The sequence below is a fragment of the Amblyomma mixtum genome, chromosome 10 (genome assembly GCF_055824585.1).
Source record: "Amblyomma mixtum isolate Tamu chromosome 10, ASM5582458v1, whole genome shotgun sequence".
Classification (NCBI taxonomy): Eukaryota; Metazoa; Arthropoda; class Arachnida; order Ixodida; family Ixodidae; genus Amblyomma; species Amblyomma mixtum.
Genome location: NC_143021.1, coordinates 86,807,095 through 86,879,183, shown reverse-complemented (window position 1 = coordinate 86,879,183; position 72,089 = coordinate 86,807,095). Strand labels below are relative to the sequence as shown.

The window sequence follows — 72,089 nt, the reverse complement described above, 5'->3', positions numbered from 1 at the left end:
GTTTCTCATTAGAACGCCTAGGACTAACTATGGTATACAAATGTTAAGACATAGTCTTCCCTTCGTTCTCAATGATATTACAGATGCTGGTCTGAACATTTCCTCTTCCAGTCATTTAAATTTGTGTCATTATTTGTGTTCAGAAGTGTGTGGCTGTCTCTTTATGTTAGACATTCAAAGTGTTGAATTAATTGCTTTAGCCTGGCGAGTCCATTTTTTTTACCTTGTAATGTATTCTGCAAATAGACATTCAACCACGTGTATACACTCGGATCATCAACACTAAAGCAGGTTACTAGCTACAAATATCTAGGTGTAACAATCACAAGCAGTCTTTCCTGGAACTCACATATAGATAACATATGCTCCTCTGCATTTAAAAAGCTGTGTTTTCTGAGGCATAAACTAAGAAATTCACCTTCTCACGTAAAACTGCTAACGTATAACACTTACATCAGGCCAAAGCTTGAGTATGCTTCGGTTGTTTGGGACCCATTCACAAAACTTAACATATATAAATTAGAAAGGGTTCAAAGAAAAGCTGTTAGGTTTATCTATTCCAAATTTAAAATCACCGACTCCCCCACTGACCTCATGGCGGCTAACAATATTGAAACACTTGAAACGCGAAGAGGAAAATATCGCCTTGAGTTTCTTTATTCTTTACTTAACCATAAGTTTGCTTTGGATCCTTCACAGTACATATCCCCTTTAAACACACGTTATACCCGACATCATCACATTCACTCATTGACACCGTATTTTGCGAAAACTGACTGTTTTAAGTATTCGTTTTTTCCGCGGACAATATCCGATTGGAACCATGTTATGACATCGTAATAGTTTGCAATATTTGTCTCCTCATTTTTATGTATATTTCTTTTCATTGTGTTCTGTATCTTTTGAGTTTTAAGAATATATGCCTGTCCTGCTTGGACCCTGAAAAGGGTCTGCAGTATGTACTAAATAAATAAATAAATAAATAAATAAATAAATAAATAAATAAATATTTCGGATTTTTCATACTCTGTTTTGTATTTTAACAATGCATTAAGTTTGTGACTTCATTTCAACTTAATCTAGGATAAATAGGAAATCTCATGCTCCCACATTTTGCGTATCACCGTTTTACTTCAGCGATGTATTTGTTGTCTTTGGAGTGCTGCCGTCTAGTTTGTTTTTTGGGGCTCGAGAGCCTGTCAACCTCAATGGAGCTTTTTTCTCTCGATGTTCCCTCTCATTGTCAGGTCAAAGTTAGATTACGCATCGCCAGTTTGGAACCCTCATCAAGTTTACCTTATCAATGCACTCGAGTCACTTCAAAACAGAGCAGCCAGATTCATTCATTCCTCCTATTCGTACGATATCAGTGTAACATCTTTAAAAGCGGAATCCAGTTTAGCGCCCCTTTCACTTCGTCGTCGTATTTCTAGCCTCTGCCTATACCATAAAATTTTCCATAGTTCGCTGCGCTGCGCTCCCTACATTGCCCCGCCAGCCGGCATATCCCACCACATTCGTCATCCTTTCCAAGTGTTTCGCCCCCGTGCCCGTACTGTTACCTGTGCCGCTTCTTTTTTTCACCGTGTTTCTGTAGACTGGAACGACCTCTCCAATGACATCGCTACCATCTCATGCCCATCCACATTCGCCGAAGCTGTTACCAACCATTTTTCAACATAACACTTGTTCATGTGACTGTATGTACCCACCCCTTATGTAATACCCCCAGTGGGTCTTTAAGGTATTAAAATGAAATGAAATGAAATGAAATTACTGAGCAAATAAATCAACTTCAACTTCAACAAGACTCAACTGTTGCACTGTAAACCTCATTTAATAATGAGGGTGCTGTTAATAGGGTCGAAACACCTCCTCTCTTAACTGCTGCAAGTCAGTTCATAGAGCTGGTGCTGCCGCTACCACCCTGCTACCAACAGATCCACACGATGGTCTAACGAGCAATATGGCGAGTCAAATGGGGAAAAAAATTTCTTGCGATCCATTTTGGCTATTTCAGTAAGCGGAGAGTTGCAACAGATCATTACTGTTAGATGCCCTCCCCGATATCATTTACAAGTACTCTAGATTCTCTACCAGCCGCGATGGCTCAGTGGTTACGGCTCTCGGCTGCTGTCCCGAGAGACGCGGGTTCGATCTCGGCCGCGGCGGCTGAATTTCGATGGAGCCGAAATTCCAGAGGCCGGTGTACTATGCAATGTCAGTACACGTTAAAGAACCCTAGGTGGTCGAAATTTCTGGAGCCCTTCGCTACGGCGTCCCTCATAGCCTGATTCGCTTTGGGACGTTAAAACCCAATAAATCAATCTAGGTGCTCTCCGGCACCACGCGCTTAGTAGGCAACGAGAAGAGAAGCGGTCAACTGACGCCCGCTTAGTCGAGCGAACAGCTTTCAATTGACAAGGTACAGGGGCCGAATTACAGAACACTCTCAATCAGAAGACAGCTTCAAAACAGTATCAAAGCCCCGGTACTAGTTGGTCGCAGTGAAGACACCCTGACCGGGCCGACCAATAGGTACGCGGCTCTGAGGATATTTTGAAACCTTCTTCAGATTGCGGGCGTTCTGTATTGCGGCTGCAGGAAAAACGGGACGCGACAAAACGAAAGTAAATGAACTACTAAGTGTACGACTTGAGCTATGTTTTCGCTACAGGCTACTCTTGCTAAATGGCATTGTTTACGAGAAAATGGTTGAAAAACGCATTGGCGGTTACGTCTTGATTATGCGTTGCTTCTCAGAAACGAGAAATGTACCTATGGCACAAAAATCTCTATTTAGTTTCTACTCACATGCTCGCGATACGCTCTGGGAGTAGACCTGGCGCCGGAAAGTAGAGGCACCCGAATGAAAAGGCGTGCGTCCTTCCAAATAAACCACCTTACAAAACTCGTCTGAACCCCAGCAGTGGTGATATGGGAAACGAATTCTTTATCGTCGTTGCTGCAGCACCCAACCGTAAGTGAGCAAAAAGCAATGCGACCTTCTACAAGTTCAACGATCTTGTACAAGTGGAGACTACTTGTACAAGATCTGCGAAGATATGGACGCTACAGAAGGAGCTACACTGTGGGCCAAAGACTGGGATTTCGTGCTTATCTCTCTTGCAGTGCAGGTGCTTGATTTTCGAGAGGTTTTCACCCTTTCTCCTCGGTCAGCTGCCGGAAGATTCGATACGAAGGGTCTGACAGGGACTACCCTGAAAGTCGAGGCTTACCCAACCTGTGTCATATGAATGGAAATAACCCGCATAGTCTCGCACAATGCTCCGCAGGGGTAGAGAGCTTCATAGTGAGCCCGATGTACGAAGGTCCGGTGTTGCCAATTCCCTATATCGTTAGCCGGGTTAAACCCATTTATTGATTTGCTTACGCACTTTCATTTTTCCATGTCCAGATTGGGACTACACAGAGGACGGGGTAAAAAAAGGAAATTTTTGTTGGCGATAAGAACTTAGAGATATGGCTTTTTTATTTTGTTATTTAACCTTTATGTAAATGATCTTAGTGCTACAGCACACAACAGTATGGTTTTCCAGTATGCAGATGACACCCAACTAATTACTCACCATCAAAACTATGAATTGCCAATCTCGAATCTCCAACATGGCATACAGCACGTCATGAGATGGTTTCATGAAAACTGTTCATAGCGCGAAAACTAAGCTTGTCTGTTTTCATAGCCCTTATACCACATACGGTTAGTACACCTGTTTTCGTACCCTTCCCTACGTGTGATAATTGCACATGCGACCCTGTTCAATGTGTATCATCTATCAAATACGTAGGAATTCATCTCGATGCTGATATGTCCTGAAGCACACATTTAGCTCATGTATGGACCGAGCTGCTCAAGGTAGTATGTTTATTGTATTCTATTAAATTTCTATGCCCATTGATTACCCGTAAACACATTGTCAATGATGTTGCTTTCAGTGTATTGCGATATGGTGTGACTCGTTTCTTTCACTGCTCAGTCTTTTGGCGTGATAAAATTAACAGTGTTCTGAAAACTTTGCTCAAATTCGTCTGCTATGGTATGTCTTTGCCTTCGAATACGGATGTCTTCGAACACCTGTATCTTCCTGATTTTAACCTTCTGTAAAAATTAACAGTTGTTCTAAAATAGTAGTAGTAGTAGAAGACCTTTATTCGACCAAAATTTACAGGCCGAGCATGTCGACCGCCTGGGCGACCAGAAGTCGCTGTTCTTCCTCCCCTTCAGCGCCAAGCCAGTCGTGCCAGGTGGTGATGGATAAAGAAGGTGGGGGGTAGGAACCCGACTGCTGAGCAGCCGGACAATAGAAGAGGCAATGGGCAAGGTCCGCATAGATACAGGGGCAGTTGGGATAGGAAGGGTCCGATCGATAGCGATATAGAAAGAGGCGAGACGGGGTGATGACTGCATTCATTTGAACGTGCCGAAGAAGGCGAGCCTCCGGCACCGTCAGTGATGGATGAGAGGGAGGGTAAAGGCGTTTGTCGAGGCGGAGCTCGAGGTAGACCTCTTTTATGGTTGAATAACACAATCTGGCGGGCTAGTTGGTGGGAATCCATACGATTTCAGCAGCGCGAACACTGTTAGGAAAAGACAGAAGGCGGAGAGGACTAGAGATGTAAAATTTCAAGAAATTTTGAATGGCATGAAAAAAATCATTCTTTTCAGGGTTTTTTCATGAAAAATTGGAAATTTTGCAAAACGTGTTAAAAAACAGATTTATTTGCAATAGCACAACACTGAATAATAATTCTCCGAAGTTCAGTCGAATATGCAGTTATAGATGTCATATTGTTAAACGAACTTCTTGTTCTATTGCATCGAGAAGATAAATAATGATTTGCACTTCAGACGAGTATGGAGATATACATATCTTATTTGTGGAACGAACTTCTTGTTCTATTGCACCGACAAAGGCAATATGAAAACTGATCTATAAGTCACTCCATATCGGACTCAGAGTCATTGTCGCTGGATGCGGCACTACGCGCAGCAGCATGGATTGAAGTTGTGTCCAGAGCTAGGTTCGACTGCACATACACGAGCTTTCGAACGCGTTCCCCTGAAAGCCTGTTGTGAATCCTTGTTCGCAAGTTTCCGAAACGTGACCAGTTTCGTTCGCAGCTGGCGGTTGATTGTGGTATCTGCAGCAGTCGGCAAGCCAGAGGAGTTAGCGGCTGGTTGGTGCAAAGGCCTTGCCACTAGGTAGATGGGGCCACGTGCTTCGCTGAGTCCCAGACCCCTGTCCTGGATCAAATTCCTGCGGATATCCTGTACTCTGCTACGTTGGAAATCAAGAAGCTAGGCTTGTATTTGGCTAGAACTGCTTACGTGCACAGTAGCCTATGTTATTTATGCCGTGTAAGTCGCGCTGTAGAATTTGCAGCCATTTTGTTCTATTTCAGCCGTGAGTTCAAGTATTAGTGTGTTTTTAAGTCAAGCCTGGATCTTATATGTGACCTGGCCTCCAACCCGCGTACTCGCAGCACAAACGTTTTAAAAGCACTTCCTGGCACCGGCGATGACGACTGCTCTCCAATCGTTCAACGATGCACACTGTTATGGTTTTCAAACCAAAAACAAAAACCTAAACTGAAAGCAAGAAATCATAAAATCTTGAAATTGCATTGTAAAATTTTCGATGTTTCTTTCCATTTTTTCTCGTCTGAAAAAAAAAACAAAAAAAAACGTTTTTTTTTTCAAAATTGCAGTTTTTTTCAGGCCTTCACATCTCTAGACAGGACAGACCATTGAACTATCAACTTTATTTCAAGAATGCCCAAGGCCCCACTCTTAAATACACACGCCACAGAAACGCCCACCTGGGGGATTTATCTAAGCACACCACAGTCTGAGCGCGAACGAGTATATTATCACTTTTTCCCGGGTTATCAAGTATTCAACGAGCATGAGTGCTAACAAAGAAGAGACTAAAAACCAGTGAAAGACATGTAAAAAGCATGGAACAACAGAGCTGAGGGTGCATGAAGGTCTGAAGAAAACACAAGCAAAACTAAAAACACAGGAATGACATTGCTACAACACGATGGGATAACAAAGCTGAGGAAGCGGAGGTTGTTAGGTCAAATGGCGAAACAACTGCTAGAAAGGTTAACCAAGGATGAACGCCAACAACTAACACGGCTAAATTGTCAGAAACCAGGTAAAGAATGCCAATAAAACCGGGTAAAATCAAATAAAACCAGAGAGAAAGGGGACTTCTTTTTCGGACGGGGAGATTGAATGAGTGCTAACACAACCTTCCCTAGACTTCCTGATGCAGGCAGCTTCAACAAGTTCGCGCGTCAACTGGTTTTTATGCTTTTTTAGTACAGATGTTCTTTTGAAACGGGGAACACATTTCTTTTTGCTATCACATCGCTGACAGTGGGCGGGTAGATTTCGTTGTGAGGAACCTGATAAATCGTTGCTGTGCTCCATTAACCGTTCGTTGAGGCATCTTCCCGTTTGGCCTATGTAGGCCTGCCACAGGTCAACGGAATCTTATACACAACACCCTCCTCACAAGCAACAACGGGATTCCGGTGCCGAACAGCACAGCCTCTTCTCTTTTTTGTCTTATTGACTTTGTTGCAGAGGCTCGAGAGGCGCGACGGGGCGGAAAAAACAACTTCTACGCCTGCTCTTTTACCGATTTTCTTGAGATTGTGCGACAATTGGTGAAGATATGGAATGCCAGCAACCCTTTTTTCCCACTCCTGCGTATCGTCCGAGCTACTACGTCCGCACTTCAAGCTTTTCAGGAATTTTTCCGCTGCCGATGTGAGCAGGGGCGGCGGGTATCCCGAATGCGTTAGCCTAATAACTTGACGGGAAAAACTGTCTGTAAAAAAGTGCTCACAGGATTTTGTGAGAGAACTTATGAAGGTTAATCTTACAATGATTATTTTTACCAGTTTCGAGTGAGGTGAATCGTAAGGGAGGATTGGCTTGTTGGCTCTTGGATCAAAAGACCAGCACACGTCATTTTTTTAGAAAACTAACTGGAACTCCAGAAACCGAATTGCGTTCTTTTCCGGCCATTCATGCGTAAGTTCGAGGGGTGAAACCGTATCGGAAAAAACTTGAAGAACTTTGGCTGCTTCTGAAGTAAAAACATCACTGTTGCAATCTAACAAGACCAGGTAGTCATCAACGTAACGGAAAATTTTTAGAGCACGTGAGTTCTAAAGCTTGTCATACAAAGACCTCTCATGCATAGCTAAGAAAAGGTCGCTCAAAATGGGGGCTATGCATGAGCCTATACAAATCCCCTGCTTTTGGATAAACCGGGAGCCATTCCACTCGGTTACTGTTGATTTCAGGTAGGTACAAAGCAGCTCAATAAAACCACCCACAGTAATGCCGCACGCATTTTGAAAGGATACCACGCCGTGACTGTCGATGGCGTCACGCACACATCTTATGAGGACGTCATGAGGTATGGAATAGAACAGGTATTTGATGTCGATGGAGAAGCCATTCAACGCCTTTGTTCTATTTTCATGCAGAAATCTAACAACCGCCTGGGCGTTTTTTACACGGAACGGGTCGCTGATCGGGAGCCTCTTGAGAAAGCCCTGAAGAAATTTGGCAACTTCTTTCTGCCAGGTTATCTTCTCCGACCAGATCACACGCAAAGGGCAACCGGTCTTAAGTGTTTTAGCTGTGAAGAAAATTTCCAGACAGCCGTTCTTCTTTCCTTGTATTGTGCGTGAAAGGCTATCTAAACTAAGACTTTGACATAGCCTCCTAGCGTTATTTCTAAGTTTCGATTCCGAGGCACTGCATTTTTTAAAATTACTGTTAACAGCTTCTGCGGCCTTGCTCATAAACACGCGTTTCGGAAGAACGGCGAACCCTCCTTCTTTATCGGCGGTTAGCAGTGACAGGTTTTTCTTCTGCAAGTAGGAAACGGTTTTCATAATAGGGAGTCTGTGCTTTTCGGTGCTGCAGCGCGTGACTAGGTCCACTCCGTCCGCGAGACAACGTTCCCCTTCCGCCGCTGGGGCTAGGCTGGAGACTTGCCTGACCATGGTCAGCATCTCTGGCGCTGTCCTCCTAGGTTCCGCAGCGAACTTGGGTCCATGGCTAAGGAAACGCTTGACCTCCCCTGGGATGCTCGCACCTCCCACGAGGTGGGCGGGATCCCCGTTCGTCTTCCTGCTTCGAGGCACGAGGGCGCCCAGGCTCGGAAGTACCTTCTGCCACATCCACTCTGTCGTGCTGCTGACCAGCGTCGCAGCTTCCCTCCACCTTGTCAGCATTCACATTTCTTACGAGCCACGCGGTCCCAACACGCCAGCACACGACATTTAACGCTCCCGCTCAGCGACCACGAGGCGCCCCGCATCCTAACTTTATCCTACGAGCGTCCCCCTTGACAAGCCACGATGCTGCGCCTTACGGCTGCGAAGTCCTAAGGAGAAGCATCTTCAAGCAACACGCCTGGACTTGTCGCAAGAGGCCAGACAGCGAGGCGCCGTTTCCTCCTCTCCCGGACGCCACCGCGCGCGACAAAATTTGAAGCGGTTGGCCGCGCGGTCGCTGGTTGGTCCTTTCGGACTGCCGTCGAGTGCTGCCTTTGGATTGGCCAGTTCTGAGGGGCCACCGTTCCTCAGGCTATAAAAGCCCCACCGCTGCAGCTTGGGAGAAGAGATGACCGAGAGGCGCCGACGATACGAGACGCGTCGGCGAGGCCCTCCCAACTCTGCAGATCCGCCGAACCTCCTACGTATCAATAATCCAGTTATCTCATTCTTGTATACTTAAGTCTTAAAATAAATCAGTTTCCTTTATTCGAAAAGAATCCGGCCACTTCTTGCTAACATGGCGCAGCCGACAGGATCTGCAGAGGCGTCACCCCTGAACGAAGACCGAGCCGACAACGTGGAGCCCAGCAGAACGCCGACGGTGAGCTTGGAGTCCCCGCTCATTCTGTCCCTTCTGGCATCGGCAGCACGCAACGCACTGGCCACCTTGAAGAAACGGCAACTGGTGGAAGAGCTCCGATGCCGAGGACTATCGTGCAGCGGCCGCAAGGACGACATCGTGACGCGGATCATGGACGACAACGCTCGCCGCCAAGCCGAGAGGGCGGAATTCGAAAGACTGCTGGCCGAGAGAGACCATCTGCGGAGGCTTCTTGCTCAACGACAAGTGCCACACGATACGAGTGACAGCACGGACCAGCAGCCACTGTCGACACGGGTCGGCAACGAAACGGGCTCCCTACGACACGACGGACCCCGCGCCCCTGCCACGGACACTACGGTGCAGCAGCCGGTGTCGCCGCAAGCGGGCCACGAAAAGGGCTCCCAACGACACGACGGACCCCGCGCCCCTGCCACGGACACTACGGTGCAGCAGCCGGTGTCGCCGCAAGCGGGCCACGAAAAGGGCTCCCAACGACACGACGGACCCCGCGCCCCTTCCACGGACACTACGGTGCAGCACACGGTGTCGCCGCAAGCGGGCCACGAAAAGGGCTCCCAACGACACGACGGACCCCGCGCCCCTGCCACGGACACTACGGTGCAGCACGCAGTGCCGCCGCAAGCGGGCCACGAAAAGGTCTCCCAACGAGACGACGGACCCCGCGCCCCTGCCACGGACACTACGGTGCAGCACGCGGTGCCGCCGCAAGCGGGCCACGAAAAGTGCTCCCAACGACACGACGGACCCCGCGCCCCTGCCACGGACACTACGGTGCAGCACACGGTGCCGCCGCAAGCGGGCCACGAAAAGGGCTCCCAACGACACGACGGACCCCGCGCCCTTGCCACGGACACTACGGTGCAGCAGCCGGTGTCACCGAGATCGAGCCAAGGAACGGGCTCCCTACGACACGACGGACCCCGCGGCCCAGCCACGGATATTACGGTGCAGCAGCCACTACCGACACGAGTTGGCCACGAGACGTGCCTCCAACGACACGGCGCACCTTTCGCATCTGCTACAGTTATTACTACAATGCAGAAGCCATTGCCAAGACGAACTGGCTCATCCATAAAGCCAGCACCGCGACGAAAGCGGGGCAGGATGCGGAACGATCCAACAAGCCCGACTCCCTGGACCAAGAAACGTTACGAACGAGACAAACACGGCAGTCCGCATAAGTCGTATCACGTCCCCAGGTGGAAACGACGACGCAGTGGTATCGGTGAGCATCACGGTACAAGCCCGACTCCCTGTACCAAGAAACGAAACGAACGAGACAAACACGGCACTTTGCACAAGTCGCATCGTCTCCCTAGATGGAAGCGAAGGCGTATTAGAACGGGCTGGACGCAAGCCACAAGGTACGCGGCGGAGAACGCCCAGCTCGCCCAAGAATTGCTGTCGACAACGTGCGCCTGAGGACAGGCGCAAATTTTGGAAAGGCCGTGTCAGCATTCACATTTCTTACCAGCCACGCGGTCCCAACACGCCAGCACACGACATTTAACGCTCCCGCTCAGCGACCACGAGGCGCCCCGCATCCTAACTTTATCCTACGAGCGTCCCCCTTGACAAGCCACGATGCTGCGCCTTACGGCTGCGGAGTCCTAAGGAGAAGCATCTTCAAGCAACACGCCTGGACTTGTCGCAAGAGGCCAGACAGCGAGGCGCCGTTTCCTCCTCTCCCGGACGCCACCGCGCGCGGCAAAATTTGAAGCGGTTGGCCGCGCGGTCGCTGGTTGGTCCTTTCGGACTTCCGTCGAGTGCTGCCTTTGGATTGGCCAGTTCTGAGGGGCCACCGTTCCTCAGGCTATAAAAGCCCCACCGCTGCAGCTTGGGAGAAGAGATGACCGAGAGGCGCCGACGATACGAGACGCGTCGGCGAGGCCCTCCCAACTCTGCAGATCCGCCGAACCTCCTACGTATCAATAATCCAGTTATCTCATTCTTGTATACTTAAGTCTTAAAATAAATCAGTTTCCTTTATTCGAAAAGAATCCGGCCACTTCTTGCTAACAACCTCCTTGCTGCTGCTGCTGGGGATGACGATGAAGCAAACGCCAAAAGCCGCAGGTGTTCCCTATGGAGGCTTGCCTGGTGCTGCCATTCCAACCACAAGATTTTGCACAGGCGGGAAGCGTGCCCTGCTGTGGGCTGGAAGCCACCGAACAGCTTCAGGAGTCCAGGGGGAAGAAACTTCCGTCGGATGCAGAAGCCGAGAATCCTTTCCTGGCAGGAGGATGCCGCGGCGACGTGCACAAGGTAGCTAGGGTCAGCTTGAAGATGGACAAGGCCCGTTGAACGAGAAATGAAATTGAATAATACAATCTGGCGGGCTAGTTGGTGGGAATCCATACGATTTCAGCAGCGCGAACACGGTTAGGAAAAGACAGAAGGCGGACAGGACAGAGCGCTGAATTATCAGCTTTATTTCAAGAATGCCCAAGGCCCCGCTCTTTAATACACACGCCACCGAAACGCCCACCTGGGGGATTTATCTAAGCACACCACAATCTGAGCGCGAACGAGTATATTATCACTTTTTCCCGGGTTATCAAGTATTCAACTAGCATGAGTGCTAACAAAGAAAAGACTAAAAACCAGTGAAAGACATGTAAAAAGCATGGAACAACAGGGCTGAGGGTGCATTAAGGTCTGAAGAAAACACAAGCAAAACTAAAAACACAGGAATGGCATTGCTACAACACGATGGGATAACAAAGCTCAGGAAGCGGAGGTTGTTAGGTGAAATGGCGAAACAACTGCTAAAAAAGGTTTAACCAAGGATGAACGCCATCAACTAACACGGCTAAAACGTCAGAAACCATGTAAAGGATGCCAGTAAAACCGGGTAAAATCAAATAAAACCAGAGAGAAAGGCGACTGCTTTTTCGGGCAGGGAGATTGAAGGAGTGCTACCACAACCTTCCCTGGACTTCCTGATGTAGGCAGCTTCAACCAACCATTTCGCGCGTCAACTGGTTTTTATGCTTTTTAGTACAGATGTTCTTTTGAAACGGGGAACACATTTTAATTTGCTATAACATCCCTGACAGTGGGCGGGTAGATTTCGTTGTGAGGAACCTGATAAATCGTTGCTCTGCTCCATTAAACTTTCGTTGAGGGATCTTCCGGTTTGGCCTATGTAGGCCTTGCCACAGGTCAACGGAATCCTATAAACAACACCCTCTTCACAAGCAACAAAGGGATTCCGGTGCCGAACAGCACAGCCTCTTCTCTTTTTTGTCTTATTGACTTTGTTGCAGAGGCTCGAGAGGCGCGACGGGGCGGAGAAAACAACTGTGGCACTGAAACTGAACTGTGGCACTGTGGCAACTGAAAAAACAAAAAGAAGAAAACTGTGACCATCTTTCCGATGCAGTTCCTACGCTGCGCATAACGTCGGGCGCTTGGCGAGTAGTGTGGCGTCAAGCGCCGTCGTAAGCACAGGGATGAGAGGCTTGGCTAGTTGACATCCGTCTTTCTAGCTACAAGTACAGCTTAGTTGTTGGAAGGCTAGAAGCGATGTGACGCTCTTGAATTTTTTTTGATAAAGATGTCTTGAATTATTGATATACCAGTTATAACCTTATCTTAAGGAACCGTTAATACTAAATAGAGATATTATTTGAATCATTAAGCAAAAGATAAAATACAATGACACAGGGAATACTGCTTGAAACAAGCGTGCTTTCGGATTCTGGAATAATGCGATGTTCGAGTACGCGTTGTTTAATGGTCGGGGCTCCATATTTTTCGATTGCCCTGTGAGTAACTGTTGCCCTGAAAGTAACCCAGCATGGCAAATCAAGACAACACTCCCTAGCATTAAAAGAAAAACAAACACCCCCATCCTGCACATAAATACTTTGCTCTTGAGCACATTTGTGGTTTATACAGTGCGCATCGCCACATCTACACTCATGGATGGCTGTCACATCCATCTCATCTGCGACTGGCGTCTGGATTCCGGTAACGCGCACCGCAGTTTCGGTGACACTCGGTCACCGCACCTCGACTACTGCTACCGAGATGGCTGCTCTGCGAGCAGCTTTTACTTGCATTCTGCAACAACCGCCAAAGCGTGGGCTACCTTCAGTGACTCTCGCGCAGCACTACAATCGATAAAGTCATCAGGAAGCATTCAGGAACAGATCGTCGATGACTTGAACAGATTACACACCGAGGCCTGTGAGCTACGTCACCGTGCTGAGCTTCAGTGGTTAACCGCTCACTGCGGCCTCGCAGGCAACGATCGTGCTGACAGTGCAGCGAGCTCGGCGCATGGCGACACCACCTTGCTCCTGATCATACCCTTTTCTCGCAGTGATGGCGCGAGAATTCTGGCAGCTAAATCCTGGCAGACGCAACGCTCTTTGCATGCGATCCGCAGCGTCAGTATAGACTCCTTCTTCGCATCGACCCCACTTGAAAATTCCACATGCCACGCAATTTAGATAGACGTGATCGTTATTTCTTGCACCGAATTTGTAAGGGCGTTGCCTTCACTAAATTGTATCTTTATAAAATTGGTGCATCAACTAGCCCTCTGTGCTTGATCTTCAGCGCTTGAGCTGCCGCTGCCAAATCTTTAATATCCATCGCAAGGCACTGTTAAGTGCTTTAGGACTTCGTCAGGACGACACCGTTCAGCTAGAGCATGTCCTTAGACCCTGGAGTGATGCGACTTCGGCTGCGCGAGGGGCAAGAGCTTTCTTAGTTTTTCTTGGGGACACGTGTTTAGTGGACATCCTTTGATAATCAAGTGTGTTTGTGAGTGCGTGAGTGAGTGTTGAGCATGCTTGATGCCACCTTTCTTTTTCCCCCTTTTCTGTCTTTTTCAACCTCTTTTTTCACCCTCATCTGGAGTAGTATGCTAGGCTCATAACCAGGCAGACCCCTCCTTTATTCATTAAAGTATCTCTCTCTCTCTCTGCATGCAACCGTTATACCTTTCATAAGAGTGGGGTGACGTGACCCATTGAGATTCAAGCAGTGACCACTAATGCCGCTCTTGGCCATCATACGGGGGCGCCAGCGCCGTTTTGTGCCCCTCGTAGTCTCCCATTATATGCCTATGAAGTAGTTTTAAAAAGATGCACAGAGAAGTGCAACAGAACGTTCTCTGATGCAAGGCGCATTTGGACCATGCGCGAGGTTAACCATGCGCACTAGTTCCAGTTTGTGTTGCTCAACAGCCATTCCGAGCAGATGCATGAAAGTTTGTTGTGTTCTTTTTTGATTCGAGGGACAAGATGCCACTAAGGATAGATTGCCACGTCGAGCTAACATAAAGCCGGTAAATAAATTCGGATTCAATATTTTTCTCTCACGTTATTCTGCTTTCGACTGCAACGTCCGAACGGCAGGTGTGACGTTGCAGACGAGTAGAGACAAGTATGTTTTCATGTCAGGTAAACAGAAATTGCCATTTGATAGCTGTTTATTAACTTCTCGACATTACGGCTTTTCACGAAGGCTTCAGTAAGAGTCAGAGGGAATTAAAACGAAAAGGCAGCGATGTTGTAGAGTTGTTTTATGCGTCACGTGGCCTCAACGCTGTTCTGGCTCGTCTGGGACGAGGCAACGGGCGAACGTAACTCCGGCGCCGACGGAGGCGCCTCTCGCGGCGAGCAGCGTACCGGAGACAGGATACGCTCGCCGTCGCACGCATTGGCAGGCAGCTCCGCATGCCATGTGATCGCCGCGGCTGGGCTGCGTGCTCTTTTTGCGAAGAATGTCGGGGTCAAATACGGATTGTTGCGTGGTCGGCTGCAACAGCACATATGGAAATTCACCCCGGACCCGCTTTTACAGTTTCCCAAGCAAGCCATACGAACTGCGCCGACGTGATCGCTGGATCGCGCTTGGTTTGGGTTTGGGTTGAAGTGCATTCAGTAAATACTTTCAGGTCATGAATGGCAGGTTACCATCATCTCTCAAGAAGAAAGCATATAACAGCTGTATCTTACTGGTACTCACCTTTGGGAAGAAATATGGAGACTAAGAAAAGAGTTCAACTTAAATTGAGAACCTTGCAGAGAGGTATGGAACGAAAACCTGCAGGTGTAACATTAAGAGGTGGGAAGCATGCTGAATGGGCCGCGGAACAAATGCGAGTTAATAACATACTAGTCAAAATCAAGAAGAAATGGTCAGGTCAATTAATCTGAAGGCAAGATAACATGGTCCATAAGGGTGACAGAGTGGATTCCAAGGGAAGGCAAGTGTAGCAGTGGGCAGACGACATTAGGAAGATTTCAGAGATCAAATGGATGAAGCTGGCATAGGACTGGGTTAATGGGAGTAATATGGGAGAGTCCTTTGCCCTGCAGTGGGGTAGTCAGGCTGGTGATTGTGATGTTGAAAAGATGTGAAGTGATAATCGCATGCAAGCTGTATTGTGCCGCTGACGGTTGGGAGTGGATTGGTCCTACAATTATTCCTTGTAAAATACTTTATTGCATGTTTGAACTATCTTTCATACATTGTCATTGTCCAACATTTGTGCACTCGTGTAGTGCTTTCAGATAATGCTCAAAATAAAAGCTTCTGAGTTTCGGCACTGCTGCTGCCGCGAACTCATCATTCCTTGCAACAGGAATTGTCACCGAGTCTGCATTGGAATACACAAAAAAAAATGACACATTTCAAGACCTAAGACATGCAGACACACTTGAATCTGTGTGTAGTACTGATGGTGTTTCTTCAGCTGCAGCTCTCTCTCGCCAACTAAATACTTAAGCAAAGTCTTCTCTGTTACTTTCTTCTGACGTCGACTAAATGGGCACTTTATTTCTAGAAGAATGACTTCCGCTTCATTATTTCTGGAAGGTAAATTTGTTTGTTACATAAGGGCAAATGTCTTCAGGCCATTTACCTGAATCCTGAATGTGGCATCAGGACTATATGCAGTCATGCCTCTTCAGGCCACTTACCTGAATATGCCATCAGGGCTACACGCCAGCCATGGCTCTTCAGGCTTCACAACAAGCCCGAACTGGGTAACCTTTACATTGTATTGACACTCAAACGCCACACACGCTCTTGGCTCCTTTGCCAGCCCATAGAGCACAGCAGGGCCCCTGAAGGGAGTCTCTGTTACAATTTTTTTTGCTCGTTCATAGAGCTGTGCATCACAACATGTAGGAATCCTGTGTGCCTGGAAAAGCAAGCATACGCACAAAAATCATCAGCTGCGGCTGAACACAGTTGATCCCCCATTAAAATCAAACGTGAACCAAAGGCACTTTTTACGTACTTTGTTAATCAGTTGTTTTTGTTCTTGATCCAAAAGATTTTTGTGAGCTCTCATTTCCTTACGTAATAAATTATTAGTTACTGTAAATAGATAAGCTTACAGTTTTACACAACCATTGCTCACATTCATACAGGTGTATCTGAAAAAATAAATTTTAGTAATGAATAAAATTGTGGACAAAGCACAAAACAAAGAATGAGGGATGCGACGCATCAATTTGCTTGCCAGTGTTTCGACAAGGGGAGATAAGTCCTGTTTCCAAAACATGGCAAGCAAGCTCAAGTTCCCCTCCATAGTTCACTAGGTTTCGGTCTGAGTCAAATTCCGTACTCCTTTCTTCTCGTCTGCAATGATATAGATAACGGCGAAATACCTTTGTTGCAGTGATTCTCGGGAATCTCTCATTTTTCTATTCGCTTCTGTCATGTAATGTCCGTGTCGACAAAGCAGCAACATCATCAGGTTGCAGAGATGCGTGCAGGTCTCTCTCCCAGTCTGAGAGCCTAGGTAGGTTGAAGTACAGAGAAAGTGGGAAGGCACCCCAAATTATTGCAGCTCTCTCAACATCAATGCTGCATGCTGTTAGAAGAGTTACCAAAGGGACGGATGCAGCGCTGCATGTGTAAAAAGACAAATGGGGAGGGGGGGGGGGGGGGCAGAGGTAGCAGTGTTATGTTAAAAGCGGAGGTATTGCATGGGGGGGGGGGGGTGTCGTTGTCACGCCGCTGCACCGCGTGCAGCTGGCCCTAGTGGCGCCTTTGGCAGCTGTTTTCTCTTGGATAACTAAAATGTACAGCTGAGGTAACGAAGATTACAAAAGAACGCAGCACAAACCTGTTCGGGAAGCAAACTGCTTCGAGAACTAATTAGCTGTCAGTGCGAGTTTTGACAACATAACTGTGGAACTTCCTCCGGTCCCTGTCCCACTGAAAAAGCTCTAGAGGCTGATCTGAGCAAAATGCGATAGGTGTGAAAGCCGATTCTTCAATAGTGCCGGCTTCTGCACGAAGCATATCTGTTAGCGGGCACTCGATGCCACCAAAAAACTGCAGCACATGTGTGACTGGAAAGCTTTGGGCACGCACTGAAAAATTATAAAAAAAGAACAGCATCAGGAGCGTTTGCAGAGGATTATGTTATTACTTGATGCCTCTGGTAAAGCTTCAACGTTTTATTACAGGGATAAACAAAGCTCCAAAAACCCACCTCTCTCCTTTTTGGGTGCGCCAACTGTCGAATGCTTGGGGTACACTTTTTTGCCGATGGAACGCGCCAGGATCTCGCCGCGCTGGTCCTCGATTCTCCCGTAGTGTTTTGTACGAACAGCGCGACAGCCGCCGCATGCTTACACTTCCCCTCGACACCGGCACGACAGTCGCAACGTGCTGCGATGATTCTCCTGCTGTTGTCTATCTGAAATAACAATGAGAGATGCGAGCCAGAAAAATACAAGCGATGAACAAACGTAGCTTACCTCGATCTCCACGCTCTTCGGCGGCGCGTTGATTTTAGTCTGTGCCATGCAGTTCCCCCTTATTTCGGAGCCGCTTGAAAGCACGAGCTCTTTCACGTTGTGCACGTGACCGGCTTCAAGCAAAAGCTTGCCCTTTTTCAAGTTCGCTCCTCGGAAGAAGGAATTCAAATCGTCCAAATCACGAAATGCCGCCGATATAACTATCGGCACGCTTTCCACCGCCATTCTACCAGCCTCGCGCAAGGCTGCCATGCCGTCTGCTACGGCGGAGCAATCCTGCGATATGTTCCCCGCCTGCCCGCTAGATGGCGCTGGTTTGTTCAGCGATCGTGGCGGCTCCTGACGACTGCCCGTTGCCTAAAATTGCTTTTTAAGTTATTTATTTGTCGCAGGAAAATTCCGCGTGGTGACCTATGTAAACCAATATCTCAAACATCATTTGAAATAAGAAAACGCATAAAAAAGTTTGGTATATCTGCTCCTAGGTTTCACATAAAGCTATTGAGTCATGGTTACCTGAGAGCAGCGATTCATTATCTATATGGCATTCCATAAAATAGTTCTTGTTGCAACTTTCTTGTTCAGCACCATGTGTGTGCATGTTCTCGACCCTTTTTTTGAGAAAAGAAAACTGCATAGATTACTTTTCCATACAGTCCTTAAACAGGCTCTGCAGTCAAACGAAGGGCTGTGTTCTACGCTGTTCCTGAGAACGTCGTACGTTTAGCGAAGAAGCGCCGCTGTCGAGCGCATAGCCCCGTACCAGGACAGCTCCTTTGAATGCCAAATGGGCCCGAATTCGCTCACAAATCGGTCAGCATGATGTCCGCTTTTATTTTTATTTTTTTCGCATTTGAGTGTGCAAAGTTCGTGGTGCACGACACAATTACTTTTACAGGATGCGTTAAATATTAGCTAAGTGAAGTCTTTTAGCTCGCTTTCAGGACTGGGTATTTTAGCAAGGAAGAATGCGTGCACACTTCCCAATATTTTCGCTATTTAGCACTGCACAAATTTACCACTGAATGGGCACGCGCACGAGGGGAAACTGCGCATGCTGCCTAAGATGTGCTTCAAGTGTTCTGCGGCGTTTGGATGTCAGTGTAGGCATTGGCAAATGCAAGGTCCAAAACTCTGCCCAGTTGTCGCATCCGTAGTCACCTATAATCGGATATGACGTAGTGGTCAATCTCATGTTACAGAAGCATCTTCCAGTCACCTGCGATATCATGCTACGGGATTAGTCGCGACGTCATGAGAGGCAGTCGTCGCTATTGGCTGGAGGGCCCCTTCTAAAGTGCATTCTGGCCAGTGTTTTTGATTTCTATCCGACTGTAGCTATGAAAAGGGGGGGAAATCCGACTGTGCGGCCTGCCCGTGGCCCCCCCTGCCACCGGATACGGGCTGGTGTAGTTTCGGCTACTAAGCTTTGTTCCGGTGCAACGCACAGCGGTGGGTGGATCCGCCGGAATCCACTCTTGGGGTTGCGAATCCCCAGGAAAGGTGCAGCAGACTTTCCGCGACATTGTGAGCGTGTCGCGCCCACGATGCCCTATGCCTGTGTGGGAGGGCAGGTCCGAGAAGGGAGACGGACTGGGCACGTGGAATCCGGCTTAAAAGCAGAACTGGTGACTAGAACGGCTGTTTGCTTTTGGCGTGGTCGACGCGGTAGACGCGGTCGGGACTTTGTCGTTTTGCCGTGGTGCTGGCGCTGCGGTAGACGCGGTTCCGACTTAGCTGTTTTGCCGATCGACGAGATCGCCCGGGCAGACGCGGTCGTTCCAAAATTCGCAAAATTGAAAGTCACGGTTCCCTCTCGGTACGAGGGCGTACCACCCAGCCGCGGACGCGTTGGTTTCCGATCACGAAGAGCTCGGTGCCTCGCGGGGGCATGCGGCTGGGCGATCCAAGCTTGGGTTTTGGGGAAGCTGCCCTTGGCCTGAAAGCACGAAAAGAGATGGAGTAAGTAGCAGCAAACTCCAAGGCCAGTAAGCTCCGAAACGCGGGAAAGCCTGGCGGCTGTCTGAGTAACGGTTAGTAGACTGGTGAAATCGCAGAGGGCATCAATGCCCTGGTCAGGCACGTGCATATATACCTTGTGGTAGCACGTGATGTCGCTGCGGACATCAATCGAGACCTCAACCATAAGAGTGGAGAATGGCTTGAGGCTTCACATACTATGCCAGGGCGATCGCTAGGGTTCCCGATCGCCGCGAAAACCGTGAAAGGATGGCTGCAGCGTGTGCGAGTACTGCAGGAGTAAGAGCCGAAGTACCGAACGAGTGCTGCGAAATATCCGTCTCATAGTACTGTGGGAGGGTCGGGGTGGCGGAACCTGGCTTGGGGGAGGGGATCCTAGTCGAGCCCCTGTTAGGATTTTCCCTGTCTCGGACGGTCGGAGATCGCCGGCAAAACGTTCTCTGTGGTGTGGGAGTACGTCCAACGCCGAGGGCCCACAATTGGTGCACTGAGTGCTCGCCCTTCAAGGAGGCCTGAAAAGGAACTCAGGATCAAATCAAGCCAAATCTGGTCAAAATACCTGCTGTCCCCAATCCCACCTAATTCCCACAACCCAAACCAATTTCCAATTTCCCATTTCCAAACGCCCATCCCATCCCTCTACGTCCCAGGGGAGATCAGGGGAGTCTCCCCGGGCCCGCTTCCTCGGCGGTGGGTCGCTGAAGTAGAGATTTTCCCCATTGATTTCTTTCCACCTTCGGGTGGCAAAATCACAATTGCCCTCGGGCCAAATCTTTTATTTTGCTATTGGGCTTATACCCGCGATACATTAGTGGTGCGGGAGAGGCAAATTTTCTTATTCATTTTTGTCGCCTCAACTACCATTTGTAGCTATGAAAAAAGCCCGTTATACCTAGTGGCACGGGCCGGGCCATATTATTTTTATGTCCTTTTCACAAGCCCCAACATATTTTTTGTAGCTATGAAAAGAAAAATGATAGGTGTAACGCTTAAGAGATCGGAAGCGGACGGAGTGGGTGAGGCAACAAACCCGGCTTAATGACATACTAGTCGAAATCAAGAGGAAGAAATGGGCTTGGACAGGGCATCTAATTCGAAAGCAAGATAAATGCTAGTTCTTAAGGTTAACGGCGTGGATTCCAAGAGAATGGGAGCGTAGCGGGGGGTGGTGACAGTTAGGTGGGCGGATGATATTAAGAAGTTTGTGGGGATAGGGTGGCCGAAACTCGCAAAGGGCGGGGTTAATTGGAGAGACATGGGAGAGGCGTTTGCCCTGCAGTTCGAAATGAGGCAAAGCTGGAAACCGAAAATAGGTAAAATTTTGTTGTAATAAAAAGCTCCTCCATAGATCTTACTTTTGCAAAAGCTTTAGAAACAAAAGGTTCCCAGGACTGCCCTAAAACCTCCGCGGAAATCCTATGTCACATCAAAAATTACCCGGATCGTGCTGATGTCGGGATCAAAAACCGCCAAGCCCTCTCGTGATACCCTTCTTTGTGTCATATGCGGTGCTGTTTCGAACATCGCTTCATTTATTCCTTCTCCAGCGCTGCTGTCTCCCCGACTGCGAAGGATAAGAAGAGATCGGCGAAAGGTCTGAACCCAGAGCAAGACGGTAGCAAAGGGGTGATTAAACGCGTCGCCGGTGAGGAAGGACCAGCCTCTCCTACAGCTACCACTAAAGCGCGTAGTTTTTCTAGTTGGCACTGCCTTTCTCAAATCATTAGCACAAGCGAAACAGCATATGTAGACAGGAAACAATACTAGCCGTTCTCCTCTCGTTTTGCGTTGTGTACGCGCCTACCATTTTGCTACAGGTAATGAATTTAGGATGCTACTGTGAAGTATTATATTCTGTAGTCCAAAATATTTTAGCTTTACTTTCCCGCTGCCGAATTTTGAACATTAGAAAAGAAAGTTGGCACATCAGTGCTTGCTACAGAAGCCTGATATTCGTATATACTTGTTTGTGTTGAGCACAGCAGTGCCCGCGATTACACGCAATGAATATTTTGATTATTTTTCTGCTGTATTCGCAGTACAAAGATTTTAAAACATTTTTTTAAACAGAGCTTGAACAAAACTGTAGAAAAAGTTTTCGGCACGAGACTTGCTTACCTTCAGAGTTTCACACTGAAGTGAGTGAAATCTAATGTGCACATTACTGTACTCACAAAATTATTTGCTTAATTGTTTATTACATTGAAGTGTAGAGTTGGTCTAATTAACATGTAAATCATAATATATAACAGCTTGCATAGCGCAAAGGTTTCTGCGGCTAACGAAATTTGGGCTGATTTTAGGTGGATTTGGCTAATTGAAAAAAAAAACTGCTCAAGTGGCCTCATACCTCTGAAGTTCGTCGTGCTGTGGCGGTTACCAATACGTGTGGTTGATGTGGGCCACTAAGCAGCCATAGCGTTGGGCGAAGTGCAACAGGAGGAGCGGCCCTTTCTCTTCCGGGTGTAGCGTATGCAGGGTGATAGGAACTTGTATGGAAGGTAGTCCTGTGGCAGAGTGGTGCGTGAGCAGGTCTTTTCGGTGTAAGCGCTGTGTGCCAGACAATGGGGTAGGCAGTGGTGCAGTAAACTGTCATTGTAGAGATCACAATGTAGTTCACAATGTAGGCAAAACTCTAGAGGCCCGTGTACTGTTCGATGTCAGTGCACGTTAAAGAACCCCAGGTGGTCGAAATTTCTGGAGCCCTTCACTTCGGCGCCCCTCATAGCCTGAGTCGTTTTCGGACGGTAAAAGCCCCATAAAAAAACTCTTTCCTTCTTTCTTTCTTCGTGCCTTTCCTTCTCTTTTTCCTCTATTTTTTTTCTGAGAAAAAGTCATGATGCTTGCCAGGCATTTTATTCTAGGAAGATCCCAAAAATCCCTTCATTGTCCTCTTCCCCATGACAGCTGCGTGAATGAAATATGGCGATGTTTTTCTGACTACAGGCGCCGCTCCCATTACACAGAGGAAATATTGTCACGAATATTACTCGGCATACCGTTAGATACAAAAGAACTGTTCCAGTCTGCCGAGCGGTCACCAGCAAGCAGGCGAAGCACTTCTTCTTCCTCGCCACAAGCGAGATGGCGGAGCACTTCTTCTTCGTCCACTTCTAAGCTGTATTATTGCCCCCTCCTCTGCAGCATCGCCTCGATGCGGGCCGCTTTCATAGAGGGGAAAATGGGTTGTACACGGAACGTTAAACACAGCCATCACGACACAGCACCGGCGGCACTCAGCGTCAAGTACACTCAGCAGGACGGTCGTGGTACGGCTTCATACGAACGACGTGCACAACATCTGGATGCGGTGGTCTGCGCGATGGGCGGCCTGGGGTTGCCGGTGAAACTTCGTACGTCACGTCGCTAATGCGGCGGAGAACTCGGTAAGGTCCGAAGTATCGGCGCAGTAATTTTTCGGACAACCCACGGCGACGAACTGGTGTCCAAACCCACACATGGTCGCCTGGTTCGTACGTAACAAATCGCCGTCCGAGATTGTAGCGGTCAGCGTCGATGTGCTGTTGACGGTGTATTCGCTGCCTGGCCAGTTGACGTGCTTCTTCAGCCCGCTGAACGAAAGTGCCGACGTCAAGATCTGGCTCTAGGTCACACTGAGGGTCGACGGGCAACATGGCATCCAAAGAAGTAATAACTAGACGACCGAAGACAAGCTGGAAGGGCGTGAGCCGCGTTGTCTCCTGCAGGGCCGTATTGTAAGCGAACGTTACGTATAGGAGAATTTGGTCCCATGTTTTATGCTCCACATCCACATACATGGTCTGTTCTGAAAGTAGTAGGACTCATTTTTTTAAACAAAATTTATTCAAGAGAATAGTACAAACGATTACAATTTTTCAAGGTAGCACCCTTCCGTACCTACACGCTGCTGCCAATGAGTTTTACAGTTTTCGTAAGCCTCCAGGAACGCCTGGACCGGAATTCTGTTTAGCTCCCTCGTCACGGCCTGTTGAACCATTTCTACCGATCCGTGATGTTTCCCCTTGAGCGTCGATTTTACTCTCGGGAATAGAAAAAAGTCTGGCGGGGCCAAGTCGAGACTGTAGGGGGGCTGAGGCAGCGTTGCCGCCTTGTGCTGGGCAAAAAATCGGGGTCCTCATTCAGATGAAGAAGATCCTACCGGTTGGCCTTTTCCTCCTTTGACAACACTCACGGCACCAACTTCGCGCACGCTTTCCTCATGGATAAGTTTTCTGTCACGATCTCAAAAACTTGGGTTTGAGGAATGCTCAAGTCATCAGCAATAATTCTGATACTCATTCTACAATCATTGTTAAGTAAATGTTTCACTCGCTACACATTTTCGTTGATCTTGCTGGTGGAAGGGCGTCTAGAGCGGTCGTCTTCCTCCACTCTTTCCTTACCTTCTCGGAACAGCTTGTGCCACTCAAAAAACACCTGGTCTACCCATGGAAGCGTCACCGTAGGCCTCCTTAATCATGTTGTGAGTCTCTTTGCCCATTTTACCAAGATTTACTCAAAATTTGATCGCGTATCGCTGATCCAGTAAACGCTCGATGATTCTGCGTGATGAGACATTTCGACAAGGGTTCACAGTACAAGCGACCTGCTCTCTTCAACGGCCGAGAGCCGACTGCCGATTTCCCCAGCGTTCCCAATATCCCCCTTCAACGATCCTGCACGCGCAGATCACCTCTCGTCCGCCCGTTCGCCCAGGAAAAAACCAGTCCTACTACTTTCAGAACAGACAATGTACATGGAGAGCATGTCGGCCAAGGTTCTGTTAAGGCGCTCCACCAAACCATTTGTCTGTGGGTGGTACGCTGTTGTACGCCTATGGCTGGTGTGGGTCAGATCTAGGACTGCCTGAGTCAAGCGGGCCGTGAAAGCAGCTCTACGGTCAGTAATGATAACCGCCGGAGCCCCATGACGCAGCACGATGTTGTGTACAAAAAACGTAGCTACTTCGACAGCAGTTCCGTTTGCAAGCGCCGTTGTCTCAGCGTACCGCGTCAAATAATCCGTCGCGACAGCAATCCATCCTTTTCCAGTGGATGACTTCGGGAAGGGGCCGAGTAGGTCCATTCCCACTTGTTTGAAAGGCGTCTTCGGAGGCGCTATGGGATGGAGAAATCCTGCCGGTTTGAAGGGAGGAGACTAACGGCGCTGGCAGTCGCGACAGGTTTTGACGTATGTTCGCACTGATGGAAGTAATCTGGGCCAGTAGTACCTCTGCCGAATCCTCGCTAAGGTACGACTGACCCCCAGGTGGCCGGCAGATGGTTCGTCGTGGCAAGCGCTCAAGATATAAGGTCGCAACTGGGACGGAACTATGAGCAGAAATGTTGCGGTGTTGCTCTCAAAGTTGCGCTTGTAGAGGACGCCGTTCTGCAGAGTGAAAGATTTGAGCCCACGAAGAAAAACACGAGGAACGCGGGGACCATCGCAGCCTTCCAGGTACGCGATGAGCGGCGCTAACTCTGGGTCCTCCCTTTGAAGCTGCGCCATATCGGTTGCGCTAACAGCACCAAGGAAAGAGAAGTCTTCAGTGATTTCCGGGGAAGCCAGGTCCACAGGCGCGCGTGATAAACAATCCGCATCTTGGTGCTTCCGCCCCGACTTATTGTACACGACCGTTACGTCGTACTCCTGCAAACGGAGGCTCCACCTTGCCAACCTCCCAGATGGATCTTTTAGGCTGGCCAGCCAGCATAACGAGTGGTGATCGCTGACAACGCGAAAGGGTCTTCCGTATAGGTATGGGCGGAATTTACTGATAGCCCAGACTACCGCAAGACATTCTTTCTCAGTCGTTGAATAGTTGCATTCCGAGCGTGAAAGTGTACGGCTTGCGTAAGCGATGACTCGTTCGGCGCCATCCTGCCACTGTACCAGGACCGCCCCAAGGCCTACGTTGCTAGCATCAGTGTGTATGTCGGTTGCTGCGGCGTCATCGAAATGGGCGAGTATCGGTGGACGTTGCAGGCGGTGGCGGAGCTCCACGAAAGCATCCTCTTGGTCGCTTCCCCACAAGAAGGGTGTGTCGTCTCTGGTCAGCACTGTTAAGGATTCAGCTATTCTGGAGAAATCTTGGGCGAATCGTCGATATTAAGAGCACAGGCCCAAAAATGTCGAAGAGTCTTTTTGTCAGTGGGACGCGGGAAACTGGAGACAGCAGCGGTCTTGTCGGGATCTGGGAGAACACCGCGCGCGCTGAGAACATGGCCGAGGAAACGAAGCTCCTCAAAACCGAAATAGCATTTCTCAGGCTTGATAGTAAGTTGCGCACATTGGAGCGCCCGGAGCACTGTGCGCAGCCGCTCCAAGTGTTGCTCGAAGGTGGGCGAGAAAATGACGACATCGTCCAGGTATACGAGGCATGTCTGCCACTTGAGCCCAGACAAGAGTGTCCATCATGCGCTGGAAAGTAGCCGGCGCTGAGCACATTCCAAACGGGAGCACCTGAAATTCGTATAGACCATCAGGCGTCACAAAAGCAGTTTTCTCGCGGTCTCGCTCGTCCACCTCTATCTGCCAGTAGCCGCTTTTGAGATCTAAGGAGGAAAAGAACCTGGCATCACGTAGTCTGTCAAGTGCATCATCAATCCAGGGGAGCGGGTAAACGTCCTTTTTGGTCACGTTGTTCAGTTTGCGGTAATCGACACAAAATCTCAAGGTGTTGTCTTTCTTTTTCACGAGGACAACCGATGCTGCCCATGGGCTTGTCGACGGCTGAATGACATCGTCGGCGAGCATTTCGTCCACTTGCCTTTTAATGGCTTCGCGTTCCGTCGAAGAAACGCGGTATGGGCGCTGGCATACGGGTGGTGTAGTCTCGTCGGTGATGATGCGATGTTTTGCGACAGGCGTACGACCGACCCTGGAGCTTGTGGCAGAACACCCCGCGAAGTCGGTTACAAGCGCCGAGAGGAGAGCCTTCTGCTCAGGCACCAAATCCGGGTTGATTCTGACGGACGGAAGGACAGGACATGGTGGAGCCTGGTCTTGAGGGCTTGTCTCCAGGGCGCATACTTGAGGCACCACGGCGAAGTCATGCAGGAAGGTGACAGCCGTGCCCTTGGCGAGGTGCTGCAAATCGTTGGCAAAATTTGTAAGGAGCACACTAGCACAACCGTCTTGTAATTGAACGAGCCTGCGAGCGACGGCTACTCCCTTATCGAGCAGCAGGGGTACGTGGCTATCAGCGACACCTTCGTAGTCGTGGAATAAATCATTCCTTACGAGAACTAGCACACTGGACCGGGGTGGCACCATTACGTCGTCGTCAGCAAGTCGCAGAGGAGTGAAGCGTGAGTCGTCTGTGTCAGTGCGCGCCACGGCCCATTTAGTCGAGAACGTGACCCGTGCTTCGTGCAGGTCAATCACAGCATCGTTCGTGTGGAGAAAGTTGAGACCGAGGATCGAGTCTCTCGAACATTCACGGAGGACTACAAATTCGCCGACGTACACAATACCACGGATATCGACACGAGCTGTGCACCTGCCGGCGGGGATAATCAGGTGGCCCCCAGCAGTGCGAATGCTAGGCCCCGACCACCCCATCAATACTTTCTTCAGTTCTAAGGCAAGGGCCAGGCACATGACAGAATAGTCGACACCAGTATCCAGCAAAGCGGTCACGCCGATTCCGTCAATTTTGACGCACAAATCGGAAATAGCGCGTCGGATGCTGTCGCTACTCGCTCCCGGAGAAACATCGTCGCGTGGTAGTGGCGCAGGAGGATCTTCACAAGTCCCGGCATCAGCGGCCTTGCCTCCAGAGGCCGCTGGAATCAGTTTTCCCGGCGTGGACTGGGAGAACGGCGTCTGGTGTAGCCTGCGGCTTGACGGGGGCTTGGAGAACGGTAGCGTCTCGGCGACGGTGATCGAGCCTCCTGGTGGCCTGACGTGATGTGGTTCTGGCGCGACGAGAGATGGAATGCTATCTCCTGCGGTCGTTCCCCGTTCTGAGGGCACGGGTCGTCCGGCGCGAAACCACGCAGGCCCACGCGGCGGTATGGGCACGCCCTGTAGAGGTGACCCGCCTCGCCACAGTGATAGCAGAGGGGCCGACGATCCGGGGCACGCCACACTTCACTCTTTCGCGGTCGCTGGTAGGCTGGCGGAGCGTCACCACGAGGGGAGCTCGACGAGAGCACTGCTGGAGTCGCGGCAGTGACGTCGTACCCAGGGGCCTGGCGCAGGACGGACGCATACGTGGGCCTTACATCGTGCTGGCGAGGAACCTCGGAAATCTGGTGCTGTTGTGCTGCCAGGCGCACCTCGTCCCGGACGACTTCGCTCAGTGGCGTGAAAGATGGCGTCTCGGATGGCGTACGGAAGGCCTGCAGTTCCTCTCTGACGACAGATCGGACCAGCTCGCGTAGAAAGGCCGCGTCGATACCGGGAGGCATGGAGATGGGATCAGACCCGAAGGTGTTGACGTCGCGATTGTACTGGCGGGCTCGCTGTTCCAGCGTCTTCTCCATAGTGGCCGCCTCGGTGAGGAACTCTGCCACAGTGCTTGGTGGGCTGCGCATGAGTCCTGCGAAGAGCTCTTGCTTGACACCCCGCATAAGGTGGCGAAGCTTCTTGTCTTCCGTCATGTTGGGATCCGCGCACTTAAAAAGGCGGGTCATGGCCTCGTAGTACATGCGTACACTCTCGTTGTGGCGCTGGTTGCGCGAGTGTAACGCAGCTTCTGCTCGCTCTCGACGATCTGCATTCGGAAAAGTGGCTTTTAGATTGCGGCAGAAAGCTTCCCAGGATGTAAACGAAGCTTCATGGTTTTCGAACCATGTTCGAGCTGACTCTTCAAGCGCAAAATAGACATTGTGGAGCTTACGGTTGTCACTCCAGCCGTTGTAACGGGCAACACGTTCGAAGATCTCGAGCCAATCCTCGGCGCCCTCGAACACGTCGCCATGAAACGACGGGGGTGTTCGGGGCTGATGACAGAGGATGTGCGCCGGGAGCGTGGTTTCAGTTGCCATGGCGGCTGGTGCCTCCGAAGACCGGGGTTGCGCCGCCCTGGTTGCAGCCGGAAGGAGTCCAAATTCAGGGGACGCTCCACGGAGGCGGCGGCCGCGGCGCTGGTGAACTGGGGGGGGGGGGGGGGGGGAATCCGTATTGGTCGGTAGCCTACGCGGGTCTGGAAGCGTACCCAGCACCTCCACCAGATTTGTCACGAATATTACACGGCACACCGTTAGATACAAAAGAACTGTTCCACTCTGCCGAGCGGTCACCAGCAAGCAGGCGAAGCACTTCTTCTTCCTCGTCACAAGCGAGATGGCGGAGCACTTCTTCTTCGTCCACTTCTAAGCTGTATCAATATTATTACTTATAAATATATAAGTGACGATTATAAAGGCATTATATGCATCAGAAAAATTCTCGATGTCTTCAGGCGCCCACCACGATTTCGCAAGCTTGTAATTTGGGTTTTATCGTTCTTGCGGTTTCTTATCCTTTCTTCTGTCTTGATTTGAGTATCGTAACTCTTGATTTATTCCACTCTGGCGTAATAGTGCACCGCGTGTATCGCTATCAGTTTCTCAGGGTGTAAAGTGTGCCGCTGACAATTTTGCCAAACTAGGAGTCGTGTCGCAAGCGGGTTGCTACAAACAGGGCCTGCCATTTCCTCACTGTTCCTTGGCCCATATTTACGACATTAAAAGAGGGAAAACTTTGGGCAAGGCAAGGCGACTTGGAAGAATATATTCTGATAATGGGGTATTTACGCGTTATAACGTTTTAAAAGCAACTTAATAAGCAAGAACTTTTCTCTCTGCTCCGTAAATTTGCCCTACCAACAAGTAATTAGCCCAAAATGAGACGAAGCACTTAAAAACTCACCGGGACCTAAGAGTGTAGGTCCTCTTCCCTGGTAACAAAGTGCACTATTGCAGTTAGAAGCAAATAATTAATTACCATGCTAATCAGCAACACCCCCCCCCCCAAAAAAAAAAAAATGATCGCTGGGCCACCAACAGTCAGATCCAGATTGCGCACGAACATTGAAGATGTTAAAATCCACGCTAAGCTCGGTGAAAAATCTTCGAGGACAGGTTTCTACCCTCGGGCAAGAGTGACTATCCGCAAAACATAGCGGTTAAAAGCACGCAGTCACCTTCCGCTCAAGGTGACTGCGCGCCATCTGAAGATATCTACGTGCTATTGGCTCTTCCTATAAAAAGCAAATTATTGGAGACACATCAAAACACATAAGCACGAAGCGCTATAGACATCAGACCGGGGCAGCAAAGAAACCCTAAATGAAGTCTCCGAAGCGGGTTATTAACCACACAAATTTTTTTATGAACGCGACTGTTCTTTTCTAGGAATTCTAGAGGCCCGTGTACTGTGCGATGTCAGTGCACGTTAAAGAACCCCAGGTGGTCGAAATTTCCGGAGCCCTCCACTACGGCGTCTCTCATAGCCTCAGTCGCTTTGGGACGTTAAACCCCATAAACCATAAACCATAAACCATGTTCTTTTCTCCATACCGCTTCATAAGCTCGACAAGTTAAATCCAGCTCTATCCATAAACTCAAAACCGCTAGTATTTTCAGAGATACACGTGTGGAAAGAAAACTGGAAACACTTCAGGTACTCTGTAACATTGATGTGACAATGCTGCTCAGCGTGGAACGGATTAAGAAGGGATCTTTATAGTGACGGGGAAAGATCAAATGCGGATTCACCAATGCGCGCATGGTAAGGTGGCTCGCGTTTCACTGGTACTACTGGTATTCAGCGTCTGCTGCGCTGCTCACTTCAAAGGAGGGAATCAAGATCGTTTGAGGAAATAGGAATCAGACATGGACCGGATTAGGGCACAGAGGCATCCAAATACGAGATGGCAAGGACTAGGGGACATATATCTTCGGAAGAAGAAGCAGCCAGCGGAAGTAGCTGAGGAGATACATAAGTGGAGGACTCTCATGGGAAATAAGGACCCCGGATAGACTAGCTGCATAAGGAGGACGAAGAAGGAGAATGATTGCCTGGAATGGACGGTACCCGTTAATAACGTATCACCTCTTGCAAGAGTAGAGTCAACTGCTCTGCTTGCCCCCCCCATGAAGGTTTCGAAAACCTTGAGAGCGTCGCACGTCAGCGCAGCCTCTCGTATTCTTGATCCCACAGATGTGAGCTAACAACGAAAGAAGAAGGCTTGTCCTATCGTTTCCGTGAGAGACTCGCAAATGCATGTTTCGGGACCCGAAAACTTGAAAGCCGGCAGGCTGCGAACATACCAACGGGATGTACCAAAACGTTTAGTAAATCGGTTCACTTGGAAGTCTGATGCGTAGAAAACGTTCCCTTTACGCTTACTGTTTCCTGCCACCTGTTCTTCCCTCCGTGTGGTCAGTCGCCGGTCGGAGGCTTGTGGTAGGTAGTTGGGCGACCCCAAGGTCGACGAGGGGGCCAACGCTCTAACTGTGCGGCCAGATAGCCAGATAGCATGCTGACGCACTGTGGCTGTATTGCGATGGAGGCGAAATACAAAAACTCCCGTGCGCAGTGCGATGTAAGTACGCGTTAAATAACTCCAAGTGGCATAAATTCCCCCACTGTGCTCCACTTTGGCACCCCTCATAGCTAACGTGTCACTTCAGGACGTTAAACTCCGCAATTTGTTATTTTTTCATTTAAGCCTCATTAGCCAATATCGAAGACCAGCAGAGAAAAAAATCTCGTAAAGCAACGTCTCGGAAGACATTTATATCTGTCACACGCACAGACACACGACGCACAGAGACACGCACACGCACGCACCAAGACACACACGGTGCACAAAGACACGCGCGCACACAGATACGCACGCAGACACGCACTGACAGAGACACGCATACACAGACACGCGCGCGCACAGCGCACATGCACGCACACAGAGACAGACGCGCGCACAGACCCACACGCGCGCGCTCGGACACGCACACGCACGCAGATATAGGCTCAAATAGAGGCACAGACACGCGCGCGCACACGCTAACAGACACACGCACATAGACGCGATACTGAACGTGCTACTTCGTAAAATACGCCGTCCAACCACCTCGGAAGCACTGCGCCCCGTCGGCTCCTAGAGCGAGTGGACCATCTATGGCGGCGCCTAATCACGTGATCGCAACTGGCCAATAGGCGGCGCGGCGGCAAAGAGAAAACAGCTGCGGTACTTTCAGAGCTCCAGTCACTTTAGGTAGCACGTGTTCCGCCATTTTGTTACTAGCGAATATTACCACCACTATGACGTCTATTTTATGCCCGGATTTCTAGCTTTATATGCATGTTCGAAGCACCAAATGATGCTGCAGTCCTAAGGGTGTTAATTTGATAAGCCCTCTTGTTTTGATATTAGTTCCCATATCTTTGACACTCTTTGTAAGACAGTTTGCATGCACATGTAAAAAATTACCTGCTCGAAGAGTAACTAATTAGCTTTATCAAGACTTCAATATGCTCTTTGGACGGAAACTTACTTGTTTTTAGTCAAAATGATAAATGGCGCCTGGTAAGCCTAACGAAGTTTGATATTCCCTCTCGTACTAATTTTCATTTATTTATTTAATTGTACTGCCGGCCTTACAGCAGGCACAAGCAAAATGGGCATAAACATGCACATAGAGAGGCACGAATCAAAAAGCAAGAACAGTATAGAGTACAATTTAATCCAGCAAATGCAGCTGTTAAACTACAAAATGGTAGTGCAAAATATAGACTATTAGGGTACAAACATGAATAAAACACAAACTATGAAAATACATAATACTAACATACTGACATATAACTCTGCGAATAAGCCATTAACAGCCAACTGCATAAAAAGAATCAACGCTATTGAGTAGGTTTGGTGGCTATTTTATTCATTTTCAATACTGCCAGTCTCATCTGAGACCACACCAGGTGGGCGAACAACAATGAAGAACATGATAAATTGAAGCAGTGCACTCCAGAGTTACATGATAGGAAATCAAACAGAGCTGAACGCAAAGGAACAAGCTAAGCAAAAAAAAACCTAAACACAAGTAAAATAACGTCTTGGATTTCGAACGCATGCGTTTAAAAAAATCTATAGTTGCTGGAGAAAAAAAAACAGGAAGGCACTTGAGCTTCGCCTTAAAAGTAAAGGTGATAGCGCCTTTGCCTTTTTTTCGTTTTTTTTCCTTGCTTTTTCTAGCATGTTTATACTTGGTTTGTTTTTAATAACTATAACATTAGTAAAGATCCAAAACACAAGTGACTAAGACATACACACCAAAACGCGTTCACTAGGTGCCCCTCTCACACGCTTGATCCAACGACCACTCATAGCCTTTGCGTTGCGTGCCCCCCTGGAACGCAGAGGGACTGGGCGCGAACCTCAATCACGGCTGATTTCTTTTAATGAATTATTTCTATGTTCCGAAATACACCCATTAGAGGAACCTCTTCGCCAGTTTTCATGTCATTTGGGCCCTCTCCCAATTCTTTAGCCTCATTTCACACCTCTGGGATTTTTTCCACGGACGACGGCACCGGGTTGTCAGCAGGTGTTACTTACGCTGTCGAGTAGAATCAGTAGTCATTGCATTAATTCTAGCTCTTTAAGGTGTTAACGTTTGGGAATGATGATTTCTTGTTGGGTGCGTTCTCATAGACAGCTAACATGTTTTTAGCATGAAAATTACTTTTAATCATTCTGTCCATCGGCGCAGTTGTAAGTTTTAATCCCTAAGACTTCTCATCAGGTTAGCTGGCGAGTCAGTTTAACAATGCTTTGAAAAAATGAAGCGGATATCTTTGATTTTATCATTTCCAGTGCTTCAATGTTACTTTTAGTGTACGGGTTCCAAACTCTGCATCCGCATTCTGTGTTGGCCTTATGATTCAACAGTAAGATCATTCTCTAATGCTGAATTCCAATGGCAGATCGAGACCGCTCCGTAGGATCGCGTACGGAGCGCGTCGGAGCGCGTAGCTTCGCCACCTCCCATTTTGCGATTGGAATGCGAGTGCTCTCTCAGGAGCGCGACGCCAGCGCCGCAGCGGCGAGCCGCGAAACTAGGCGCGCCGCCGGAGCGGACGCCCTGCTAGCTTCGTGTTCGAGTCCGACAGGAGTTGCGCGAGGCGCGATCTCTGCGTTGACAGACGCCGTCTCGGCGAAACAAAAAGGAGGTAGTACGAAGGCCGGAATGTAAAGCCAAAACCAAAGCGTATGTACAGGATGGTCCACCCTCCGTGAACACGCGAGTATGCGGCCGCGGTCTTCGGAGAACCAGTGAGCCTGTCCCTACCGGTAGTTCACGAAAGAAGTGGCGGACGACGCGCAGGCAAGTCGCTCGCTGCTCGATTTTCCAGCCTTGCGACTGCGAGACGCAAGCCGCTGAACCAATCAGCGAGACAGTCGAGCTTTCGGCAACGACGCCGCCCGCGAACACGCCGAGCGACGAACTGCGCTGCCCCCCGGACAACGTTTCTCCCTGGCTGCCGTAGTCGTCGCTAAGCCTAAATGTTTTTCATCGATGCCGCAGCTGAGGGCGCTTCGGAACTGGCCAGCGCTGTAGTAAAGGTGCTACTCGCGTCACCGTTTTACTGTGTTCCTCGTCTCATAATAAAATAAAGACATGATCGATTTCTGCGACGCCTCCAGCAGCGGAGCTAGTAGACAGCAGGCCAGCCGCACTGAACGTCACGAAGAAATTTGCTTGTATCGCAGTTATCACTTCTACCAGCAACTCGGTATTGGCCAACGATCCTCAAAAATGATTCATTTGTTACATTCCTCTACTCCAGGGCTTGTTATGAACGCGAACAAAGAATATTAGCGCATTTTTCTGACGCCGGCGGCAGGCATATACAGGCCGGCAGCTTCACACTCGCTGTCCGTTTCAGACGAATCTTCACTGCTGGACTCTGAGCTTTCAGTGCCCGAGTCGGAACTGTCACTTCCATGAAGCAAAATTAGTGCCGCACGGCTCGAAGCAAGATCATTGCCGTCCACTGTTGACTGGAAAGTGCCCGGCTCGCCCGGCTCACCACGTAGCGACGACAGGAACGAAGCGTCTGCTGCCGGTCGCGACCGGAAGCAGACGCGGCGGAAAAAAAAAACGTCACGCGAGGTTCCGGTCAAATCTGCCGATTTCGGCGGATCAAGTATTGCTGCTCCACGGAGCGATCCGGGATTTACGCCTGATCCCGATCTCCCATTGGAACATACAACTCGCGCTCCCATTTTACCATTGGAATATGACTGATCCAAACCGAGCAGAAAAACTTGATCCCGATCTGCCATTGGAATTCAACATAAGTTTGGGAGGTGCCAGCTTTAGTTTGTGTCTAAAATAGGATAGCTTACGAAAGGCTGATGAGTAGCCCGAGAGCTCTTCCCTGCTGGACGCCTGAAGTGACTAAAACGTAGTTAGAACAAAAACCAACAATGCAAACATATTGTGCGGGGTTAGAAAGTTAAGAATGGATACAACGAATTATGAAGCTAAGAAGACAAATCAGCTTTAGGTTGCAAATCAGTATGGCATGAGAAACAACGTCGAGGCCTCTGCTAAAATCTAACATGTCGTCTACCACGCCACATTGTTGACTATGCTCGCAAACCTCTCGAATACAGAGGTGAGCTCTGTGGCTGTGGAAAAGCCTTTTGAAGCGAAAAGCTTCACTAGGCTTGTCAACACCGGGTCTGGCGTGCGCCGTGATCAATTTTAGCCACAGCTACGCATGCGCGACGACGGCTGCTGCCGCAGCCGTCGTCGTCGCCGCGCGCCGACTCCCTCGTCTGAGAGTCGCCGCTTCTCCTCATCGCCACCGTTTTACCCTTCGCCGCGCAGTGCGGTCGCCGCCGCCGTCCCAAGCGAAGGTTTTTTCGCAAGGCGTAGCGAGAATGCGTGAGCAGCGGTTGCCATAGAAGAGCCGGCCACCCTCGCCACCGTTTGACCTTTCGCCGCAGCCGTGCGCAGTGCGCATTTGAAAGGAGGGGTATACGTATAAGGCGCGCTTGCCCATAGAACAGGCGCAGACACTCGCCATGCAAGGAGAAGAAGCAACAGTCGGACGGCGCAAAAACACCGATCCAGAAGTGGTAGCTCATGGGTTGGCTGAAAAGCAGCGAGAGCTTTTCGCTTATCCAGGCTTAACCTTATCAAAGCCACAACCAATTTTTTGAAACACGTACTGGAAAGGAGTAAGCACCTTGCTATCATTTAGAAATGTAGTTTCCTAGTTAGCTATAATATGTCTCCACGTCTTCCCGCACCAAAATTCGGACCTACAAAACCACGTTCTCGGGAGCTGAGGCATTAACTTTTTACTTGGCAATGTTCCATAAGTGAAACATACGAATCTTGATTTGTTATTTTTCTTCCACATCTATCGCAGTTATTTCTTTTTGTTTTCGCATACTCACTGATACTTCTAGAAAACATAGCAATTTTCATTTTTATTATCAACTTATTTAGAAGCTTTGGAAACATGCTCACAAAGAGGCATATTTTGCATTCCTTCAGAGCCATACGTTTGTTGAATTATTTCGCCGGAAAAATATAATGTTGCAAAGAGCAAAACAGAACAAATATATCGAAATATAGTTAGGTATTCCTGGGCAAAAAAATAAAAAAATAATAAAGACAGTCTAGTTTTCACTTTTTAGAGTTTTATGCCAATGTTTCATTTTTGGGCATCAGTGTTTTACGGCGTCAAAAGCAGCGTATACTCGCGCATGCATTTCGCCGTGTCTTTCTTCTTTTTCGGCATGTTGATGGCGCCCTCTAGGTGTCGTTTGGAACAAACTTGAACACTATGTGTCCTTGGCATTATTTTGACTTTGCGTTTTTGCGTCGCACGTGGAACGAGCCGCATTGAACTGCAGCGCGTAGCCGCATCAATCCTTGTGAATGTAGTAGAAAATGACTTCGCAGTTAGTTTTATATTGTAGTACTATACTTCTCAACGCAATAACTCTCGTTGTAGGTCATGGCACAACGCTTCCTCACACTGGAGGCTACAATTGACCTTTTCTTAAGCCTTCCCGATGACGAACGCGAAGGTGCGTCTACATGCGAATTGCCGCCTGATGAACATGGCAATATTACTGACGAGGAGCACGTGAACAAAAATGACTTTTCTGAAGTTGTTCCCGATGATGTTTGCGGGCACGTTGAAGTTATGCAGTGCTGCGATGAAGACGTTGATTCGCCTGCTGCTGTTAGAGTCCTGAGCCACGACGAAAGAAACCAGCGCGGAGGCAGTCAACTGCTGGAAAAGGGCGCAAATCTTCAAACAAGGATCGAAAAACAAAAACCTCAAAGCGCTCCTTTAGCGCAGTATGGGGTGACCATGCTACGTTGGACAAAACGCTTCCCAGAGAGAACCCTCCGTTGTTGCTAGAGTCACTTCCTGAGCTAGCGGACATAAGCCCATTAATGATGTTCAGCATTAATGCTGCTCACGGCCTCCTCGTAAGTAATCGCCCAAGAATTCGAAGCAAAAAATGGTGGTGGAACCTTTTCAGCAATGGTCTGAACGTGGCTCTCATCGCAGGATGGGTCCTTCACTGCGAGCTTCACAAAGAACTGATGCCGCCATGACGCACATAGCTTGCGGCGGGACGTCCCCATGCCCTTGCTGCACCTCAAGCAGAGAATCACTGTGCGGCCTGGACCTCTGGTTCATCCGAGACGGGACGTTAGAATAACTGATGGCCACCACATCATCTCAGCAACTCAGGGTAGGTGTGCAGAGTGCAATAGAAACACGACGAACCAGTGTCAGCAGTGCAATAAGCGCCTGCACACGAAATACTTTGCAGCATATCATTGCTTGTGAAGTGTTCACTGTCCTACAGCAAGCAGGATGAAAAAGGAAATCTTCGCAGGCATTTTTATAAACATTTATGCTCTTGAAAGGCTTTCTATGAAGCTAATAATTATTCTTCTGTCCCTAGAAGGCAGCGACGGTGGCGGTAGCTCTCGCCCCTCACCGCAGCTGGTACACAGCCTGCAGCATTCGCAATGCAGAAACAGTCACCGCAGCAGAGGAGGGTGCCATTGCGCTAGCGCTAGCCGACCCCAATACCAAAATCGTCATTAGTGATTCTCAACAGGCTATCCGCAACTACGATGCTGGCCGTATCTCTTGCCAGGCGTTACACATTCTACTTTCTACTGCACCCTCTTCACCTCTTGATTACTTCTTTGGGCTCCAGCCTAAGAGTCGCTCAGCGGAAACGCCCAGGCGCACACTCTCGCCCGAGATCTAAGCTGCCGAGCCGAGTGTATGATCAGCCTCCCTGCTTCCTCTGACACTAATATCTCACACGCTTCTCTACTCACCACTTACACGGACATACTCCAGCACTACCGACTCGAAAGAAGTTTCTATCTTTCCGCACGCCGTGATCTAACAAGACGCGAGGCTGTCCAATGGCGCAAACTACAAACTGGCAGTTTTCCAAACCCCCTCTTATACAGCAGGATCTTTCCGCAACAGATAGACCCCATGTGCAAACACTGCTCAACTCCGGCCACACTCATACACATAGCGTGGACCTGTAAACACTACAACACAAACAACTCAAACACCCCAGAGACGTGGGAGTCTCTCCTGCGTACTTCCGAGCCAGCAGGCCAACGCTGGCTTATCCAGTGCGCGGTCGAAGTCGCGACATTGAAATGAAATGAAATCTTTTATTTGCCATCAAATACAGATGGGGGGATTGTAGAAAAAAAGCTGTCCTTGGACAGCTTGACGGGTCCACAATCCCTTATTTTGGCAGAGTGGCGGCATCATGTAACATATTCTTGGTATCCAAACATATACGTACATGTTTAATCTGATACAGACTTAGTACTCGTAGTAAACGAAAGCAACAGAAAACAGCAACAAAAAGAACAGAAAACAACAGCGGAACTCACTTCTACAAATCCAAAAGAAAGCAATAGCAAGGCTAGATAACATTACATAGAAACCAAATACATCTGCCGGAGGTCCTTGTAGGTTGCCGTGAAGAGGTCAAAACGGACAGAATCATAATAATTCAAAAGCGTTGGTATTGTGTACTTAAGGCACTGTTTCCCGTAACTTGAACGTGACATTGGTACTGACCAATCCTCGAAGTGTCTTGTTAGGTAACTTGGAGTTCTGTCCTGTAATTGGGATAGGTTACGTATATTGTTGATATTCCTGTGGATTTCTTGCTTATATACATGGCTTAAGCGATATCTATAAAGATTGTGAGCTGGAATTACACCAGAGTTGCTAAAGAAAGTTGAGGTGGAAGCAGTATAAGAAGCATTATATGTGTCTCGGAGATACTTTTTTCTGTAACAGGTGGATGTGTTCTATATTAGTGGATGTTGTGTTTCCCCATACTAGTTGACAATAGTTCAAGTGTGACTGAAAGAGTGAATGATAAAGCAAACGTTCAATGCGTGTGGGAAGGATATACCTTAAACGACCTATTACACCAGTTATTTGACTTATTTTGCTTAGAACATGCTTGACGTGGTTCTCCCAGGACATATTTGCGGAAAAGGTGACACCCAGACATTTGAAATTCTCGACTAAATCGATGCACCCTGAGTTTATTATAATATCTTGATGCGGAGGTATGTGCTTGTTTTTCGGCCTGTATATAATCGCTTTTGTTTTGCTTTCATTTACCTTCATTGCATTTGCTCTCGACCATTCCTCTAAGGATTTCATTGCACTGTTACATTGTTCTACAAGAAGATTAATATCATTGCCAGCAAAAAAATACTAGTGTCATGTGCATAGATAATAAATTTTGCTTTAGGGTTAATAGTGACGATATCATTCACATAGAGATTAAAAAATAAGGGTCCTAAAATACTTCCCTGCGGCACTCCACAATTAACAGCTTGAGCCTTCAATGTAAAGGCATCTATTTTCACAACTTGAGGTCTATTGGATAGGTAGGATTTCATAATTGTTAGTGCCTGTCCTCGTATTCCATTCTTACTTAATTTTTCTAGCAAACTTTTATGGTTAACTAAATCGAAGGCTTTAGAAAAGTCCACGAAAATGCCAACAACTAATGCTTTGTTTTCAAACGCTGTTAATATATATTCTTTCTGCTCTAGCAACACTAATTCAACTGATTTGTTTTTACGGAAACCGAACTGGTGTGGTGTTAACAGATTATGTTTTTCAATGAAATTTGCCATCCTCGAATACAGGACTTTTTCAAACAGCTTTGAAAAGATCGGTAAAATAGATACTGGCCTGTAATTTCCCAGCTCATTACGATCTCCTTTTTTGTACAGAACAAAACGTGGATCCGAACCCACCACCTCCGAATTACGCGTAATTCGGAGGTCGTGGGTTCGGATCCCACCGGCGGCATGTGCTTGTTTTTTCTTCCGCTTTTCTAATCAATTAGCTTTAAGCGATAACATATTCAGTAATGTTATAAATTGATCAACACCACAAAATAAATGAATTAATTAAAAAAAATCCCCTGTGCCCCTTGGTTAAATTTCTGTGGCTGTTGGCTTCTTTCATATTTATAACGAGCCCCTCATTCCACTTCCCTTGTCTGCTTAATTGCTTAGCGAGGGCCTCGGTTCTGGCAGCCTTGATGCCATAGGAAGCATAAGAGGGTTCTCACGCAGCTTCCACCCTCGCCGTTCGACGACGTTCTACGTCACACCTGCGGTAACTCAGGACCTTCTACGTCCGCCGCTTATGAACGTGGGTGGCGCTGATGAACACTCTCAAGGTTAGATTACTTGTAAACATAAATACCCCCGAAAACAGAAGATTTGACAGCCGTCGCCGTAGCTCAGAGGTAGAGCACCGGACGCGTAATTCGGAGGTCGTGGGTTCGGATCCCACCAGCGGCATGTGGTTGTTTTTTCTTCCGCTTTTCTAATCAATTAGCTTTAAGCGATAACATATTCAGTAATATTCTAAATTGATCAACACCACAAAACAAAAGAATTAATTTAAAAAAATCCCCTGTGCCCCTTGGTTTCTGTGGCTGTTGGCTTCTGTCATATTTATAACGCGCCCCTCATTGCACTTGCCTTGTTTGCTTAAAGTAGTCGGAAGCATAGCGTCAGTCTTGTCATCCATATACAACGAAATAGTTTTCCGTTTCAGCCCTTAGGATCATCGGCGAGGCGGCAGCTTCCGCTGGAAAAACGCCTATACAGCATATCATCTGGGTGCCAGCTCACGCAGGCGTAGCAGGAAACGAAAGGGCGGACAGCCTGGCTCGAGGGCTCACTTACCGAGCAGGCCTATCGGACGCCCCGGAGTTACGGCTACTCCCGTGCGAGGGAGGCTACGCAGAGACCCTACAACTTTATAGGGGAACTAGATTGAGGTATCCACCACCACACAGAGCACTGACTAGGGAAGAGGCTGTAGGATGGCGTAGGCTACAGACGAACACTTTTCCTAACCTGTACATATACAGCAAAATGTCACCAACGCAATTCAGATCAGACTGTCCCTGGTGCGGCGGTACACCTACACTCTATCACATTACCTGGGAGTGCGAAAGAAACATAGCATTCCACAATTATCAAACACCGAGTGAGGAGCAATGGGAGAGCTGTCTCTCCAGCAGCGAGCTCGAGGTCCAGAGGGCCTTGGTACAGCACGCTGTTGAAGCGGCACGACTCAGTGGAGCCCTGGACTGAGGGCCCACCCTTGCTCGAAGACTCAAGTCGCCAGCGCCCAAGCAGGACGACCAAGAAGTCTTCATCTCCGCGAATCTCTTGAAAGAGCAATAAAAGTTTTCTCTCTCTCTCCGTTTCAGCCGTGGTGTAGTGGTTAGTGTAGTGAGCTCTAGGTCAGTGGTTCGAATCCGGACCCACCCTTTGTTTTTTTTTTTTCGCGTCCGAAATTTTTTTGTTTACTTTCTTCAGTTCACTAACTTCAATGGAAGCTATTTTAATGTTAATTGCCTTATAATTACATTCCAGCCCTTCCCTTTCCTTTCCCAATAATTGTAAACCAGACACATATGACACATATCACACATATGACACATATCACACATATGACACATATTCCATAATCTCGTATGAACCAGGCACATATGACACATATATATGAGATTTTTCGATAGGGTAGTTCTGCACCGGATAATTCTTTTCCATCAACTTGTAATTTCAATGAAGGCTTGACCACGATTGAGGATGGTGTTCAACCTCGACCATAATAGACTGTTTTGACGGCACTCAATATCCAACAAAGATGAATAATATGCTGCTCGTGCATTTAGCAACTTCTTTGTTAGCTTATTACGATGCTTTTTAAATTGAACAAGAGTATGAAGGAAATGTTGATATAGCTTGTCCTTCGTTTTCATTTCACTCTGAAATTCAGGTGTAAGCCATGGTTTGCGTGTTCTTTTACTTTTTTGCGTGTGCTTGACGGGAAACTCGTGTGGTATAGTTGGGTCAGTATATCCATACTCTTATCGTACGCTTCACTGGCATTTGTGAGATCACCGATTGTGTACCATTCTACTGACAACAGGGCATCACGAAAGGAATTAAGTGTTATTGGTGGGGATTTTTTTCTTACTGACCTGCTTGATTCCAAACACAAGTACATTGGCAAGTGATCGCTGATAGAACATGACAAAACTACAGACTTAACATTCGGCTCCATGGAATTAGTAATAAATAAATCCAGAATGGACTGGCCTTCAGGTGTAATCCTGGTTGGTATGTCAATTAAGTTAACAAAACCATTCGATAATATGACCATATTGAAAGCATTTGATGATGTACTGTTCACACTCATGTCGACGTGAAAATCTGCGCCAGCTATTAGAGGTTTATAGTTTTGATTTTGAACCACATAAGCCAGGAACTTATCATACCGCACGAAACACAGAACATCTTAGAAACGTCCTGAAACAGCTCGAAATGGCTTCACATGTCTTGCGCTAGAATGAAACGTCTCATACACGTCGACGGCAAGATGTCTTTTCTAAACTTCTTTAAGACGTCGGTTTAAGACGTCGGCGCTTTCTGAAACGTCTAACTTAAGACTATCTTACGAAGACGGGCCAATACGTTCAGGGGGTTGGCAGAAAGCTGCCACCATTGATTAAACATGATATAGATCATGGCAAGCGTTTTTAAGCTTCACGTTTTATTCCAAACCATGAATGAAACATGCAAGTGTGGCATATAAACTGTTAGATTAGAGCAGGCGCACCGGTGCAAAGTCCGCGCTTTGTGCTCAAACTCTGACAGTGCATTTTGTCATATGCAATCCGAAATCACGTTTATCGCGGTCCACATCGAGTACAACTAGCCCACCACTTGTAAAGCTGCCCTAAAGTTACGCGAATCATGAAATTTGTTTCCTGTTGCGAACGCCTCTTCGTTCGGCCTCGGCTGGCCACGAGCAAGGAATGTTGCCGTCGCGCCATCGCCGCTATCGCCGCTTCCTTCCATGCTGTCTTCGCCATGTTGGAGCAGTCTGCTCGCGCACATTCTTCCCTCGCCACGGCCGGCCTCGAGAGCGGCGCGCGCCTTCGCCTGCCTTCGCGTCCTGAACGCCTCAGCTTGCTGCTTGGTGTCGCTCCGCTCGGTCGCGATACAGTCTAGTCTACGTAAATTTAACTGTTTCAAGCAAAAATAAACCTTTTTGCAAGTTGTAAATGCTTAGCGTCACATAAAAGTATGAGATGCAATTTGGGATTATTTTTATGTTGTTGCTTTGTTTCTTTTGCATTTTTGGAATGTAGTACTTCGTCTGGCCATTTGGCGTTGCGGTCGCTAGCGCTTCCTTGCTACGCGCGCGAAGTGGACGCTCGCAACGTTTCTCTGCCTCCTTTGTCTGGTGCTTGTGGGCGCTTCACACTGATATATTTGTCGATGCTAGAAGCGTGTCCCACCAGGCATCGGATCCAGGATCACCGCCGCAATGCCGAAGGAGGAAGGAACGTGGGCCGGAGACGGGGAGTAGGGGAAGAGAAGGAAAAAACTGTATTCACATATTTACATTATTTACATAGAGCGGGACTGAGAATGGCTCTCAGTGGAAGGGGAACGTCTTCGTCAACCGTAGTCGACTGGAGCTAGCAGGCTTCTCGGCCACACTCACGGCCGAGTTAAATATCGTCCGGTTTCCCCAGATCCCTGGCTGGGGAATAATGGTCGACGAGCACTGTCCAATCCGATGGACCGAAGGGGACGTTCTTGTCACCACCCACGGCTGGGCAGGTGCGAGCTTTTCCACTCTCCCACAGCTGGGCCGATGAGAGGGGGAGAATGCTGACTCATCCAGCACTGCGGGAAAGGAATCTCCCGAAGTCCTCCAGCAGGGGAATGAACTTGCCTCCCCGCCGATTGCCCAGAACGCGAGTCGGGGACACAGAATTCTTCAATTATCCGCCAGCGTGACCGGCGCCGCCAGGTCGCCTCCGCATTCACGGTGGTTGCTCGGACAATAGCTCCTGGGCCTCGCCTGCCTTCGTCGCCGCTGCACTCTGCTCAAGGAATTTCGCTGGGATTACTGCTGACAATGGCCTTTGACATTCCTGCTACACTAATCCGCTGAGGCTCGGAGGGGCATTCCAAGCATCCAACTTCCCATGGTCGTCGCGAGGTTGTCGACCTCGATGAATGTTCACGGTAGCTGCATGATCGGGCCCACGTGGTCCGAGTGGACACAGGTGTGACGGGAACACACAAAGAGAGTTAAGGGGGGGGGGGTAGAAACATAACAGCACGTCCGCCGCCCGAAGAGGTCTCGTAGTGGTTGCAGCCAACGCTGCTGCGCGCAGAGACCTGGAGTTGTGTCCGTTCGGCCTTTGGTCACAGCTGGGCCCAAAGGTTCTTCTTGCTTCGTTGACAGCTGTAACGAGCTCAACCAGCAAAGTCCAAAGCCCAACAAGCAGAAAGCGCCAAACTGACTTCAAGAACCGCCAAGCTGTTTTCGGTCAACAAAATCTCTTTAGAGAAAATGAGCTGTAGCGTGAAATTTACGTCCTCCTCCGAAAGTTGACATGTTTGACCAAACCAGAATACACAGAGCTTGTTTAGCCAAAAGGGAGGAAAATTTTCTAAAATTTTGGGGGGGGGTGCCGTAGCACGGTTTATGTCACAGAAAGCCACCGCCCGTGAGAGCACGAAGGGAAGGTGGAGCTGCTGAACATACATACAAAACAGAGAAAAAAAAATGATTCCCGCTAAAGCAAAAAAGAAAATACAAATTTGCATAGCGGAATAACATCTGGGGAGTCAGGAGAGGGCATTACACGGGAAAGCTTCGGCTGAGGCCATCAGCGTTGCCATTACTCGCACCTTTCGGCAACGCATGTGAACTGAGTCCCGCAATGCCAAGCTCCGAAATTTCGCTCTCATTTCGCATAGGAGAGTGTAAAGACCAAAAGACAAAAAACAAGCATTAAACTCAATATGAGATTATGCGTCATATCCGCCCCCTGCGCGGCCGCGGTCCGACAGCTGCTTTAGCAGATGAGACATTGCATAATGCTAGGAATTCTAGCTTGCATTTCTGTACAGGAGAGTTAAATGAACAAAAAGAAACAAAAGACGGGATTATTCCTCGAATCCGTCTGCAAACGGCGTTGCGATCAGAGGAATTTACTGCTTCCTATTCTTCAGCCGCCCCCTGCGCGGCCGAGGTCCGATAGCTGCTCTAGCAGGTGCAACAGGACACAAGGCTAGGAGTTTCAGCTTAGGACCCTTAACTGTTCCTCGTCCAAGTCTCGTGGTTCTGAAGTTTGGCTGACGCTCAGAAAGCAGAACGCGAGAAGGGAACGGACGAGTGCGAATGCCGTGCCAGCGTATCCGTCTCTCTCGGATCGGGTTCGCGCGTTGCGTTCTCTTGGCTTGTGTTCCCACGGGGCGGGTGCGAACTCTTGAGCACCGAGGTGCCAAATTGGGGCGGCTACGCGGTTCGGATTGCAGTCGAGCAGTCAACAAGAGCCGCACTTTCCCCTTAATTAACTCTTCCCGTTTGGCCACCTCTGTGCGCTGCCGCTCAGTGGAAACCCTCGCAGTTGGTTTGCGTGGCGCGTCACTAGCAAACGCTGAACCGTCACAGGTAAAGTCGCTGGCGTTCGCCTCATCATCAGTTTGTAATCCAGCCTGCTCTGGCTCACTACCGTGAGAGTTTATAAGCTTTACAGGGCCACGTGTGCCCTCTTCACCCGCGTGCTCTGCTGGCGCTGCGAATTCTGGAGCCTTCGAACTGGTGAGGACCTGTGCAGCGTTATCTCCAAGACTAAGGCCCTTTTCTTTGGGCAGCCTATCCAAGCGATTCGGGAAAATCGAGGGATGCTGCATAGGCAGGTCTTGGGAGACGGCTGCCTCGGTCAGACGCAGCTCGAGCGGGCTCTCGATCGCGACGCGGGCAGTAAGTTGGTCGTGTTGGATACCTTTCCTATCCTTATACTGGCGGTACAGCAGGCCAGAACGGAGTTGGAAAGGTATGTTCTTTCGTGACACACCTATGTCACTTTGGTGACTCAAGTTGCGTAGAGTCTGGTCTTTCTCTTGCTCAGCGGTGAACGTTTCTCTGTCCACACGAAGGAGTTCGAGAAAGCCATCTGAGTGGGGCAATGCTAGATTGGTATTCAATTCCTCACCTAGCCCCAGCTCATCACTCGTGCCTGATTCGGAAGACTCACTATAGCTTGCACTACTATCGGTGCTCTTTACCCCTGTGCTAGAAGTGAGTAAGTCCTGGGCTGGCTCGTCATTAGGTAGCGCGGAACCGTCACGGGTTAAGTCGCCGGCGTTCGTCTCATCGTCAGTCTTTACTAGAGATTGCTCTGCCTCGTCACCGCGAGAATTTACAGGCTTCGGGCTTACAGGTTGAGGTTTGCCCTCTTCAACTGTGTACTCTGCTGGCGCTGCGATCTCACGAGCCTTCGAAATGGTAAGGACCTGCGCAGCGTTATCTCCAAAACAAAGGCCCTTTTCTTTGGGCAGCATATCCAAGCGATTTGAGAAAATCGAGGGATGCTGCTTAGGCAGGTTTTGGGAGACGGCTGCCTCGGTCAGACGCACCCCGAGCGGGCTCTCGATCGCGACGCGGGCAATAGGCAAAGACACACTGGTTTCATTGGAGCATAACTCAATTTCGAGTTTTCGGTCGCGAGCGGCTGGCGTTCCGTTATCGTTGAACTGATCATGGTTTCGAGGAAGCGCTGAGACGCATTCCTCGCTTACAATAGAACTTGCAGTTGTCACTTTCAGCGCGCGACTGCTTTCTGGAGGACTACCTTTTTGCGCTGCGCCTACGCCTATCTGGGTTGCAAGGACAATCTGTGCGGCATCGCGCTTTTCAGCTAACGCCGCGCTCTGGCTTGGAGCTCCACAGTCGCTGTAAGGTTTGCCCTCTTCAACTACGTGCTCTGCTGGCGCTGCGAATTCACGAGCCTTCGAAGTGGTAAGGACCTGCGCAGCGTTATCTCGAAAACAAAGGCCCTTTTCTTTGGGCAGCATATCCGAGCGATTTGAGGAAATCGAGTGATGCTGCTTAGGCAGGTTTTGGGAGATGGCTGCCTCGGTCAGACGCACCCCGAGCGGGCTCTCGTTTGCGACGCGGGCAATGGGCAAAGACACGCAGTTTTCATTCACGATTTTAATTTCACTTCGCGCCGAAACCTCCTGATTTAATGTCGAATTCCTCTCGGCGCGCTTCGCCAGTAAAATTTGCAACTCCAAACGCATTAAAGCAAGTTGCTTTTCATCGGCTTCCTTAAGACGAAGACGTTCTTTTTCTATCCTGTCAGCCTCCTCCTTAGCGGCTTCCTTGCGGTAAAGGCGTTCTTTTTCAATCCTGTCAGCCTCCTTCTTAGCGGCTTCCTTGCGGCAAAGGCGTTCTTTTTCAATCCTGTCAGCCTCCTTCTTAGCGGCTTCCTTGCGGCAAAGGCGTTCTTTTTCAACCCTAACGGCCTTCTCCTTGCGTTCCCTTTCAACCCTGTCGGCCTCCTCCTTAGCGTTCCTGATTCCCTCCTGAATGAGTTCCCAGGTCTCCCAAATTTTGTCACCCTGCTCCTTAGCACCACATTCCCTAATAGCCTCAATCAGCTGCGGCTTTCTGTGACTCTTCCTGGCCTCAATACCCAGCTTTTCACACAGCAACATCAACTCTGGCTTCTTTAGCTTGCTCAAATCCATGGCAATTCCCGAACGAGGACTTTCAAAAATAAGCTGCTACGTGAAATGCTTAAGCGAGTACGTGCAGAAAAACAATCTACAGGTAGTGATAAATTTCCAGAGTTATCAAGCCTGGCAGATTCTTAAAGAAAGTCAAGCGCTCACCACTGCTGAAGCCAGGACCAAGCGTGGAAGATCCCGCCGCTGCCAACCAGTTGATATGTTTGTCGATGCTAGAAGCGTGTCCCACCAGGCATCGGGTCCAGGATCACCGCCGCAGTGCCGAAGGAGGAAGGAAACGTGGGCCGGAGACGGGGAGTAAGGGAAGTGAAGGAAAAACTGTACTCACATATTTACATTATTTACATAGAGCGGGACTGAGAATGGCTCTCAGTGGAAGGGGAACGTCTTCGTCAACCGTAGTCGACTGGAGCTAGCAGGCTTCTCGGCCACACTCACGGCCGAGTTAAATATCGTCCGGTTTCCCCAGATCCCTGGCTGGGGAATAATGGTCGACGAGCACTGTCCAATCCGATGGACCGAAGGGGACGTTCTTGTCACCACCCACGGCTGGGCAGGTGCGAGCTTTTCCACTCTCCCACAGCTGGGCCGATGAGAGGGGGAGAATGCTGACTCATCCAGCACTGCGGGAAAGGAATCTCCCGAAGTCCTCCAGCAGGGGAATGAACTTGCCTCCCCGCCGATTGCCCAGAACGCGAGTCGGGGACACAGAATTCTTCAATTATCCGCCAGCGTGACCGGCGCCGCCAGGTCGCCTCCGCATTCACGGTGGTTGCTCGGACAATAGCTCCTGGGCCTCGCCTGCCTTCGTCGCCGCTGCACTCTGCTCAAGGAATTTCGCTGGGATTACTGCTGACAATGGCCTTTGACATTCCTGCTACACTAATCCGCTGAGGCTCGGAGGGGCATTCCAAGCATCCAACTTCCCATGGTCGTCGCGAGGTTGTCGACCTCGATGAATGTTCACGGTAGCTGCATGATCGGGCCCACGTGGTACGAGTGGACACAGGTGTGACGGGAACACACAAAGAGAGTTAAGGGGGGGGGGGGTAGAAACATAACAACACTGCTGTTTGCAGTTTTCCCGCGATGTCTTTTACTACCAGGACTGCGCTGAAAGGTGCACCTCTTTTTCAGCAAAAGTAAGTCACCTTCCATTTCTCTCGTGTGTTGAAAGCGTCACCCTTACTGCGGCTAAGTTGCCAATGCGCCTCATTCAATCGTCGGCTGTGCGTCCCAACGTTCGTAGACAGTTTTGTGTCCCTCCTTTGGTTTGAAAATCGCAAAGCTCTCTCAGCCAGTGTTTTCATACCAAAGTGTAACGTTCGATGTTCGAAAACAGGGCGTTTCCAAGCGTTTGAGTTCTCGTTCAGTGGGTACCGCCATGTTACTCTTGCATCATCCTCTATGAGCTGCTTTCTTACGAAAGTCGTCCATAAATTGGAACCATAGAAAAATCAAGTGTCATCATTTGCGACATAGCTTCAAAGCGACCACGCTTTGTTTAAACACGGGTAGGAAAGGCGCGAATTTTTTTGTACACATTGAAGTGTGCTCGATTGCATCCCGGTAAGAATTTTATTGTTGCAAACCACCCTGTTCTGTCCTTGCGAATGTTCGTATTCAACTTAATTTAATGACTACCAGTGACACTCGAGTTAAGAAGGCGTTGCTTATGATTATAATGGCGGAATAGAATGTGCAGTGCCCATTATCATGAAGTGATCATGAAACCCGTCGTGGTGGCTGTGCGCTCGTTTGCCGTTCGCAAGCTGTCTGACGCCGACCGCGGCGGCCGCACGTCGCTAAAGTCAAAATACAAAGACGCCTGTGTGCTGTCTTAAGTAAGGGCACGTTAGAGAACTCCTATTCGTCCAAATTAATCTGGAGCCCTCTACTACGGCGACCCTCGTTGCCCATATATCGCTTCTGGGTGTTAAACCCCGCAAATTAGAAGTAATGATGTGGCGGAAATTGTATTTATTTCATGAAATTCAGTAACTGCATGCATAATATATTGTCGATGGCTTTTTTTGTTCCAGGTTTTCATGAAAATATGGAATAATACTTTGTCAGTTAACTATGATTACCTGATTTCTATTTATTTGAGCAGGGCTACCCTGAGCTATTTCATTTGCTGTTTGCACTTGTATATGCCTTGTTGATAAATATTATGGAATTGTTGTGTTTTGCCTTAGGTCTGCAGTTGGTTGTGAACTTAGAGAAAAAATAATGGAGTTGAGGGAACCGTGAAAATCCAGATGCATTACTGCATAGACTTGTTGGACCTGTCAAGCATTTGTTTCACTATGATTGATAGCTACGACACTGAGGAAACCTACTCGGTGGTACTGCTCTGTATGTGTGCTGGCTGTTTGATAATGTAAGGAAGTAACCCCTTGGCAGGCAGGCAGGCCTCCTTGAATTTCTTCGTAAGCCATTGCAGTGTGCACAGCTGGTGTTGTCGATGAATTCACCCTGTACATTTCATTTTAGGCAGAAGTTGTTCAACATTGGTTTCCAGAGAACCTCCTGGCCTGCTCAACTTCTGAAGTTTCGGTAAGCACTTTTCACAGCTGACAGTGTTTTCCCCCTTCACTTCATGCTTTCTTGTACAGGTGCCGGCAGTTAGCAAAAATCTATTTCACGAATTCTGTTTGCTTGACCTGACCTTTTGGTTTTTCATTGCAGTGTGCACAGCTGGTGTTGTCGATGAATTCACCCTGTACATTTCTTTTTAGGTAGAAGTTGTTCAACAGTGGTTTCCAGAGAACCTCCTGGCCTGCTCAACTTCTGAAGTTTCGGTAAGCACTTTTCACAGCTGACAGTGTTTTTCCCCTTCACTTCATGCTTTCTTGTACAGGTGCCGGCAGTTAGCAAAAATTTATTTCACGAATTCTGTTGTTTGCTTGACCTGACCTTTTGGTTTTGTTAGACCTGCTACAGTTTGCCAAATGAGCAAGGGCTTTAGTTAATTTCAAGGAAGGAATGGAAAAGAGAGAAGGCGGTAATTGCCTCCCCCCCCCCCCCCCCCTGGGCCGGATTGAAAACTGTGCCTATGTGGACCTGTCTGAATGAATTCCTGCATGAGTACAGGTATGCATGCCAGCAGATTATGAACACTGGAAACTTAACTTTACATTGTTCGAGTTTTTTAGACAGTAATAACTGGAAAATGGAGTGCATATTGCAACCGCGCAAAAACGACGAGGGACGAAGAGAGGAAAGCACAGGACAAGACGCGGAACTTTAACTAAGGTTTACTACAGGAAAACCGCATTTATACAGGAATCGTAATCACACCTGATGAACAGCCGATACCATCAAATAACACAGGCACGTGGGCGCGCGTGGCACAAGTTAGCGTCTAGATAGTTAAATTCTTTCTTGGATAAAGATACGGAAGTGGGGCTGATGCAACGGTCATTTTCTTTTTTTTTATGCAGTAGGCTTCGAAAATTTCCCTGCTAAGCTGGGTCGTCAATTTTTTCCAGACAATTGTGTCGCGGAACCTAGGCGTGCAGTTACTACAATGGCGACAATGTTTTGCCAGTTCCCCACCCCCCGCCATTGATTCAACAGCGGCGCGATGCTCATGAAGTCTGACATTAAGGCAACGTCCTGTTTGCCCTATGTAGCAATTCCCACATGTGAGGGGTATTTTGTACACCACCCCAGTTTTGCAGGGAACGAACCTGTCTACGTGCTTAGTGCGGCACTTGTTCTTTTTTGCTCTTCCCTGCACCATATTGCACATGCCCGAAAGCTTTTTGGGCGCCCTGAAGACCACCGGGACATCACATTTCATGGCCACATTTTTAAGGTGATGGGAGATCTGGTGGAAGTATGGCATTGCCACGGGTCTCCGGCGTTGCGATCCTTCCCTTGGGCAGTGCTTCGGTGGGCAACGAGCTTCCTTGGCAAGGGCTTCTATCACCGAGGTGACCATCTCTCGAGGAAAACCAGCACTACTCAGACGTTGTAACTGAAATCGCACGCTATCCTGCATTTCATGTGGGCAAGACTTATCAAGAGCAGCGCGCAGGCAGGTTTTTGCTATTCCCCTTTTAATAAGCTTTGAATGAACTGACTGGTGGTTTAAAATACCTTTTTTGAGCGAGGCTGGTACCTCCAACACACCTGGGTTCCACTAGCACTCGTGACAATACATATGTCCAAAAAGTGCAAGCATCCCTGCGATGGCAACTCATAGGTGAAGTTCAACCCAAAGGCACACTCACTGAAGATTCTAAGGATTCCGTTCACTACTGTATCTTCAATCTTCAGTGAGTGTGCCTTTGGATTGAACTTCACCTATGAGTTGCCATCGCAGGGATGCTTGCAGTTCTTGGACATATGTATCGTCACGAGTGCTAGAGGAACCCAGGTGTGTTGGAGGTACCAGCCTCGCTCAAAAAAAGGTATTTTAAACCACCAGTCAGCTCATTCAAAGCTTATTAAAAGGGGAATAGCAAAAAACTGCCTGCGCGCTGCTCTTGATAAGTCTTGCCCACATGAAATGCAGGATAGCGTGCGATTTCAGTTAGAACGCCTGAGTAGTGCTGGTTTTCCTCGAGAGATGGTCACCTCGGTGATAGAAGCCCTTGCCAAGGAAGCTCGTTGCCCACCGAAGCACTGCCCAAGGGAAGAACCGCAACGCCGGAGACCCGTGGCAATGCCATACTTCCACCAGATCTCCCATCGCCTCAAAAAAGTGGCCATGAAATGTGATGTCCCGGTGGTCTTCACGGCGCCCAAAAAGCTTTCGGGCATGTGCAATATGGTGGAGGGAAGTGGCAAAAAGAATGAGTGCCGCACTAAGCACGTAGACAGGTTCGTTCCCTGCAAAACTGGGGTGGTGTACAAAATACCCCCCACATGTGGGAATTGCTACATAGGGCAAACAGGACGTTGCCTGAATGTCAGACTTCAAGAGCATTGCGCCGCTGTTGAATCATTGGCGGGGGGTGGGGAACTGGCAAAACACTGTCGCCATTGTAGTAACTGCACACCTAGGTTCCGCGACACAATTGTCTTGAAAAAATTGACGACCCAGCTTAGCAGGGAAATTTCCGAAGCCTACTGCATAAAAAAAAAGAAAATGACCGTTGCATCAGCTCCACTTCCGTATCTTTATCCAAGAAAGAATTTAACTATCTAGACGTTAACTTGTGCCACGCGCGCCCACGTGCCTGTGTTATTTGATGGTATCAGCTGTTCATCAGGTGTGATTACGATTCCTGTATAAATGTGGTTTTCCTGTAGTAAACCTTAGTTGAAGTTCTGCGTCTTGTCCTGTGCTTTCCTCTCTTCGTCCCTCGTCGTTTTTGCGCGGTTGCAATATGCACTCCATTGTCAACCACCAACTAGCCCGCCTTCACTTGTTACAAAATAACTGGAATCCTGAATGGAAAATAGCAGTGTCATTATAATGGCTCAACTAAGAGAAGTCAAATATGTAAGCCTTTCAGAAATAACAGTGGTTTATAAAGCGAGGGCATTTCGACTGATCTCATCCAAGTTTCAAAAGTAAAGCAAAATTTCCGTTATTTTATTCTTTCACTCTACTTACAGCAGCACGCATAAGAATCATAAATGGAACACAGTATATAGTGTTCCATGGTATGAGAAGTAGTGCAAAACGGGACAAGGGACAGAGAGAATTTCACGTGTTAACTTATCCCAGTGTCTGGCCACGATTGAGCCCTTATCCAAAAATTGGACACAACCACACTCCTTACAGTGCAAAACCAGATTACTGCCATCAAAAGTTTTCAAGTTGATTTTGTGTTCACGAAGCCTCTCATTCAAGCAACGACCATATTGACGACCATACCGCGTGCCACAGGATACTGGGATGTCAAACAATGCCTTCAGTCCATTTCACGAATTTTTTCCTGTGATTAATGTTGCACTAGAGCTTTTGGGGACGTTTATCGGCGGGCAAAGTTTTTTTGGATAGCGCACCTATTTTTTTAGAGGCTGAAAAACATTCGCTTTGTCCCAATTTTCTTGAGATTTTGGGTCTGGCAATGAATGTAGGGAATGACGACAATTCTGCCTTTTTCTTTCTGAAGGTACAGACGGTAGTTGATCTTCCTGGTGCTTCTTCAGTATGTCTTCAAGGACAAAAACACAGATATCAGCTGGGTAGCCTGCTTCACTGAACCTTGAGAGTTGTTCGTGACAGCTCTGGCTGATGAGGTGGGGGCATGACTTTTGCAGGGCATTTTTGAAACAAAATAATGACGCTTTACGAGTTTAAAATGTGCAGCAGTGTAGGGGAGTGCAGGCTGAAGATAGGTTATTTCAGTAACGACTGCAGTAACCTACCTTCAGCTTGCACACTCTTACACTTCTGAACATTCTAAACTCGTAAAATAAGGCATTATTAATTTGTTTGAAAAATGAACTGGAAAAGTCATGCCCCCACCTCATCAGCCAGAGCTTTCACGAACAACTCGCAAGGTTCAGTGAAGCAGGCTACCCAGCTGATATCTGTGTTTCTGTCCCTGAAGGCATACTGAAGAAGAAGCGCCTGGAAGATCAACTGCCATCTGTGCCTTCAGAAAGAAAGGCTGGATGGCCATCATTCCCTACATTCATTGCCTGTCCCACAATCTCAAGAAAATTCGGACGAAAGCGAATGTTTGCGTGCTTTTTTCAGCCCCTGAAAAACTAAGTGCGCTATCCAAAAAACTTTGCCTGCTGGTAAACATCCGCAAAAGCTGCAGGGCACCAATAATCACAGGAAAAAATTTGTGAAATGTACTGAAGGCATTGTTTATAACATCCCACTCTCTTGTGGCAAGCGGTATGTTGGTAAGTCTGGTGGTTGCTTGAATGAGAGGCTTCGTGAACACAAAAACAACTTGAAAACTTTTACTGGCAGTAATCTGGTTTTGCACTGTAAGGAGTGGGATTGTGTGCCATTTTTGGATAAGTGTTCAATCATGGCCAGACACCGGAATCAGTGAACATATTAAATTATTGAAGTAGCATGTATCGCTGCTTTGAAAGATAAATGTGTTAGCAAACCATCTATCTCCCTGTCCGAAAGATGATGAAAACGTTTATTAAAGCCTTAGTTGAAGGGAAGCCTGATCGGGTCCCTAGTCCGGGACGCCGTTGGTGAAAGCCGCTGCCCGTGCTCTGGCGACGAGGGCTCGTTGTTCCTCGAGGTCCGAGCTGGACAGGGCCGCCTCCCAGCCCTCCCGCGTTGGCTGATTTATGATCTCAATGCTGTCATTTTCTGACAAGCCCATACCATGTGGTACAAGTTTGCCTTCTGGCCACAAAATTTGCACTGTGCCGAAAAGCACTCGGGCTCAATGGCGTGAAGCGTAGCTGGGTTATTGAAAGACATAGTTTGTAGCCTGCGAAGGTGACATTCCTCTGATTTACTGAGACCCTTAGCGGGCCTCGGGAGTGTCTGCCTTTCAAGGCGCAAATGTTGCAATATTTCTGAATATGTCGTTAGCGGAGAGGGGGAGCCAGAATCAGGAAGGGAGGACGTAGAAGGATGCCGGGGAAGAAAAGCTCGGGCCGAAGCGTGTGCGCGCTCGTTTCCTTCAACTCCCTGGTGACCTGGTACCCATATTAATTCCTTCCGTTCAGCTGAAGTCCTACATTGACTAAGAATTTTGCAGGCTAGCGGCGTGATTCTGCCACGCATATAGAACTGGCCTTCTTAAACAATCGCTGAGGTGTAGGTGTCCATAGTTCCTCGTTCACCTGATTTTCATTTTTTTCCGGGCGCATGCACCTGTTTGCTCTCACGGTTTACGTTCATCTTGGTCGCTTGGGCTCTGTCAGTCGGAAGTTAGCGCCTATGTTGTGTGCGTCTTTCTCTGTCCCTTGTCCCATTTTGCGCTACCTCTCATACCATGGATCACCGTTACCGACTCGCCCAAATTTGTACCCTTGTGAATGATATACAGTTATTAGTTGCTGGCTGTCTTGTGTATTTTTCGTCTGCTTACGTGCACTTAAGTGAGAAAAAAATATTGAGTGCTGAAAATTGACATTAATTTTTCTGTTCACCCAGTAACCACGGCCTTTTTTATGCCCGCTGTGGAGTGCGACTGCAAACATCTGTGTTGGAGTCATCATGGGAGACGGCCTGGTGCCTACCATGTATATGGGAGACAGCTGTCAACTGTTCCCGCCTGTGGCACTTTTTGTTCTCTTGAGGTATTTGTCATGTGTTTTGATTCAACGTGTCACTTTTTTTGAATCCTAATAAGCAGGTATGTATTACTGAGGCAATAAAATGTTTGATTCTTGGATTGAAGCCATTTCTCGCTCTTTTTTTTGCGCTCAGTACAGATCCTGCATTAAGAACCAACTACATTAGCTCTTTTTTTTTCTTTAGTCTGAATTTTACTTGTAGTTCTACTATGAATGAATTTAATTAACAGTTTGCCTGCCCAAAGCTTTCATCTTGCAGTAAGCATTGTAAGACTCAGATTTGCACAATTTACTTACATTTACGCAGCAGCCAAAGTTAAAGGTGCTTTGCGAAGAACTCATCTTGATGTCGCACGAGCAATAAGAGCTCAGTTTAAGAGAAGGTACAGATCTCTTGCACGCTTGGGAGAAAAAATGTGTATTGTGGGTGTATGAGAAAACTTGTTGCTGTGCTCTCTTGTCCTTCTTGCCTCGCATTTGGCCAGTTGTCTGCAGATTAAAGGAGTGTTTGCATTTAGCAGAACTCTAGCTACCAGGCAGTCAATACATGAAATGATGCAGCAGTTTCTTTTGCACTCTTGATATGCAAACTTTTCTTGCAAAAGGAACTGCTGCATTATCCATGAATTAATTACCTGGTACCTAGACTTCTGCTGAAGAAAATATACTTTTAGTCTGCAGACAACCAGCCAAATGTCAGACAAGAGGGGCAAGAGACAGCAAAGCAACAAGTTTTCGCACACCCTCAATGCACATTTCGTCTCCCAAGCATGGAAGATGTTTGTACTTTCTTCAGTTCTTATTGCTTGTGAGGCGTCAAGGACGGTCTCTTCGTAAAGTGCCTTTCATTGAACAGCATTACATTAGCCTCGATACAAAACACCTAAAATACATCTATATACAGCTAGGTAAGACCTCTATTAGCCAACTACTAGCGTCGGATACCACAGCTACAGAAGAGCTAAAACACTTCTTTACAGCTAAACAAGGTATCAGCCAGAAGTCTACAAGATGTCAACAAAAACCTCTTGTAGCCGACAGATAGTGTTGCATTAGCCTAGGCTACAGGAGGTCTTCAAGACTTTGAACGGCTATATAAAATCTTGGCTATGCTTCTATAAGACGTCAAAACATCTTGGTGTAGATGACTTATAGATTTCTACAAGCACTTTTTGTGTTTCGTGGGACAACTGCAGAAACGCAGGCAAATCACCATTCAGTGGTCGATAGCACACAGAAAATACAAGTGTAGCAGTGCACAGGGTCAGCATTTCATAGTCTGGTGAAAGCACTGTGTAAGAATCAATGATCTGACATTCTACATCATTTGTGATCAGCAATGACACTCCGCCCCCTCGAGAGTCCGACCGGTCAAAATAGTGGGTATTATAATCAGGCAACCTATAAACATCACATTCATTAGTGCTCCATGTCTCGGTTAACATAATAACCGAAAATTGAAAAGAGAAACCAGTAAATAACTCCTCCGGGGATGACACCTTATTTCTGACAGAACGCGTGACAGAACATCTCAAGGTATCCCCGCCGACCTCCTCTAAGTCAGCGCAAGCGGTCCTTGGACTGGCCCCCTGTCTTTGGGCGTAATAAAAGAGTTCACCACCATCACCACCACAACCACCGCCCGAAGAGATCACCAATGGGTTACAGTGACGCTGCTCCCTTAATTGGCCGTTGAGCGTCTGCGTTGTGATGTGTCTGTGTGTTGCCGCCCGGAGGAGTAAAACCGTCGTGTTATCACCGGGCTCCGCGTTAGGACCAGTTGAGGACTTCAAAGGTTTCGTGTGCCGGTCCTTCAAATTCAAATCCACAACCCCTGTGCGGTGTCAGTGCGCGTTAAAGAACATCAGGTCACCAAAATTACCGAATCCCTCCACTACGGCGTCCTTTATAGCCAGAGTCGCTTTGGAACACAAAACTCCATAAACCCACACTCAAAACGACATGCTCATAACACGACCTATCGTACTTCAGCGCAAGCTATTCGCATTTACTTTCAGCTGAACAACACAGATGGCGCTGCTTTTCCTGAACTCTTAGCAGTCTGTTGGAATGCCTTATAGACTAGAACGGGATTGTTAGCGGGTCCTTTTTCAAAATTCGCATATTCGTAATTACCCACGTACTGATCAGTACAAAAAGCCAGTTCACGAAATCAAAGGCAACAACGCGTTCAATAGGCTCACCTTTATATGGTGCACACCAACGACCCCTTAATTTGGACTTGTATCCTGTCAGAGTTGGTGCGCTTCCATGCAATAATGAAAAAAAAAAGCCGTCGTAGCATCCTCTGCGCGTGCTTGCCTCGCAGACTGAATGACCTGGGTTTGATTCCCCCTACCTCAACAAGATTTTTCATTTGGAGGTTTTCGTGTTTTAACAGCAACAACATCGACACCGACTTTTCTGCGTCATGATCTCCTTATCGCTGTCGTATTAAAAGAGCTAATTTCAAGCGCACAGACAGTCGGAGTTGTTTTTTTTTACCTGTCACTACTTCTTACAGCATGTTGACTGGTGCAACAAGCAAAGGCTACTCCAAGCTGCGCTGTTACATTTCATGCTGCGCGGAAGGCCTCTTCCAGTGCGCCGAAAGCCCTTCCCTGCCAAAACGCCAAGCACTTCGGCTGCATCAAGTTAACCGGAATGGTAAGTGTACTGAAGTGGAAAATAGTAAATTATGATTCTACTTATAGATTCAGCTATTTTCGCACAAGCTGGTTCAGAATGCCAAATTCTTTTGTGTTTGTTTGGACAAAGCAGACAGAGAATACTGTAGCGGGGAAGAATATATTCACAGGTATTTACAGGGAGGCATATACCAGCAGCTAGGATAGCTGTGAACAGCACCAAGCATACCGACTGAGAGATCTTTGTCTTCTTTGTCCATCCTCGACTCGTGGCATAGTGCATCTCTTTATCGTCGTCGTCACCCCGCTACATGTCCTCGGACTGCAGAACCACCGTCAGGGCATTAGGGGGCCGAACTGTCAGCGACGTGGTAGGGTTTAAGGCAGCGGACGTCGGCAATGTCGGTGACGGGGTGAGAGGAAGATGGTGAGGACACATGGGCAGCCATTTCATAGTTGATGTCAGTCACTCTGCGCACCACGCGGTAAGGCCCACTGTAGTGGGAGAGGCGTTTCTCGGAAAGATCAACGTGATGCGAATGCGACCAGAGAAGAACGAGTGATCCAGGTTTGTAGTTCACTTCATGGTCTCGGTGGTCGTAGGCAGACTTCTCGGACACTGGAGAGGCTTGAAGCCTACGGCGGGCTATCTGGCGCGCCTGGGTAGCTTGATCAATGGCGTCATGGGCATAAGCCGTGGCGGAGACTGGAGAAGATGGCATGAGAGTGTCCAAGGGCAAGGTGGGGTGCCTGCCAAACCAAAGGTAAAAAAAATTTCTGCCTCTCCCGTAAACGAGAGTAGAGTAAGCATGAAATGTTTACGGGCCTAATGTCATCTCGGTGGATACCCGAACCGCACCGTACAGGAAGGGAGGAACGCCACCACCCGTTCAGCGCGATGCCTTGCCATTTGAACGCAAGGTTTTTTGAGGAAAGGAAATGGCGCAGTAATTCTCTGGCATCTCGGTGGACACCCGAACCGCACCGTAAAGGAAGGGAGGAACGCCACCACCCGTTCGGCGCGATGCCTTGCCCTTTGAACGCAGCGCTTCTCCCCCGGATCACGTATGACAACGAAGTGTAACGTGGCATTTATGTGCTTTTTGCAAGCCTTATTGGAAATCGGAAATTATAATTCCGTGCATTATCAAACCCACAGCTCCACTGATATCTCGATAAACATTGAGAAGGCACTGGCAGCAGTTATTTTTTGTCTCGTTTGGAGACCAACCGGTGCTTGCATGCCGGTCGCGTAGGAGGGCTTAGAGAGTCTCGTTAAATCTCGTTAAGTCTCGTACGGTGCCCGGATGTTCTCGTTTCAGAGCCCGGATGACTGCAATTCAGTGCCCGGATGAGTGGATTTCAGTGCCCGGATGAGTGGATTTCAGTGCCCGGATGAGTGGATTTCAGTGCCCGGATGACGGGAATTCAGTGCCCGGATGACGGAATTCAGTGCCCGGATGAGTGGATTTCAGTGCCCGGATGAATGGATTTCAGTGCCCGGATGATGGCTCTAGGTCTCGGCGTGACGTCACCACACTGCCGACAACGGGGGCTAAAAGCATTTCATGCTTAAAAGGGGAATAGCCCGTGGTGTCATGCCGTGAAGTATTGTATGCGAAGGTCACATAAGGCAAGGCGCTGCCTCAGTCACGTTGGTCGGGGGAGACGTACATTGCTAATACGTCGGTCTAAGTTTGGCTGAGCCGCTCGGTAAGCCCATCGGTTTGCGTGCGACACGCTGTGGCGAGCTTGTGCTGCGTGGAACATGAATGGATGATGTCGACGACGATGCTGGACAGAAAAGTATGGCCCCGATCGGTGAGTAGTTGACGAGGAGCGCCATGCTGCAGAATAGCACTTTGGAAGAGAAAATCCACGACATCTGTAGCGCAGCTCGTCGGCATGGAGCGTGTGATGGCGTACCGAGCCGCTTAGTCCGTTCCGACAGCGGTCCATTCGTTGCCGGATGGGGATGTACAAAGAGGACCGAGAAGGCCGAAGGCAACGCGGTGAAGAGGTTCCAGCGGGACATCAGTGGGTTTTAGAAGACCGACAGACAATGCGTGTGTGTGTGTTTGGGGGGGGGGGGGGGTCTTTGACACAGGTCACAAGTGGCGACGTAACGCTTGACGGTACAAAATAAACCGGGCCAAAAGAAGCGGCGCCGGACCCGGGCGTAAGTGCGGGAGACACCGAGGTGTTCGGTTGTCGGAAGATGGTGGAGTTCTTCAAGGACGAAGGAGAGTAGCTGTTGAAGAATGACAAGCAACAGCGGAGGGCCATCTGGGTGTAGGCTGCGGCGGTAGAGAATACCATTCTGAAGAAAACATAGTTTCAGGGACGGATTCGTGGTGTTCTGAGCTGAGGCCATCGATGAGGGGCCGTAAGGAGGAATCTTGGCACTTTTCGTCGGCGATGTCGAGGAGGACAGAAATCGCAGAGACAAGGCACGGTCTCAGTTACAAGAAGATCAGAGGGCTTCACAAGGTAGCGAGACAAGCAGTCAGCGCCTTGGTGGAGTCGCCCAGACTTGCAATTTACAGTCTACGAGTCTTCTGTGAGGTGCAGCGCCCAGCTCTCCAGGCGTCCAGTAGGGTCTTTCAGGGAAGAGAGCCGACAGAGTGCGTAGTGGTCCGTGACGACTGAGAAGGAGCAGCCGAACAGGTAGCTCCGAAATTCAGCGACTGCCTAGACAAGGGCGAGATTCTCATGCTAATTGAGTAATTTTTGTCAGCATTGGATACAAAGCGGCTGGCATAAGGAATGAAGCGGTTGTGATCATGGGCACGTTCAGCGAGCACGGCGCAGATCCCGCATCCGCATGCGTCGGTGCGCACTCCATTCGGAGCAGACGGATCGAAATGGGCTGAATTGGGCGGAGTGGTGAGAAGGCGGATGTGCGGAGAAAATGCGTTCTCCTTAGGAGGGCCCCAGGTGAATGGGGTGTCGGTTTTAATAAGATCGGCGAGGGGACGAGCAATGCCGGCGAAATCTTTGGTAAAACGGCGGAAGTATGAGCATCGGCCGACAAAGCTGCGCACATCCTCGGACGACCGTGGCAGGGGAAAATCTTTGACGGCTTCAATTTTAGCGGTATCTGGTCGTACTCCAGAGGCGTCAGCCAGGTGTCCGAGAATGATCAGTTTCTGGCGACCGAATTTGCATTTCGAGGAGTTCAGCTGAAGCCAGGCTGTACGGAACACTACCCGAATTCATGAGGCGAGCGAGGTGCGTGGTAAAGGTAGGCGAGAAAACCGCAACGTCATCTAAATAACAAAGACAAGTATACCACTTATAGTCGCCAAGAAGTAAGTCCATCATGCGTTCGAATATAGCCGGCGCGTTGCATCGGCCAAACGGCAACACTTTAAAATAATTTAAACCGTCAGGCGTCACGCAGGCGCTTCTTCGCGGTTAAAGTTATCGACAGCGATTTGCCAGTGCCCATACCTAAGATGTTACGTGGCGGCCAGCCAAAGATGCAGGCGCGATCGACGATGAACTGGCGACAATTTAATGTCCGCTGGCCTAGCGCGAGCGCTCCGTCCTGTGCCACTGCCAGCTTCGTCTTCTTCGTCACACTACCCGGGGCCATCGAGCGAACGCCTCGATCGTTGACAAAGACAGGGGTGAAATGGTGATGGTCCTAAGATGAAGGTATAGGAGAGGTGGCAAGGTTGTGTAGTGCTGGCCGCCACGATGAAAGAGATGAGCGGATGAGTCGCGGTATACGCAGCTTCCGAACCGCTGGTCGCCAGGAGCCGACTGCCTAGGCCCTTTGACGCGCCCGACGGCATGGGCAGAGAGACGGTGTGTTCAGATGTGAGCAGTGTCTCGGGTCGGTAGGTCCGGTTGGTCAGGGCGTCGCTTCCAGCCCGTCGTGTTGGGTGGTCAGGACGGGAAACGGGGCGGGGGAGCAACGGCGAGGTCGCTTCGGGTCTGAGAGGCTGGGACAAGCACGGCGGCGCAGGCTAAGGACTCATGGCCGAAGACCACGGCTGACACAGGACGCCGAAGCTCCAGGACCAGGATGACGAGGGTAACCCTGCACCTCCACCAAATGTTACGTGCCAGTCAGCCGAGGAGTGAGGCGCGACATCCGATGAACTGTAAATGATTTAATGGCCGCTGGCGTAGCGCGAGCGCTCCGTCCCGCGCCACTGCCGCTTCGTATTCTTCGTCACAATATTAAGCCTTCTTGTGCAAAAAAAAAATTACTTTCTACAATTCTTCACAGAGTCTTGGGTAATTACACGTGTCTTCACTAAAATACACACCTGGTGTTTAGAAAAACTGGGCTTCGCCATGTGCTAGTACATCTGAATAAGTCCTAAATGTTCCCGCCTGTTAAAAAAGATACATTCCACGTTTGCGATGCACTATTGTTGCAAAATGGCTGTCACTTCTGTTCGAAACATGATCCTTCACATAAATGGAGATGTTTTTTAAGATAAAAATATGGCCGGGGCTCTAAAAGTTTTTCATTTACCTCGCTCGCGTACTCGAGATTAGTCATTTTTCGTTGCTCTAAAGTGCTTAAGCCAGTGTTGACCACTGCATTTTTTTACATTGGCATGCAAAGCGATGGTTACTCCTTTTCGCATAAGAAACAAAATCGCGGTGAAACTTGCGACTTAATGTATTGTAAAACGCAGCTGCAACAACACATTAGACACGCCAGAAATTATGAGTATGTAAAACATAAACGCGATTTAAAAGCAATGCAAACGTAATATAAACACAGTCAAATTCACTATAGTTGAACAACAAAGAGAGAGAAGGAAACTTTGTCGTTAAGATAAGGTGATTATTACAGCTTCATCAAAGTAATACAGAAAACTGGCTCTCTGACAATCGTCACAGCCTTGCATTACATGCACTACATAGCAAAGCGAACATCAGAGCACGAGAAGAGGCAGCCAGGAAGTCGATGCTACATCTTGTTATTACCAGGGTGGCTGCTATGATTCGAGGATAGATTTTTGCGCTGTAATTGCTGGTATTTTTGTAGGGCATGTGTCGGCCATAGACATAATACCATTCGAAGACTGAAAGGGTATTTCTGAAGGGCCGCTATTATTATTGTGGAGTGCACATACCTCGCCAGAGTCCTGTGTTATGGCAGTAACATTGATACAGCTGTTGCGCTTTTGCCTTGGTTGCCACGTGTGTATGCGCCGTTGTGCGAGCGAGTGTATAGTCACAGCTGCAGACTTGTGCATTGGCAGGAGAAAGCAGGTCTCTTATCGCCCGGACAATAAGCCTCACTGAACAAGGTACACAAGCAGATTGTGCATAATTACCCTTATCACTGGCGCCTACAAGTATGGCAGCAGAGCAAAAGGTGGAGCTCGTATCACCAACTTTTTTATCATGGGGTCATGTGATTGTCGTCAGCACGTTAATGGCTGGGCTGTTTCGCGGTCAGCGTTTTCAGCCTGATTATTCAGCGTGAAAGCTGTGTGATGTGACGACGTGTTCAACGTTAATGGCTCGCAAAAGAGGGCTCAAAAAATAATGGCTGCTCAGGTGCGAGCTTTCGAAAATGACTGGAAAGCAAGCTCAGCCTTCCGCAGAACTGGGATGTATGAGCTCTTATCCTTCATCTAGCCGAAACGGCAACAACAAAGTTGGATATTTTTGATTTTCGGTTTCCCTGAAGAATATTTTTCTCGTACGCTCTTCAATGTTAGGGTACGAGCTTGCGCTAGTTTGGTTAAAGGGTGCACCTAATACCCAAAAACTAGACCGAATACTGGGCACAGAACAGAACATTCACTAGCAGCAAGGTGTTAACTCTCGAGATGTGCTTTACTAGCAGACAATTGCCAGGTTTATGAAACCTGTCCGGTGTCAGGGAGTTCGCGAAATTTTGGTGGCATTCTCTTTCGTTCCTTCAAGTGTATTACTGCCTCGGTAACTATAGGCGAGCGGCCCGGCATTAGAAAGTCACGTAGCGTTCTTGCACGAGACTTGTTCTACGAGCACGCCGCTAAAGAACGCATTCGGCCACAGTGTGCTTTACCGTGCAAGGCAGATTTCGGTCCCATGACGATGGGTGATGCGTCGTAGAGAGATTAGTTTGTCTAAAAACCCTTTTCAAGGCATTTTACCCCAGAAGCGGCAAGCACTACACCCGGGGAAATCATGAACCCAGAAGAAAACTGGAGGGTACCCGGCCGCGTTGGGAATCGAGCCTAGCACATCCCGAGTGCGAGACGGAAGGTCCAACCGCTAAGCCACCGCTTCAGTAGGCATAATAAGCAGCGGTTGCGAAGAGAAAAGGCGCCTACGCAATCTTCCAACACATATATTTGGAAAGAAGGCCAGTGAGACTGGACCATAACCATCACAATGCGCCCCGGGGTGAAGGGCAGCGTTTGGCATGGAGTGCTTAGTTTCACACTATGGAACGGTTTTCTTTAACTGCGTAACTGTTGAACTCTGTACACTGCTTTCTTCATGCCCCTAATTGTTTTTTGTACCCCGTCAATCTTGGGATTACAATTTTGTAATTGCAAGTGAACTGTGTAAGGTAGCCACCTCGACCGGGTGGTATGCGTGCATTCTTTCCCTTTGATCCCGCTTTAGTCAATCCTTAAGAGGTACGTGGTGGATCAGGTTAAAAAAAAAAAACTCGTTGCAAGGTGTGACAACATGTGAGCTAACACCCGGAATTCTTAAAAGCACAGATACACGTCTTTACATAGACTCGTTTCGTTCAACGGGAATATCTACGCTGCTGTAACATGCAAGAACTCTGCTCTTCTCATAAAAGAAGAAAGGCTCTGTTCGCGCGCAGCAACCCGGCAGCGACATCTTGCAGCTACTAAAAGCCTTCGAGGAAGCGGTACCGTGGAACAGCTCAAAAAATTAGAAACGAAAGTAAATGCCCTCTAGCAAAAGGTCCTCGCTACTCACTCCTGAACGTCAGGGTTTGAGCACCCACTTCAGGCAGGCTCAGTCATGTATAAATGCTTTCGATAGAAATTTACGCAAGCAGAACACGGTCATTGCCGTGCCGAAAAATCGCTAAAATTTTTCTATATGAGGGCACGAAACATTGAGTATTACATCAAACAGCCTGGTTACGTAAAATCTCAGCGAGGTTTTTGTAAGACTATCATTATAATTTGTCGTGCCAAATATAAAGGGGTCGCTGTAAAGAATCGCTGTTCAACTTTTTACCAGACCAGAAGTTCTAACTTCTTTAATGTGGAAAGCATTTTTTGGCAAAATAAAAGTGGATTTAATTGGTGTGCCTTATGTCAAGCTGTTCCGAAACCGTCCTTAAATTGCTCATTTTTCTCTAAGAACGACAGTACACCAAAGAGTCACATCAGCCGGCACTGTACACTGATGGCATTAGCTGCTAAGAAGGCAGTGATTTTCTACAGCAGTGATCATTACTCCATAACGATAAAGTTCTAAACTAATGCAAAGAACCTTCCGGGACGTTTGTGAGCAGTAACTCATCAGGTAGTGCTTCTTTTGTGTGAAACAGCGCGCTTGATCATCACATAACGGCACCAGCGGCAGCAGGATGCGTGACATGAAAACCCTTTAACCAATGTACGAACTTACGCGTAATTTTTAGCGCAATTCAAGTTTGGTTTTGGGTAAACAGCATAGAGTAAGATGAAGGTGTAGGCACGTAACCCGTTGGCCAAAAGTAGCCGAGCAGCAGGTTTTTGCTTCTGAACCGTATATAGTGCAGCTTTTACGACACCGATAAAGAACGGAGGGTGTCAAAACGTGGGGGCTCACCTTTACACAAATCCAGAGCTTAAGGGCTGCCAGAAGTGCTTCGGTATGCGTGCCCGGTCACTTTTGGCAAAGACGGTACATATAGTGGATAGAGTGAATCCCACTTCTCCCTCCCCCCCCCCCAAAAAAAAAAACAGTTTCAAAGACTTAGTTTCGAACAGGACGCCTTACATATACTGAAAACCGTTGTAAAAGTACACCGTCTTCAGCATTCTCTGCCCTATTAGAAATAAAAGCTGCGCTTATCCAAACATCACCCGGCGGTGTATAATATGCACGATGGGCGTCCAATAAGATCGGAGCCCAACATTCAAGGGAGAACTTAGCCACTTAACACAACATATTAATAGGCGAGATGGTTTGCGACATCATTCCCCACTTGCACACAGTCTTGTGCAAAGTGAGACGTGTCGATTGGGGTGCCACCAACAAGCTGCGAAATATTTTTCAGTTTTTTTCTCGCACTTTGATAGATTCGTTCTGCTCAACCGTCACCTGTATATATTATGCCTCTTCTGTTGTGACTTCCAAGTTATGTGATTTACGAGGAGAAACACACACTCCCGCACATTTCTCCAAAGTATTGGTATGATTTCTCCTGCACAGAATGATTTTATGTTCCGTGAAGTTAGGACACATAGTTTCCATGCCACACCTTCTTCTCCGTCCTCGAGTGTACAGTGGGCGATAGTGAACCTATTCCTGTCCTCTGACCATCCACAAACGCAGTTGTAGTCGGTGATTGCAATCGCAGTTATAACATCACATTCCACTCAATGCAACTTCATTTCTGGCGTGAACAGTAGGGCGCCTAGTATAAAAAGAAATTGGAGTAAGGAGGGGGGGGGGGGAGGGTGAAGTCCCTAGTTGGTATAACCTTTTGGTAGGCAAGCAGCGCGGGAGGAATAAGACACAAGACAGACACAGGCTCCATGCTTCTTGTGGTGTGACCTGTTCGTCCCGCGCTGTCTACCTGCCGGGGCTCGGACACGCACAAATTTTTCCAGCACCGAGAATAATATTCATTCCGTCACAGTTGAAGAACCATCGCCGTTATGTTAGGCGCAGCAGCATCTTGTACTACATAGCGTATTTTGTGTTTCAAATTGCTCACTGGTTTTCATGGTCAATTTATGAAGACTTGGATTTTCGTAACATAGCTGCCCAACTTCTGGCCGTCGCATCTGAAGGTGCACTACCTCTGTAAACGTCAATCATGCATGCCTTAGTGCTTCTTTCTGTTGTTTTTCAGTTCCTTGGCATAATTCTGACCTTACCTTTCGCTTCCGGTACTGCCGACTGGTGATATTCACCGCTGCGTGAGACACGATCCATTAATGCAGGACAGACAGATGACTTATGCGTAGCACCAAGAAAGATAGTAACATTTCAACACTGCTAGTAACTCGCGTGATGGTGGGATCTTACTCAACGTCGGCTGAGGGAACGAAGTAGGTTAACCAGGAACAGGACTGGGGAGCGTCCGATATGACTTACTCTTTGGCTTCAAGTACTACGTCCCTTCAGAGAGATCCGCAGCACTGCCTCCAGGGCATTGAAGTCTGCCCTTGTGCACCAAATTACATGCTACTAGGAAGAAAGAAGAACTTCTTGTTGGGCGAGTTGGTGCATTGCTTTGAAGAACCACGTTGCGCTATAAAAAAGACAAACACAGGAAAAAGCCAAGAGACAGACAGAGCGCAAACTATCAACTGAGTTTATTTGTGTGAAAGTGCCTTATATAGTCAGAATCACAGCAAAAGAACAAGGGGAATGAGAGAGGGGTACAGCCAATCAACTCCTGGTCAACAACAGGTGCGCAGAAAATGGTTTTCCTTATTGTACAGTTTTACAGAAGTGTCGCTTACACATTTATCACCGTTTTCTTTAATGTGATAGGCCTCCAAAATCTCCCGCGCTGTTTTGTTTTTACTTCTTCCTAGTATTTTTATCTGCTTAAGCAGAGGCTCGCATCCACTGCAAGCAAGGCAATGAGCAGGCAAGTTTGCTCCTTCTTTATTCCGAATGGATCGGGCATGTTCCCCTGCGCGTTCATTCACGCATCGGCCTGTTTGGCCCACGTAGGCGCCTCCACACTTCAGTGGGATTTCATACACCACTCCAGTGGCACATTTCACATACTTTTCGGCATGTTTTATGTCGCATCCACTGCCTCTAGCTCCTTGGTTCCCGGTTCTCGGGCACAAGGCTGCGAGTTTCCGTGGGGCAGAAAAAACAACAGGGACGCCATGCCTCTTGGCCACTTTTTTTACGTTGTGCGCCACTTTGTGTATATAAGGCATATACACAAAGTGGCGCACAACGTAAAAAAAGTGGCCAAGAGGCATGGCGTCCCTGTTGTTTTTTCTGCCCCACGGAAACTCGCAGCCTTGTGCCCGAGAACCGGGAACCAAGGAGCTAGAGGCAGTGGATGCGACATAAAACATGCCGAAAAGTATGTGAAATGTGCCACTGGAGTGGTGCATGAAATCCCACTGAAGTGTGGAGGCGCCTACGTGGGCCAAACAGGCCGATGCGTGAATGAACGCGCAGGGGAACATGCCCGATCCATTCGGAATAAAGAAGGAGCAAACTTGCCTGCTCATTGCCTTGCTTGCAGTGGATGCGAGCCTCTGCTTAAGCAGATAAAAATACTAGGAAGAAGTAAAAACAAAACAGCGCGGGAGATTTTGGAGGCCTATCACATTAAAGAAAACGGTGATAAATGTGTAAGCGACACTTCTGTAAAACTGTACAATAAGGAAAACCATTTTCTGCGCACCTGTTGTTGACCAGGAGTTGATTGGCTGTACCCCTCTCTCATTCCCCTTGTTCTTTTGCTGTGATTCTGACTATATAAGGCACTTTCACACAAATAAACTCAGTTGATAGTTTGCGCTCTGTCTGTCTCTTGGCTTTTTCCTGTGTTTGTCTTTTTTATAGCGCAACGTGGTTCTTCAAAGCTAGGAAGAAAGTAGGGCCCTGATAAATAACAAGCGAGGGCAGCCCATAAATGCCAACCTCTTATCTACCCTTGACAGGCATTCATGCTAGAAACAATGAGGAAGGAAAACAGGGGCTCAGAAACAAGCCACTACGTCCGAGCCTCTGAGCTAATGTGAATGCCGAGATTGTTTTTTTTTAGGCAACCAATTCTTCACTGTTTACTAGACCTGTGTCACGCACGGGAGATGAAAGCGCCTTGGCTACAAGCTACAAACTACATCTTACTGCTTTCTACTTTTCCGCGGTGTGGCGAAGATGCAGAAAAAGAAATTGCACAAGTAGAAGAGGGGGGGGGGGGTATGTTTGGATGTTTTTTTTATGTATTCATTTTTCCGCCCTCTTAGTGCGCTTACAAGCAGCCCCCCTTCCTTGGGAGTGGTGCATCATTATATAATCCATAAAAGCACAACAGGATGTCAAGCATGCATGAGGCATTGTAATGTAATGTTTTATGCATATGGGCAAAACACCGCGCATAGCCACTCAATTAGGAATAAAAACGTCCCCATCTGAATTGCAGAACGCAGTATGAGTGTTAAACAAACTTGCGTTGAATGGTTTGGTTTGGTTTGCTTTATGGAGTTTAACGTCCCAAAGCGACTCAGGCTATGAGAGACGTCGTAGTGAAGGGCTCCGGAAATTTCGGCCACCTGGGGTTCTTTAACGTGCACTGACATCACACAGTACGCGGGCCTCTAGAACTTCTCCTCCAAAGAAATTTTAGCCGCCGCGGCCGGGATCGAACCCGCGTCTTTTGGGTCAGCAGCCGAGCACCATAGCCACTGAGCCACCACGGCGGCTGCGTTGAATGCGATATGAAGGACAGATACATTCGCCCCAGTCAGAATAAAAGGCCCGATGGTTCTCGGACCTTGCCTGGCCAATAATAATTCAAATGCAGAGGCCAAATCAGGTCAGTGAAGTCATTAGTGCAAATGCTTCTGTAGATATAAATCGCCCGAAATTCGCACCTCACCGAAAGTGGGTCTCGGTTCAGCTTAAACAACAGACGTTGCTAGTCAAAACAGTAACTCCATCCTGAGTACCGCTTTTGCAAGCGCTCAGCCATATCACATTTAACAAATGTCAGAGAATTCCGCACAACGCTATAAAACTGCAATTTATGAGACGATGAAAGTCTTGTAGAGCACGAGAAAACACTTCATAGGACTGACTGCATCGCTTAGGGTGCGACCATGCCAAAAATATTATTACATGATGGCAAGGCGATGAAGACAGAACGACATGACGGATGATGGTGGCATGATTTATTGGCCGCTGGCCTAGCACTTGCACTCCAGCCAGCGCCGCTGCCCGCTTCGCCTTCTTTTAGTGCATGACAGTATGAAGACTTGAAGGTGGCAGATGGTCGACAGGTGCCTCAAAGGTGGGTGTATAGTCAAGATGGGCTCCTAAGTTGCGAACGACATTGGCACGCTCTACAGGCGCACTATTTACAACGTAATCGTGGAAAGTGTATCTTTCTTCGTCTTGTAAGAAATGGCTGCCGTTTTACTCCAATTTAATATTAGCATGTTACACCCGCACCACTTTTTTGCAGCTTCAATGTCCTTCTGCAGCTTATCGGAATGAAGAAAAGAATCCAAGTCATGGTAGAGGGTCAAGTCATCTGTGAAGAAAAATATTTTTTATTTTTAATGCTGTACACAACCTAAACCACCGTTTAAGAATGTATTTATTATATTGGCGAGAAGGTAAACCACAACAGGCAGAATTACTGTAAGATGAGCACCCAGCATAAGTCACAGTATCAAAAATATGGCTGAGATAAGTTTTGAACTCTTAATAAAGTGGTGCCTACAGCCCGTCCGGTCGAACATAGTCGATGAGCAGCTGATGGCGGACAAGTTCGAACGCATTTTTAAGTTAAATATCTGGCTAAGAATCATTTTGTAGCCAAAACCATTTCACCAATCTGGTTTTAAATGGTAACAAGGCATGCTTCGACAGAGCGACCAGGTAAAACTCCGTGCTGCTCATTGCTGATCAGGTTAGTTAAGGCTGAGATTTGGGCTAGTTGGTAATGATTCATGGTGAAAACATCGCGGGAAAAACGAACGGACGACGAAAGACACAACACAAGCGCTGACTCGCAACTGATTTCTAATGGAAGAAAACGTCCTTTAAATGCTTTCCTAATCAGAAAAACATCAAAGGCGAAAGAACACAACCAAAAAACCTGATCAAACATGACGGTGACAAGACGCACGCAGCATCTCCGTGGCGCATGCGCGTGAGACAGTTAGATGTCTCTTCCGGATAAATACGAGAGCTCTTTATCATTAAGAGCAATGGAAGGATCGCAGATGCACCCGCCACTGTTATCGTGAATATGAAATGCCTCTATAATTTCACGTGTTAATCGATCTTTATGCCTGGCGAGGATGACGGTGTTAGAGAAAAGAGGAGTGCATGTGCCTTCCTTCCAATGACGGGCAAGATTGCATGAAGAATTATTGGACCGGGAATTGTAATGTTCACTCAAACGAACATTTATGCATCGCCCCGTCTGGCCTATGTAAACAGCTCCGCAAGTACAAGGGATCCTGCACACCACCCCCACCCTGCATGGGACAAAGCCACTCTGATGGTTGATCTGGCAACCACCCATTGTTTTCTTTTTTGTGTTTGCCCTCTTCGCTTTTATCTCCAC

The 72,089-nt window shown here is 48.3% G+C and overlaps 1 protein-coding gene across 10 annotated transcripts; it reads right to left on the bottom strand.

Moving 5' to 3' along the window:
- Window positions 1-16,339: 16,339 nt before the first annotated feature.
- Window positions 16,340-63,875, bottom strand: LOC149326365 (uncharacterized). Of its 10 annotated transcripts, none has more exons than XM_089563020.1 (5): window positions 63,742-63,875; window positions 26,899-28,756; window positions 17,427-26,745; window positions 16,594-16,723; window positions 16,340-16,359 (listed from the first exon to the last, which is right to left on the bottom strand). In XM_089563020.1, the coding sequence occupies exon 2, from the start codon at window positions 28,647-28,649 to the stop codon at window positions 27,450-27,452; it is 1,200 nt and encodes a 399-aa protein (XP_089419146.1). In that variant the 5' UTR covers window positions 28,650-28,756; window positions 63,742-63,875; the 3' UTR covers window positions 16,340-16,359; window positions 16,594-16,723; window positions 17,427-26,745; window positions 26,899-27,449. The 10 variants fall into 10 exon arrangements, with proteins under 10 accessions (XP_089419146.1, XP_089419147.1, XP_089419145.1 ...); XM_089563021.1 differs by having other exon boundaries at window positions 17,427-28,375; window positions 28,502-28,756; XM_089563019.1 differs by having other exon boundaries at window positions 17,427-28,756.
- Between the last annotated feature and the right edge of the window lie 8,214 nt (window positions 63,876-72,089).

Excerpts from the sequence above, each read along its gene's own strand:
- LOC149326365 (XM_089563011.1), bottom strand. The coding sequence starts at position 27,258 with ATGTGCCTGGCCCTTGCCTTAGAACTGAAGAAAGTATTGATGGGGTGG.